The sequence below is a fragment of the Protopterus annectens genome, chromosome 9.part0 (assembly GCF_019279795.1).
Source record: "Protopterus annectens isolate FY-2018-M chromosome 9.part0, PAN1.0, whole genome shotgun sequence".
NCBI lineage: Eukaryota > Metazoa > Chordata > Ceratodontiformes > Protopteridae > Protopterus > Protopterus annectens.
The window spans coordinates 415,608,628-415,680,716 of NC_056743.1; positions in this window are offsets into that span (position 1 = coordinate 415,608,628).

The following is a 72,089-nucleotide window of genomic DNA, read 5'->3' on the forward strand; positions in this document are numbered from 1 at the left end:
TATATATATATATATATATAGCGCTCCATGAGACCTGACAGCAGTATTCTGAACTAACCTGTTGTGTGTTCACAATGGTAAAGGAGTTATAAATCGATTAGTTCTGGAAGTCTCCAGACAGATTTTAATGCCTCCACATCTGTATGGGAGGTTGTATATCAGACCATCACAGTTCCAGTAGCATCAGCCTAACTTATATTCTCTACATTTTTATGACGTGGTAGAGGATTTAAACTTGTCCAAAAAGAAATTGGTGCTTGATGCTCCACCACTAGACTTAGAACAACATGGTTTCTTTAAAAAAGTAATAAAAGACCCTGCCTGCTTAACCTGCTGGCATTTTGTGGACATAACACTAATGCTTGATGAGGGACTGACCATGCTGTGACAGACTTAATACCTGCAAAGGTATTAGGCAGAGTCTCCCATAAGGACATTATAAATATATTCCTCAATATTGATAGTTATGTAACTCAGTGGGTTTAAAAATGGAGTGAACACAAAATACAAGTTGCCTGTCTAAACCTACAAAGCTGCCTAGTGGAGATCCTCAAGGATTGGTGGAGATCACTATCATTTTCTTTTGTCCCCAGTAGTAAATTATGGTTAGTAAAATATGTGAATCACACCAAAACAATATCCTTATCCGGTGCAGCACTTACCGTCTCCACCTCAGTGCTAGTTTATTCGTGCAGATAGTAAACGTAGGCCATGAAATAAAACTCTAGAAAATCACTTGTAGATAGTAACATAAGCTTTGAGGAGTGCATTGAAACTGGAGCAGTATACCTCAAACTTGAAACTTATGACAGTTAGGCTGCTAGAAGTATTCTATGGCCTAAAAACAAGCCACCTGATACAGTTTGAGATAGTGTAAGGATACTTAAAATGCACAGGATAAACCACACAAGCTGTCAGTTTTCTGTTATGGTCTCCATTCAGTGCATCTTAAAGACTTGGGCTTGTGCTTTGCACTTAACTGATTCTGCCCAGATTACTTTTGAATAATTATGCTTGCAACACTAAGCAGAATCGGCACAAGGTCTACTAATATTTTGCTGAAAATGAACAAACAGAAGAAACAAAACTGATTCCTTGCTTGTTTATGTGAATGTTCATAATGGTATTAGGGAATGTAATTAGTAATGGTAAGCACAATAGCAACAGAAAAGTCCAAAAGGGGATATGTCAGTCTCTCCTCTCAAAGGCCAGTAGGCTGCAACTTTGACAACAGAACTTATGAACCTGTTAACAGTAATGAAGCAAAGAAAGACAATGCGAATGATAGTGGAATTTGAATAAAATGGAGTTGTGCATAGAAAAATACATGAAAGGAAGGTGTCATTAAGTAAGTTTGCAAGTCATTCAAAAAGGAATAGGAAAGTTGTTTCATGCTAATCAGTTGGGGGGGGGGGGCCATGGAAAAGAGTTGATCCCTGTACTTTCAGGAAAAAAGTACTGTAAAAAAACTGCAAAAGTGAAAGCTGCACAAGGCACAGAGCCCTGACAGGATTCATTTTGGCATGGTTTAAAAAAATTGAGAAGACTGCACAGACTAGTCCTGATGTCTGGAAAAGGGCAGTTGAGTCTTTTTTTTGTAAACATCTTAATTAAATTATCAATTAGGGCATAGGCAAATGTATATTAACAGAAAAAAAGCATGTTAATATTATTCCATTTACATACATTATACATCATACATCTTTTCTTTGTTAATATCATCAGTATAACACTACATAAATTGCGGAATTCCTGCCCTCCCTTAAACCTCACTCCTCCTCCTGAACATTATTATGCATGGATTATTTTCACAATTTCCATTTACTTCTATGTAATTTGCTCCTTCCTTTTTCTAAAGATCCCTTTTCCCATTATTTTATAATATTCACCATTACAAATACAGTTGGTTTAGACAGAGTTCCATTTTCTAGTAATTGTTTTTTTGACAGCCAGTAAAAATAAACTTAACAAGGCCTTACTTATGTCTAGGAAATTCAGATCCTGTAACTCAGCTCAAAATAATCTTTTTTTTTATTTACCATTTGCTCACCCAATATTTCCAGTTGAGTACTTTGTAAGGAATTTTAAAATCTGCCAACTCATTACACTCCTAAACATATGATCCCTGTTGCCTCTTCTCCATCACACCTCCAACATTTGCCATCTATATAAGGAAAATGTATTTGAACTCTACTTGGGGTATAAAAAAACTATGCAAACACGTCCAAGCAAAGATCCTAAACCTTCTGGATTTGGTTGCATACTTGGGAGCCATGCATATGTATTTCCATTGTTTTCTTCTAAATTGCTTTTATAGTCTCTCTTCCCAATCTTTTCTAACATCCTCTAATTGATTTCTATAGTTATTGTGCAGTGTTTTATCCCTTTTTAACAACTGCTGCTGTTTTTAGATTCAATTAAAAACTCTACCAGAGCAGGTTTTTCTATTACCTTTACTGCTGGAGTTATTTGCTCCCAATATTTTGGTGCCTTTGCCAGGTTTATCCAATACATTCCAGCCTCCTCTTACCTATTTTATGTGCCTATACAGTCATCCCTGTTGGCAATATCTCCTTTCTCCATTCTCCATATTGGGTTAGTTCTTAGAATACTTTGTTACTTTATGAACATAATATTCTGCATTATTGTTCTCCTTAAGGATCAGTATCTCAAATCCCCCCCTCTTTCTTGATCTTCCCCCCTTGCTTCATCATCATCATCCCTTTCCACTTTGAATTATAACCTTCTGCTTGTGTTATGTATATGAGCCTTAAATGTATAGCTCTAAAATATCCCTTCAAATCAGGTAAACCTAAACCACCTTGTTCTATTAGTAGGATCAATGTATCCCACTTAACCCTTGCCATCTTTTCCTACCAGATAAATTCTTTCAATTCTTAATTATTGTCCACAATGTCTTCTTGGTTGATAAAAGTAAAAGTATGCCTGACCTGTATAAAAGACTAAAGGGACTAAACATTTTCACTGTTTATATCTTACTATCCATATGCATAAATAAGAGTTCCAGTTTTTCCATTTTTGTATTTGCTTGTTTAGTCTCTTCCCACAAATCCTTAGCTGCCATAATGAAGCCTCTTCAATTCTTACTCCTAAATACCTCATCTTATGTCCCCGTAAATACGGGTATTGCTGAATCAGACCATGCATGGGTACATAATTTACAGTCATAGCCTTTGTTCTGACTTCATTAATTTTATATCCCAAAATTACTTGAAACTGCTTCACAATGTTCCACAACACGAAGATGTCCTTTTTTGGATTTATCAGGTACAGAATAATATCATTTGCAAATAAAGCCAACTTTTCTTAATCACCATACTAATTATATCCTTGTATTTCCGAGTCCCTTATTTCTTTTGCCAATATAAAAGCAAATAAGAAAGGAAATAAATGACACCCCTGCTTGGTTTCTCTGTTCAAACACCGCTTTTTAGACAGGAACCCACGCACTTTAATCCTTCCCTCCAATCCTTCATATATCCTTATAATTAACCTTAATATCAATGAATGCAAAAGCTTCCTTTGCCCTACTCAAAATCCAATCTTACTCTGTCAAATGCTTCCGTTGTATCAAGACCCACCAACAACACAGGTATTTTCTTACATTCTGCTTCCGTTTGGATCATAGTTCTATTAATGTTGTCAAATGTTTGACAGAATTGACAGGTATGGAGCAATGTGATGTTGTGGGAGGGAGACAATGTCTTTTAGCTAGAATAGTTAAAAACACTTTATAATCACAGTTCAAAATAAAAATTGGGCTATATGAAGCAGAGTCTGAAGGTTTTTTGTCACATTTAGTTAAAAAAGTCACCACAGCTTTCTTCCAAGTTTTATTGGTGCCCTCCTTTTAAAATACTGTTAAACAAAATTTTCCAATACCATCTGTTCCTGAAGATTGATTATATATCACTGTTTTTATGTCATAACATCCTATCCATAACCATACTACAAAAAACAACATAAATTTAATGTTTTTTGCTGTAGAACAAACTGATTTGGCAACATACTGTGGGGACTGGAAGAATAAGTTGTTATATAAAGAAATGCTTTGGCAGTTGAGATTTAATGCCACTGTGCCACCAAGCTTAAACGAAACAGTTTCTATTGCCAGTGAGTTAAAAGAAAGATCAATAAAAATATAAGTTGTGCAAATGTAGGCTGGCAAAACACAATGCAATGTACATAAGAGCCATGTGATTGTTTGTTGTTTTTGTAGTATGGCTTCTGCAATCACAGTTTGTACACATGTATATTATTTTTACTTATTTTATTCATGATGTATTATTTTGAAACCATGTATAACATACACTTATTAATGGGAATGCTAGCAGGACTTGGCTTCATCATTTGCTTTCAATTAAGGTTGTGTTGTTTGATATAAAAGCCTAGCTGCTCTAAATGCAATGGTTCTGATGTCATTCATTTGAAAGATGAAAGCGCTAAACTGGTTTGATTTTTTTACAACAGCAGTTAACTTTTTTAAGCTGTAAAATAATAAACGCTTTGTGGATACGAGTTCTGGTCCCTTGGAACATCTGGTTTATTTTATTTATAAACCAAAGGTAGTAATTTAGACATTCACCCTTGTAATATAAAAAAGAAAATATCCTATGCACTTTTACACACCACCCCAGCAGCCCAAGATATCAGCATATGAACATTAAACTTGCTTTTGTCCAGCCTTTTTTCTCTTGTTATAGTGTAAAACCTATATTTCTTATAACTAAAAAAGTACTTGAGGCAGATTCAATAAACCTTACATACTCTGCTAACACCGCACTGTTTTGTATTTAGTAAGCAGCTCTATACGGTAAATATCATGGCATGCTATCATGGCACCATAAGCAGCTGAATTATATGCTAATCAACCAATCCAAGACGGAGGAGCAACAGGCTATAAAGCAACTGTGTAGACTTGGTGATGGTTTTCCCTGCAAATTCCAAAACCTGCTAGAATACAGCCACTGAAAGGAATCTACAAAGAATGAATGTTAGGGGCTGCTGTTGCTTTAATTCATGTGTATGTGCAATATGCTGAAGTCTATATGATGCTGCTGCTGATAGACCATGGCCAAGAAACACGAGTGTTTTCAGACCCCGGTTAACTGATCACAGTCTGTATGAGGTAGAAATTGTAGAGCACTATAGGGTAGATACAGCCACACTACAGGAACTCTGCAACCTCTGTCATCCTCAACTCAGACCCAGGGCAGACCAAGGGGAACCAATACCACTGGAGACAAAGGTATGTGTGGCACTTAAAATTTTAACTACTGAAGCCTTTCAGAGACCAACAGGGGACATGTTGGGGGTGTCACAGGCATCAGCATCCAGGATCCCCATCAATTCCTGAATGCTATGCTTCGACATGCCAGTGATTGCATACATTTTCCTTGTACTCTGGAGAACAGGGGCACAAATATGCAGGAGTCTTACCCTGTAGCACACTACCCTGACATGCCATAGATTGTACACACACAGAAATAAAGGCACCACCCAGGGAAAAGGGAAGGGTGTACATAAATAGAGGACTTCCACTCCAATAACTGGCAAGTCATGTGCAATGCTAAAGGAATCATCTTGAATGTTTATGCTGGCAACACAGGCAGTTACCATGACTTTCATATCTGGCACATCTCCAAACTGCATCAGATGTTTACTAGGGGTCATTTAGTGGGGGGATGCAGGTTATGCACTAGAGCCATAGCCATCAGAAATGCACACACATGCTGAAAAATGCCATAATGAGGCACATGCTGAAAAATGCCATAATGAGGCACATGCTTAAACCAGAAATATCATAGAACATGTATTTGGGCTGTTTTAAGTTGAGGTTCCTGTGCCTAGCTACATCTGGGGCAACCTGCAGTACAATCCATGTACATGTACTGAAATCTTTACTGTGTCTATGCCATGCTTCACAGAATCATCCTGAGAAAACAGCTTTAGCTGGATCAACAAGAGGAAGGGGCACACATCTCACCACCAATGGCAAGGTCAGCACAGCCACACACAGGTGAGGAGTCGGAGGGGGGACCAGCAACTGCTGTGGGTAGGCAGATATTGGCATGATCAATATGCCTTTACATTAGCTAATATGCAATGGACAGCACACTCCCTCACCACCTAAGGGGCTCAAACCTTCATCCTATGCACATACATAAAGTAGCATTGATGCCAGGCAACACTTACAACCTTTGCCTACCAATGTAATGACTCTCTAATCCTAGCATCAGACAGACTCGGACCTGAACTAAAACTGTAGCAACTGCTGGACTTGCAAGGTAAGTGCTGAACCTGGGGTGTTAAAACAGAATTGCATAATAATGCAAGGATATGCCATTCATTTGTATGTTGTTACTTGGTAATGTAAGTAAGTAAAATGTGGGGGATTTGTACAGCAATGACTAACATGTGACAGCAAAAACGTACGTGAATACATATGTCCCTTATCAAATAATAGGCCTCAGGCATCAAATATTCACACATTTATACCTCTCAAAAGTCCTGATGGTATGTCCTCAGTTTGATTGTACTGGAAAACCATTAAAGAGAGAGAGGTTAGAAAGCAATGATACACATTTCAGTTTCAGCCTTCACAACCATGAGTGACCAGTGTTCCTCACCTGAAGTCAACTCCTCGTTGGTCAGATCCGACCATAAGCTAATCACCCTAGATATCTGCAGCCCCCACCCACCATTAAGGAAACCACGGTAAAAAAAATTCTCCAAAGCCAACTTCATGCTTCTTAAGACAGAAGTGGCGAACTTCATGACACCCATGCAGATGGACAATACAGTTACAACTGCTGAATCCTACATAAATGCACTCCATAAGCACTTACACGAGTGCATGGATCGTGCTATCCCAAACAGAACCAAGATGCTATCCTCCAAAAAAAAGGAAGCCAATCTGGTGGTCCCCTGCCATACACAAACTCTACAACAGAGGGAAGAAACTGTTGCAAAAGAGTAAAATCCCATGTGTAGAAGAGCTCCCTGGTCAGCCTCAGTAAGAAGCTGAGATCCCTTATAAGATCCTCCAAAGCTAGCTATGAAAACAAAATTGTCAGTGATTCTAAGGGCAGCCACAAAGCATTCTATAGCTATGTCAAGAATCTCAATGGCAATGCCCAGATCTACTCTGAGTTACAGCACAACGGCACGAAAATTACAGAACTAACTGATATTGCCAACATCCTGGCAGATAGGTTCCCCTCTCACCCCCTAAAGGGCCCATATCTATACAGGAAAAATGCAGAATCCCTGTAATCACATCTATGCAGGTAAAAGCTGCACTCTCTAAAACCAAAAACACAGCATCCGTGGGACCAGCAACATCCCAGGCTGCGTTTTACACGAACTTCAGAATGAACTGGCTCCCCACCTAAGCACCATGTTCAATCATAGTCTCACATCAGGCTTTGTGCCCACTGAATGTCGCACAGCAACAGTTATCCCACTCCACAAAGGGGAGGCCACCACTGTTCCTGGGAACTATCGCCCTATTAGTCTGACGAGCCTGGTCTGCAAGGCCATGAATGTATCATCATGGAATTCATAAACAAAGACATTGGTAACCTCCAAATTCTGAATCCCACCCAGTTTGGGTTTCTGAAAGGCAGATCATGCCTTCTGAACCTGATCGACTTCTTTAAGGCAGTCACCAAAGCCTTAGACGAGGGTAAGGTGGCTCACACAGCCTATCTTGACCTCGCCAAGGCTTTCAACACCATCCCCTATTCTGGAATTATAGCTAAACTCACTAAACTAGGTACAAATCCCTACATCACAAGATGGTTTACCAACTGGCTCACTGACAGAACCCACACTGTAAAAGTTGCAGACTCCAAATCTGATCTCAAAGCAGTGACAGGTGGAGTACCACAGGGTTCCGTCCTGGGACCACTCCTGTTTGGTATCTACTTCTCTGAAGTACAGGCTAACACAGAAGGTCTCTGGCTAATGAAGTTTGCAAATGATTGCAAACTAGGAGCCATAGTAGAGTCTCCAAATGATGTGGTCATCCTACAAAATGGCCTCATTGAGACAGATGCCTAGTGTCAGAGGCATGGCCTCAAGTTCAATGCCAAAAAGGTGCACTGTCATCCCCTTTGGTAAAAACTCTGTACCCATGAACTACCACATAAACAGCAGTCTACTTAAAAGCCGAATGTGTGATAATAGACCTTGGGACCCAGGTGGACAGTAGTCTCTCCTTTGATAATCACATCACCACAGTAGTCTCTCCTTTGATAATCACATCGCCACAGTAGTCAGGAAATTCTTCTATGTGGCATACCTCATCAGAAAAGTGTTCTCATCCAGGAAAAAAGAGGTCACTGTTCCCCTCTACTCGGCACTCATTAGACCCATCATAGAGTACAACTCCCGTTTTGGACTGTACCTCACAAGACAACTGCAGCAGCTGGAAAGGCCACAGAAGTACCTCACAAAGAGGATTACTAGCCTCAAATGGATGCCCTACACTGACCATCTCAAAAAACTTCAGCTTTACTCTGTAGCATATTGCCTACTCTGAGGAGATCTCTGCATAACATATAAAGCTATGTTAAACCCAGAGCTGTTGGACATGCTACACCTAAAGAAATCCCAATCCCTCTGAGCTACATGCTCTAGGGACCTAAACCTTGTCACCACAATAAACAGGACATGCTAGAGGGATAGATTCCTGTCCCAGAGATTTCCTATATTTTGGAACAAGCTACCCATCTAGGTCAGGCAAAGTTCCTCATTAGCACTCTTCAAGAAAAATCTTGAGGAGTGGATGGGAAATAGGAAATACAACCCGGGGATCACTTCAGTGGCTCTGCTTGACAGGGGCACAAGAAATTAACTTTCTTGGGTGGCATAAGCCAGGGAACCTTGTTGGCCAGGCTTACTTAGGCCCTTGGGCCAATAGCCTAGTACCTACCTATGAACCCTCAGAAGATTCTTAAACATATTTATGCAAAAAAGTTTTGATTCTATCAACTGTATAACTTTCAAATACCAAAAAATTAGAAAAGTACAATTAGCAAAACAACATCACAAACACAGATATACTAAGCACCAAGTCAGCTATACACACACAGTATCAGGCACAAAACTAGAGTATCCCTGAATCCAAAAGATAGAAAACAAGGATATGGCACAGTTATCACCTCTTACACAGGGTTTGTGGGGGGAGCAGGAAGTCTAGGCTGATGAAAGGCAAGTGTGTGTGTGTGTGTGTGTGTGTGTGTGTGTGTGTGTGTGTGAGAAAGAAAGAAAAACAGGCAGACATTTTGATAAAGTAACAAATGGTCAGTGAGACAGAATGAGCTTTAAGCTTTGTGGTTGAGCCATGTAATTGTGTCTGTATTGGCCGTCCAGGTAAAATTGGTGTGTTAGTGTCTGCAAGAACATAGCCAAGCTCTGTGCTTGCTCTGTGTCTTGGTATGTCAGACAGGTGTGACCCATGCATGGTAGAGGTGGCAGTTCATCGTTGTACCTGACCATGAGAACTGGCTCTGCCAGGAATTGCACTGGCACATCCACGGTCAGAAGCACTGATGCTGACTGAATATGACTGATGTCTGCTGGATGAGCTCCCCTCATGAGGACACCGAGGACCACAACCCCATGGCCTGTCATGTCTGGATGTGGACACCTCAACCACTGACTGAGCACTGGAAGTTGCCACTATGAGCATGATCAGGCACAGCCATGTCGGCTAACATCAGATACTATGGCTGACCCATGCCCATGTGGATGCCATCCCCCTCCCAGCAGACTTTCACAAAAGACACCACTGGTTCCAATGCGTCATTCATCCAATCCATTGAATTGGCAATACGGTGGAGGCAGTCATGCATGTCAGCCTGTGCCACATCTACAACCCTAAAGCATTTCTCTGGAGGACCTACTGGAATGTGTCTTCTCCTCTGCCTCCATGACGGCCTTAATCGTATGTTGAGTGACACAGGAAGAGACACCTGGATCAGGTGGATGAAGGACAGTAGATCTCCTTCGAACACCCCTAACAACCGTCCTGCATGGCACTTTGCCCAAACTTTGGCTACAGCCAAAGTCAACAAGCACTGAAGCTGCAGTAACCACACTGCCTTGATCAAGATTCTTATCCTCCACCTGTCCAATATCTGAGGGCTCACTGGAATGGGTCAGTGTAGGCCTACTGGATATGTCTAATGGAATTACAGGGGATGGCTGAATGTTAACCTCAGTGTTAAATTCAACCTCTGCACCATTTGACTGTGCCTCCACTTGACCACCATCATCTAAGTCTGCTGATACTCTGACATCAGGTGGTAAAAAAAGAACGACAGTAAGTTCACCTAGGCTGGCGTCCTTAAAAAGTACAGATACGATGTGAATAAAATCCAGGTACAAGGAATGTACTAAAATCTGAATGTCCATTTAATATAAATAAAACAAAAACAACAAAATGAGATACAAGTCCCTGGAAACACACACGATAAGCGCTTTCAATAAAATCTTCCTCAGATCTGGATAAGGATATGGGACTAGTGTTCATTTTAAATAATTAATCATCCAATCCACAAATAAAAAAAAAAGTGATTTGAACCAATCAGTGATAGAGCTGTTTCACTTAATTTGCATATACGAAGTCAAAGGCTTCCGTTCTTTATTTATTTATTTTTTTCGTTTATGAATTGGATGATTAATTATCTGAGGAAGATTTTATCAAAAGCGCTTATCGTGTGCGTTTCCAGGGACTTTTATCTCATTTTGTTGTTTTTGTTTTATTTATATTAAACGGACATTCAGATTTTAGTACATTCCTTGTACTTGGATTTTATTCACATCGTATCTGTACTTTTTAAGGACGCCAGCCTAGGTGAACTTACTGTCATTGTTTTTTTGCCTTCATTTCTTAGACAGTTCACCGCAGCAGTGGGAGAGTCTTACTATTATTGACATCAGGTGGTAGGAGTCCCACACTTCACTGTCAGGATCACTTGTAATACTAAGCAACAAACACAGGAAAAAAATAATACCTATTCTACTATAGTCCAATATATGCTAACAAACTAGTGCCAGTATTACAGACTGTACAGCAATACACACAACAATCCTGACACCCATATAACAAACTATTTTTTTGAACTGATCATCAGTACTGACAAAATGTTTGGCTTACCATGTGCAGATGATTGTATGCTCCCTATGCTGGATGGTCTGGAAGAAGTTAAGCAAAAGGTACGGATACCATCACCACAATGAACAGTAACACAGGGGCTTAAAACTTTTTGCCCTTTATATGTCCATTAACTAAACATTTTAACAAGACCTTGGATGACACATCCACCCAAAGCCCATGTGTAATCAAAAACTATTCCCCCCCCAAAAGAAATCACATGTCCTGTTCTGGCCACTTACTGCATTCAAAATTTGCATTTTGCTAGACATATCCCCACATCCCCTCTTAAGCAGAAATGTACCATCTCACCTAAGTTCTTCCACAATTACTTCATTCTCAGGGTCAATGAAGGGGCCGTTGTGGGAAGGAGATGCCCGGGTGCCATAGTCCTAGATGACATAAAATACAAAAGGATAATACATGTAAGTATTACAGAAACGTCCTGCTTCGATATAAACACACAAAAGGTAGTATTTCACTATTACCCACCGGAGAAACATAAAACAGTCACTCTATTCAAATATAAAAAAAAAAAAACGTGTGTGATTGTAACATATTATTAATTGTACACACAACATACATTTCATAGTTTCTGTTCAGTAACATCCAACCTCCTCTTCATTTCTTGACAACTATATATTGCCATTTAATATCCTCACACATTTTAAGAACAGTGATAGATAATGCCTTACAGGCTGCATGTCTCAGATTACAGGTCAGATAAGACAAGAATGAGCAACAAACAGAGAGAGAAGACAGAGCTACATTTATGCAAACAATAGTCAGAAATGGTTGCATGATCACTCAGTGCACTATATCTGAAATTAATACACGTACAAACAACTGTCTTATACGTTTTGTTAGTACTGTGGATGATGTTGCAGTAAGTTGTATGCACAATGATTTTAGTTCTCTGCTACAAAGCTGTTTGTGTGGTAGAGGGATGAGACACCCTGTGTTTTGAAGGTTCATTTGAGTGAGAATTCAAATCCAGACCTGTGTAAAAATATTTCATGTGTATCAACATAAATTCTGTAGTGTTGTTTATTTAATAGATCTTTTCTTCTTTTCACCTAATTTCCCCCTTTTTTATGCCAGTAATTGCGCAGCTTAGTGCAAACAGGGGAAATGGAGAAACATAATGAATTCCAGGTTTAGATGTGCTTATCTTATTTGCATGATGCTTAGTGTGCAAACAAGGGAGCCCGCAGGATTTTTTCCAGGGGGGTGCAAAACCCAGAGCCCCGCCCATGCAGCCCCGCCCACGTAGCCCCACCCCTACCCCCACTGCCCCTCCCCTACCCCACACAGCCCCGCCCCCACACAGTCCCTCACATACACACACACACAGCCATTCCAGCAGTGTCCCATTACTTGGTTATTTCTCACCATTTGCCACAGACACTGTTTAAATCTATCAGTATGCATACTGTCTTATGCTTTACTTCTACAATGATTACAGATATTTGGATTTAATTCACAACTTTTATTTCAAATTTTATAGCAGAAACACTGCAGCACGCATTTCACATTTACTAAACAAAGCAACAGTCTTGCAATGAAAACAGACTTAGCATTAAAACTTCTCTGCTTTTGATACTCACATTGATGGAAACAGCATTGAAACCCACATTCAAAGAGAATGCATCTGGGCAGTGGCAGGTTACGTTTACCTTTGGGCCGTTTTCAAAGCATATCAAATGCACACATTTTTAGGCCCATGCAAAAGTATGGTGATTCATGTTCCTGATGGGAGATAGGAAATTCACCCCGGGAATCACTTCTGTGGCTATGCTTGACAGTGGCACAGAAAAATAATTTTCTTGGGTGGCGAAAGCCAGAGTACCTTTGGTTAGGCTTATATAGGCCCAATAGCCTAGTACCTACCTATGAAACTATAATTGAATTATATCCCTTGTACAGCACCTGCACCACCTGTTAGAGTGTATTTTAAATTTACAGTTTTGAACATTTTCCAGTAAGCAGTGAAACAATTCAAAACATATGAACCAGTAATGACAAACTGCCTAGTTCAGAACATTTCAAACATAAAAGGCCACTCAAACTTCTATCATTATAATCCACCAATATTACTCCATATGCACAATCTCTGCAGTCTGCAGAAGTCATCTGAATTCCACATTACAAAGATCTGAAACTAATGAAGAGATTGTTGCTATAAAACATACATTTCAGTGTGTCATCTATAAATGTAGTGCCCATTGCCCTAGAAGAATAAATTGCCTATGTTACATTAAAAGAAATGGTATGCTGGTATATTGCAACAGGGAATATGTAACAAGCTGAAAACTAGGTTCATAGTTACTAGGCACCAAAGGGACATACTCAGGACAGGACTGCAGCACCCCATCCCCTTAAAATACACATTTACATGCTGTGGGAGTAGAAGCTACAGCCCTCTGTAGCAAGATGCAAGTATGCTACCTGCTGTGCTACTAACACTGCTTTAAAATTCTATACTACAATGATACCATTTGCTAAACAAAAGAGTTGCACATTTGTACAAACCTAGCATGATGAGCAGCAGTAAACTTATCTTCCCTTGAAGCTCTCAATTCCTTGAAAATAAATTCCACCTGCTAACTCTAAGTAGGTCATTTCAGACACACACACACACACACAGACTAGAAATATAAAGCAGAAATCTGGGCACTGAAAATCTGTACATTTGACAGGTATGACACACATAAATCTCCCTACCTTAGAAAGTGGATAGAGCAAATCTTTTGGGTTTCTATCATCGTGACAGGAATGTACTGCATCAAAGTATGATTAAAAGTTCACAAAATCAGTACGGTGTCATCAATCTTTGATGTCTGCCAAAGTGCTCTTCAGAGTACCTGCAATGAATGTGCACTGCCCAGTAATGACTCCTCAGTCCTCCTGCAATTGGTATGGAGTTACATTCATTGGTAACATGTCTAAATATGAATGTATATTCTTTTTTAATAAGACCCAATTGCTCCTACTACTACTGGAACTGCCTGGGTATCTTTCTTCCACACTGCTCTCATTTCTGCCTGCAAATCCTGATATAGTAGGAGTTTGACTTTGTGTCTCTCTGTACATAACACACTGTAGTCAGTGGGTGTGTAGAACTCAATCAATGCTACTTTTGTCTTCTTCTCTTGGACCACTAATATCTGGTTTTCTAGCATCTGTCTTTTGAGCTGTTGGTAATTGAGGATGATCCCATGTGATGTAGGCATTAGCATTTTCTATGATGCTTAAATTGCAGCTTATGTTTCCAGTGTTTTTAAGCCACTTCAGTACCATAATGTTTGCACAATGCCCAGTACAACAGTCTTGCCACATTATTATTCTTGTCAGTATACAGTGTCCTTCATACCTACTTCCATTTCAACTCATTATCTACCTGTGGAGTGTGGAGATATACATCCCAAATCACAATCCAGGACCACCACACCAAATTCAGCTTCCCATTTGCCAGCTCCACTACATCTGTCCACTCTTCCCAAAAGATACTCTGGTTCATTTTCTTAAATGCAAATGTAAGGAGCCTCATCAGTAAAATTCAAGATACACATGCATCCATATGGACCATATCCCTATACTCTCCCTGACATAATCATCATTACAGAAATCTGGTTAACAAAATGTAGCAGATAAATAAATACTCCTCTCTGGCTGCAATATTCAGTCTTAGATTTAATACTAACAAGAACAACACACACCACTACCTCTGGCAGTCTACCTGATACCTAAATGTTAACTTACTTGCCCACAATTATCCAAACACATTAAATTAACAAATTAATTACAGTAAAGTTCACAACTTAACCTTTTCTGAAAAGATATAGTCAGTGAAACATTAAAATTAAAAATGTAGTAGGACTCCCTTAAGAACTCTTCCTCTAAATGACACAAACACACGGTGTGTCCAATAACAAAACCTTGCCAAAAGGGAGAGAGAAACAGTGACTGAAAAATGTATAAAGCAGTCTTACTGCTACAAAACAAAGGGATAAATAAAATCATGGTTTCAGTGCTAAAGACTAAAAGCATATGGATGAACCCAGTACATCAAGGCAGCAGCAAATTAACCAATCACAGTAAGCTAAAAGATAAACAACACTAAAAGCTAAACCGAAACACAACAGTTTAAAAACAAAACAATAGCAATCATACATCTGTTCTAAATTTACAATGATATTCTACAATGTGCAAAATAGGAAAAGTCACAAATATAAACGGAGGGCTTTCTTGTTTATCATATAAATATAAAACGTGTAACAATGTTCAAAAGACATGAATTATCAAAGAAATAAAATATTAACACTGACATTTTAATAAACGATCTAAAACAATAAGTGGAAAAATAAATAGTTATATCACAGTCACTTTCTTCAACTCAGCTTTTATAAATTATAGGCCACCTCATCCTCATGGCCATCTTTAGCCAGCCACTGCCAGGAAAGCACACGAGGAAAAGGAAAGCAAGATGACAGCTCATCACATCGTGATGATGCCTGGAGGGACGGTCGGTCGGACGTTGAATTGGTGCAGGATCCCTGCAGCAGGAATCAAAATAAAGTTTGCTTTTTAAAGTAGGGAAATGGGGTTTCAGTTTCAGACACGGAGGTGCAGTCCAGGTACAGGATATTCATGCATTTCTCCATTCCAGTTTGTGAGACATAGGTTCAACAAAGACCTCTTAATGCCCATGCCTTTTTTAATGTGCTCAAGAACATTCACTCATCCAATCTGTAACGTGTTCCCTGTATCTGTTTTGGATCTGAATGACATTCTTTGCATCAACTTGCAGAACCACAAAATTAATCCTCTCAAGGTGTGAACCAAAGATATTCACAGACAAACAATGCATCTTTTCTGATTGCAAAGTGAATAGAAATGTCAGTGCTTGCCTTTTTATAACTTATGTGCTCAACATGCACTTTCATAGCAGAATACAACTTTGAATTTCAAAAGGTGGAAAATGTGCTCTGTCACTACTATACCACTGGTATAACAATTACATCCATCTCTTCAGTTTGCATGGAACTTTTCAAGGGTAGCATGTATATCCAGCATATGTACGTAACGAATCCCTCTTCATGTGTATGTCTGCGTCTTGCATAAGTTCATGCTGCTCCCATGTTTAATTGATAAAAATACTACCCAACATTTGCCATTTTAATCCTTTCAAACTAAGTGCATTTTTAGTATAAAATGTATAATGCCTGAGGTTATCCACAATCAAAAGATATACTTAATTTTAAATGTACTTGAAAGACTTTAAAACAATATTAATATATTTTTTCATAACTACATACATACATTTGTAGAGAATGTGTTTTATAAGTATATTGTTTTGAATGTTTTTATAAACTATAAGATTTATTGGTGGTTTTATTCAAGTGCTATATATGCATACCTTTACTTGTATTTTATATGTATATATATATATAAACAAAACCAGAAGATGGGTAGCAGGTAACTTCTTCAAATGTGAGGTACAGATTAAGAATAAATTCTATCCATGTTCCTTTCAGAGTTAAAGTAAACTGTTTACAGATCACAAAACACATGTGAGACAGGTGAGGAAAAATGAAAGCAAGATTAGGGAATGCTAGCCTGTTATTGTCCAGACAGAGTATAGAGAGGAAATAAGAGGAAATAATTAATGCTGTGTGACGTTGAAGGTAGAAAATAAGAGATACTAATATTATAACCCACCTGTGGATCAAAATAATGAGCAAAAGAGGGCTAAGTTACTTAATAAAATCTGCTTTACTTTGCCTTCATGCTGAGTGCCAGGTATAAGCCTATTGCTTTCTGTAATAAAGAGCCTAAGGGTGAAAAGCAACCTAAGCTCACCCTTGCTATGCTAAGCGACACTCCACTCTCCTACCTTACCTCTTCTTCCTGCCCACCTCACCTTAATCTACTATTTTGCTTTTAATGTATACTTATTACCAGTGACACCCAGTCTCTACACCTCCTGAAGCAAATTTACTATTATCATAGAATTACTCTTGTTTTTCATTCACCTATTCCCATCTTCTGTCTAGAATTTAGTATAATTCCAAAACAGCCTCTGTCCCTAATATTGCTTTGTACTAGATTGACTCCTACTTAGACCCTTTTAATACAGTACTTCTAATAAATTCATTAGCAAATCTCCTCTTCCATCCATGTCTGCAATCTTCTGTCATAAACTACAATCGCATTAATATTTATCTCTCATCTTTTCCTCTTTAAATATATTTCAGCTTTCTTGTCATCTCACTATACTGCTCATCCATGTCAATATTCCTCAAGCCTATACTGTTAAACACCCACACATCTCAAAATTACCTATAATCCTACAGATTCAACAAAATATATTATTCTACATTTCAATTTCTACCTTCCTCTAATAAACCCTCCCAACTTCCTATCTTAATTAAATCCTTACCCTGTATTCCTCATTCCATCTGTTTCTTATATTTCAGAAATGTTTCTCCTTCAATTCCTCATACTAATACCTCTTCTCTTACTTGTACACCTAGTGTTCTACCAACACCCATTACTCTCACATTTCCAGTAAAACTTCTACTTCTGGACCTCATCTCTCAATCACACCCCATATACAACACCTTATCTATATCAGCACGCATATATCCTACTGTTTAAGTATAATTATTCAAAGCAACAGCTATTTATTCAAAATTGGGTATTAAACATAAAATCAAACAAATATTCCTCTGCCTGTACCCTTACACATCCATAACCATAAACCTTAGAAGTGACAGCCACCCAAACCCAGACACAACTCAACATATTCAGACACCAGACAGCATATCCCAGCAGCTTCCATATTGCTGCCACCTTACCCACAGTCCCAGCCTGGTCTTCATATATACCATTCTAACTTACAAAATATTTCTAACAGACTGCCTTAAGTGCATGCATGGATAGCCCTAAATAATCTAGATAGCTTAGTTACCACAAAAAAGTGTCCTTTCATGTTCTAACATTATTAGATTAAACAGAGAAAAAAGTTGTCATTGTCACTATTAATATAAAATCACTCTACATATCTTCCTTTTGCAGCATACCCTGCCAACTTTCTTTATATCAGATATCCTACTAACCATATTAAAACTAAACACTGTCTAGAGCACCACTCGCTCTCACACAATCAAGTGAAGTGTGCCACGCCAGTTTTGCGTTTTGGCGCCAAGTGTTCAGTCACCTTCAAAAGTACAAAAAAAACAACCTACCTTCTCTTCTTGTAATAATACCAACACCATACGCACCACCACCAGTCCAGTCCTTCCACCACTCACCACACGAAACACGATGGTTTGGTTTGCTCCTGAGCATGAAATCATCAAATTCCACTTCCAGCAATGTCCAGTTGCAACTACACGAACGCGAATAACGCGCGATTACTTAAGGAGGAGTTTGAGGCTTGTCGAGTTGTCGTCATGTCAGACTCGCGTCAGTCATGTGACTGCCTGGCACGCCATCTCCAGTAACAGTTCAGGCTACGGGGAAAAAACAAAGTAAGTGGGGGAAAAAAAAGTCAGTACAGCGAAAAAAGAAAAAAAAAGTGTGTATAGCGCTAAGAAAATCCAGGGGGGTGCAAGTGCACCCCCTTGCACCTGCCTGCGGGCGCCCTTGTGTGCAAACCTGGACTAGTAGATCACACAGGAAGCAGACAGTCCATTTCAAAATGGATACCTTTGATAAACACGCTAAGTGGTATTGCGCACCTGTTAACACACAGAACTTAAGAATGAATAGGGAATTATGCAACTGTTAAGTAGGCATTTCTGTGGCAGGTGTAAGTGTAGGGCTGTAATACAGACGTCCTGGGTTCTAATACAGAAAGTACAACATATTTTTACTGTTGACAGTCCAGTTTAAAGTAATGAACAGGAAAATATGCAACTGTTATTTAAATATTCCTATGGCAACAGGTGTAAGTGTAGGACTGCTATACACATGGTCCTAGGTTCTAATACAGGAAATTCTAGACATTTTACTGTTGTTCAATTTCATATTATATTAGATATCATAGCGTTCACCACACCAATAACAGAGTACAATGCACCCTTCTTCATGTACCTCCCTACACATATTCCAGTGATGCGTAACTGAAGTGTACCACCTTTGCCAAAGTGAGCTGTCACACCTTATTGGCCATACCAAAGTATTTTTTGTTTCATTAATGCTGCTCTCTGATGGAGTGGATCCGCCATCAAGGTGTGATACCTGTTCAGGTGATGCACACAGCTTTTCTTTTCTGACAACATTGATGGCATGGGTTACATTCATGATGGTGTGTGTGTGTGTGTGTGTGTGTGTGTGTGTGTGTGTGTGTGTGTTATATAGCTACAATGCACACCACTCAACTAGTCTGTATTGATCATAATGTCACATACAGGTATAGCAATGTCCCTCCTAATACCTCCAGCAGACGTTATAGTGTCAGGATGGTGTGCTTGATTACCCTCATACAATGCTGACATGTCATACGTCATACAAGTGTGTTCATGCAGAACCATCTCTGAGCACTCAGAATCACATATGTTGTGTCAGAGACATGGGATTACTGGCAGTAGTATTCTGATATTGTCCATGACTGTTCCAGCTTATTTTACTGTTGTCCATGAGCCTGTAACTATGTCCCACTTGTTGAAGACCTCTGCTGACATTGCAGTCATTCAGGCAAATCACAAAGAGAACCACAGCTTGAACAGGAATAGGAATAGAATGTATAAAAATGATTTATTTTCCAAAAATCACAGAGCTCCACGAAACAAAACTGGTTTAGCGCTTTCATCTGCAACAGGCAGACTTCCTTAGAACCAGTTAGACACACACATACTTTGTAATTTAAAAACTTTTTGGCGCCAACTTTTTGATCTTCTTAAAGTGCTATATACATTTAGCGCAAACTAATGGAAAGATAACGCATCTACCCACAACAAAATGACATCCGTATGGATACCAAATCTCTACACTAGATGTACCAGGGATAAATATAAAAAATATGAATAATATTTAAATATTTAAATATAACTGATCTATACATAAATAACTGTTAAAAACAGGTAAGCATATAAAAATCAAAATGTGATAGAAAAAATACATATATAATACATGGATATATAAATATAAATGTAAATATAAATATATAATGCCTACCAGAACAATATGTGGATAAAAATTGATAATTAAAATGTGAACACTAACTTTGTTCTTCAGTATTTTGTCATAAAAGGAGTTGATTCAGGCAAATCAGTTTATTTAGCTTCAAAATACGCACCCAACCCTAATTTTATATCCCATCCCTGATAGATGCCCTCTCCACTGTTCATGCCAGTTGCTTATATCACAAAGACATCTTCTCCAATGTTATGTCACCTTGTATGACAGTCATACTGTATACACATTCCCTGTGCAGTCCATATTGTTCCATGTCGATATGTTATTAGTGTTCCTGCTACAACTGTCTTCCATTTGCATGCCCTCATCTGGAGTACATTATGATGTTTCACCGGTCCTCTTTCCCTGTGTTCATTCCTACAATTCAACTGTGTCCCTTTTTAATACACACACTTCCCTTGACTGTTTATTTTAAATGGCAGTCCATGTACCCTTACAGATCATTTACATAGCTTTTGTACAGAATGCCTAGAATGGGATTCCACAATACTCTGTACATATATACTGTCCCGTAGTGTGTTTGGACCACACACATTACTAATATGATAAACCCATCACTGTGGCATTCTGCACAATCCTGCCAACCTAGTTTGCTCTAAGGTAAACAGGTTTGCTATTTATGTTGCTTTATACAGTTTTCTGGCCGGCGAAACCACGTTTGTTTAAATGCAGTGCTAGGCATGAATGTGCAATCACCACTGCTGTTCAGCGCACAAACACAAACTCCATGTAGGCTTTGCATGAAGCCTACACCGAGTTTATTGAATCCCACTGCTTGCTTCTTTAATATCATAACACATACAGCAGTCACTAAAAAGACCCCCCCCCACACACACACACGCAATTTAAAATACCCCTGACTACACATTACACAAAACAGTTTTACTGAATAAAACATGCAGCTTATATCACAAAATGTTTTGTACAAATACTAAGAAGAACAAAAATTGTTTTACTTAGTTCCCCTTTTTATTGTCCTTATAAACATTAATGACAAAGCACAGTATATGCTTTACAGTCTATCCACAAGTTTAATGAAGTCATAAAAAGCCCAGTGTTTTCAGACACTTTTTCTTGCAAAACCACATTTCACAAATGTGATAAGATGCTTTAAGTTTATAGTCTTCAATTTATTCACTAATTTCAGAGTCGGTGGTCATCATCTTGTTCATCTCAGTTTCTCAACACAAAAGACTCTGGCTTAAGTCAAATGTACTGCTGATTCTTCTGGTCAACTCCTGTGCTTTTTTCAGTCTCTCAAGCATTTTCCTTTTGAACATTGGAAAAGGTTTCACTGGCAAAGTCTCTCTATGAACCTTACCATCAGAAGAATGGGAAGCAGGGGCCCCTTTTCTCTGCTGACTCCCTTTTTGTTAGATAAACTTTTTTACTTCCTCTTTAGCCTATTTTGCTTCAAAGAAGGACTTCAATCCTCCAGGAAAAAAAGAACACTTAAGACAGCTGGATACAGTAGCTTGAATCTCTCACCTGCCCCTCCACATTCCCTGATTGCTGGGATAAATTTGCTTTGTTTCTGCCTATTGTACAGTGATTAATCATTTTCTACAAACACCCTTCTGTCTCCAGTTTTTAATACTTTGTCCTTCTGCCATGATTTTGTCTGGATCAACTTTTTCTCCTGGTACGATTACATAGTCTTGGCTGCTTTCTCATGGCCAGGTTTGGAGCATACACTTGATGTGCACATTCAGTTAAATTCTGCTGCAGAATACCAGTCCAGATGATTTGTTCTTTCATAAAATTAATGCAATCGGTTTCATCCAGTTTCTCTGGTTCAGCAGAAAATCTCCTGTTTTATTTGCTCTCTCTGTCATCAAACCTCATATTCAGCCAGCTTTTTCTTCATGTCGCCCTCTGATTTTTGCAGTTGTATCATTCATCTGAATGGATAGTTAAAGCTTCTTTTATTCCTAGCTTTTGTTTGAATTGATATATTCCTTCAGTGTTTCATATAGCAATAACCCATGCCTGGGTGTGGGTAATGCTAAATTTACCCACGGTTGGCGTGGTTTGGTCCCGAGGGCGAAGCCCGAGGGACCAAACAGCCAACCGTGGGTAAATTTAGCATTACCCACACCCAGAAGTGGGTTATTGCTATTATACCATGACATTATTTAAGAAAAGAAACTATTACTTTTCTTAAATAATGGCATAGTATAATGCCTGTTTACTGCCCTTCCGCAGATGTCTGGCATCCGCGGCAGTTCTGATGTACTGCGCGCCTGCGCAGTACATCAGAGCTGTGGCAAGCAATGGAGAAAGCAAGATCTCCGTTGCTTTTCTTTTAGTGTTTGGCTATGTTACATGAGTTTAACATAGCGAGACAGTTTTAAAATAAGCAACGGACATCTCCGTTGCTTATTTTAAAACTGTCTCGCTATGTTAAACTCATTTAACATAGCGAAACACTAAAAAAAAAGCAACTGAGATCTTGCTTTCTCCGTTGCTTTTTTTTAAAACACTGCCTCGCTACGTTAAATGGGTTTAACATAGCGAGGCAGCTTTAAAATAAGCAACGGAGATCTCCGTTGCTTATTTTAAAGCTGTCTCGCTATGTTAAACCCATTTAACATAGCGAGACAGTGTTTTAAAAAACCGAGTTATACCAATGGAAAAAAGTCTGGGCGACCGGACCTTTTTCCATTAGTATAACTCGATTTACAACGGGCACGCTGGCCAATCAGCGTGCACGTTTTGGGGGGATCATGGTATAATTTATTTTAAATCACCTCTGAGCACATTCAATTTATTTTTCCTCTAAATTATTAGAAGCCATCCCTTGAACCAAACCTAAAGCTTGAACTGCTTTTTGCTGAACAGCTGCAGAATCCTTCCCAGACAATGTTTTCTCTTTACATTTTCTGGTTGATTTTCTTTCAGGTTTTCCAATTTTTTTTTTCTTTGCTTGCATCCAGGCAGTGAATTTACTAGCCAGTAGCGGAGTTTTACCAAAAAAATATTTTCAATGGCAATTCTTTTTCTCAGTTCTAGTTTTTGCACTGGGAGAGATAAAGCTGTGCTGTTGATCAGTGTGTAGCCATCTTGGAAGTCTTGAAGTTGAGTCATTTTGACAAGATTAGGGAGCCACTGAAAATGATTATTTGCTAAATCTTGGCTGCAGGTACCTTTATTGAATCAATGCTATACAGAAACAAAATACTTAGGACTGTAATCATACAACATGCCTCAGGACTGTGGCAGGATAGATTCCCAATAGGTAGGCTGTGGCAGAGAGGTCTAATTACTTAGACTGAGTAACTAGTGCATAGGGTTGTTATTAGCAAGGCATCAGAGACTGTTAAATTTATGGTTATCATGCAAGTTAATAATACTTGGAGCAAGCCTTTCAGTGATTACATGGGCAATATAGTGGCTAAATAGTTGGACAGGGAGGGCTGTAGTTAATGGTATTTCCACAGACGAAGTTAAGGTAACCAGTGGGTTATCAAGGAAGGTTGATGCTCATTCTTTTTAAGGACTTCTAACAGCGAGCAATGGCTATTTCCGTAACCTTCTCATCCAGTAAGACCTGATGGCTTCTTTTGTTAGCTCCAGGTATTGTCTTTATTTGTAAAGACTAGATGGTAAAGCTCACTGTTCAGAATAACCACTATCACTGAAAAGATGAGATTTCTCATATCTAGTTTTTCATGCAGGCTGATAGCTTTATTTATACCCTAGCATTGCAGTGGATTAACTAAGTAAAGGTACTCAAGAGCTTGTTGGTTGATAGTAGTGCAGGTGCTTGGCATGTATAATTGGTTATCGCATAGTTCATTTCTATTGGGCTTAAGAAGGGGTTTGGGGAAATTAGAGACCACTCTATTAAGGCATCCTTGACAGTTAATTGTGGCTCAGGTTATGTCTAAATTTGAATGATTAAACTACTGATTATGATACCACAGAGATGAAGAAGTAGTGGAGGTTGGGAAGGGTCTCTCGAGGATTCAGGCTGCCGACTACCTTTACCTCTTACAGTGCAGTAGAGGAATGTTAGTCTTTGTACATATTTACACATTTTAACCAAGTCTTCCAGATTCCATGCCTAGATGAATGTCTTTTATGGAAAATCCTGGAGCCAGTCCTTTTCATTATGTTATGAGTGACCTTGTTAACACTTGTAAGTAAAGCTTATTTTTATTGATAACACAATTATGTAACAGGATTATTCTAAAAGATGTATTAAAATCTGAAGAGACTTGAAGGCTGGTGGGAGAATGTAAAATGTGACTGCTTAAATGCATTCCAAAAAATAAAAAAAAATCAAAATAATGCTTCTTGGGTGCAAAACATGAGGAAAGGGCTCAGATCAAGGAAAGTGAAAGGGGCTTTGAGTTCTCATAAATGAAGTAAATGTAAAGTAGCAAGTAAGAGCAGTAGGGAGGTTTGGTAGAACATTAGGGTATGTAGGAAAGAGCTTTGCCAGTACATAGCATCAAATGTATGCCTTGTGTAATGATTGCAAAGCCACAGCTAGAGAACTATGCATAGTTCTGGAGGTTGTCATTTTAAAACACAGTCATGCTCAGCAGAAAAGGGCTGCGATGGTGATATCCATAGTCAGTAGTTTAGCTGCGCTTTAAACTCCCACTGGTGTTCATTAATGATATCACTTACAACAGCACCTATCATGCTGCAGATCTAGTCTGTGCAGAACTTGGCTATACCTTAGGCCTAGTGCTTTGACACCGAACACCTTTATAAAAACATTGTGGTACAATTTTGTTTACTCATTTTTGGCTTTTATGGCCTTTGTGGTTCTGTTTTTTTTTTGACTGAAATATATAAGCTATATAATAAATATATACATACTTGTGTGTGTGTGTGCACGTGTGCATGTGCATGCATGCATCAACTATGACACTGACTACCATTTTGCAGAGAAACATGTAATATCTTGCTAGAGAACCCATTTAATTCAATATTTTCTATCTGGTCTCTGGCCAACAATACTAGCCCTCTCCTGATAAGCATGCCTAATTTTTCCTTCAGAGGCAATGTTCTTAGCTGCAAATGTCCTTTCAATATGCTACTTTTTCTTTCAGTGGTAACTTTGGGAAAGTGGTGTCTTTCTGAAATTATTTGGAACATTATTTCAGCTGACCAAGCTGCATATTTTTACTTGTCGAGTTACATAAATCAGTGCTGCAGGATTTGGTTATTTTACTACTTGCTTACCTCACTGCTCAAGTATTTGACCCCTGTGTGTACTAACTAATGCTGATACTGATGTGGACTAAAGTTAGCCATTTTAGACCAAGTGATCATTTTGTATTTATCCATGAATTGTACTATTAATTTAGGTTATTCACTCGTTTGTGACATCTAGAGTCCTACATAATCTGTGTATATTTTGCTCTTCACTGCTGTCGCATTCAAGTCGTATACCATTATAGGGGAAATACTTTTCACTTGTGAAATGACTGCCTGCTCTCAGTGATATTTTACTGCCAGTCATCTGTAAGTGATGTGGCTGTTATGAATATTCAGAGGCATCATTACCAAGCATGAGTAGAAAACACATGCTATGTATTCAGTACTGCCTTATGTCAAAGTGCATTCATAATCTCAACACTTTTATACTGAACAGAGACTGAGAAAAGTGAGCAGAGACTGCTTATAATCAGTCAGTATACCTCTCAAATGTCCAGAGATTTGCCCATATTTTTGGTCTGTTCCTCATAAAATTTGTGATTTTTTGGTAATTCACCGAGGATTGAAGTCACTAAATGACATACATTTCAGTTTCAGACTTCACATCCTCCAGAAAATGCATGGCAACACAAATCCTGTTATCATACTAACTTTCTAATTTTATAAGGGCAATATTAAAAATCAGTCCCTAGTTTGAGGCCTTTACCCCCCCCCCCACCCCGCACCATTATTTTAGACTTTGTCCAGATTTCTTGTTCTAAAAGGTTTATCGGCAAGTAATGGATGACAAAAGAGTAACACTTATAAATGAGGGACCAAGATAAACACGTATTAAACAGGCAAGTCCACCAACCCTAACACTTACAGGAATATAGAAACAATGCCAGACATGTGGTCACAGGAGCTGTAATATGCCAAGTCATATACATATTTAAAGAGATACACTTAAGTTCATGCCACCCTTTTCAAGTACTTAATAGTACTCACTTCCCAAATCAAGTAGGGTTGTACATAACAGTGATGTAAGTTTTTGTCTAACCACCTAATTGTCAAGACGAGCTTTAAACGTAGACAAAATAGTACTTTGCTTGACCTGTACTAGTGACTCACCCATACACCGAGTTGGGAAGCTATCCCTCTTTTTTTTTTTTTTTTTTTTAATTTCTCCGAGTCTTTTGGGTTTCTACTACCATGAAAGGAATGCACCCCATTCCTAAGTCAAAGTAAGATTAAAGTTAATTTGTTTTAATCTTTGATGTCCGCCAAAAGTGCTCTTTGCAGCACCCGCAATGTGTCCAGTAAGGACACCTTCTGCAATTCGTATGGGGTTACATGTATTGGTAACGTATCCAAGTACGACTGTGGATTCTTTTTTATAAGACTCATTGCTCCTAATACTATTGGAACTGTCTGGGTATCTTTCTTCCACATTACTTTCGTTTCTGCCTGGAGATCTTGATATTTTATGACTTAGTCTCTGAGCTATCCCTCCAGTGAATATTTTTTATTGTACATTTAGGTCCCTAGTGTTTGTAAAGCCAGTAGTTTTGTAAAGAGATAGATGATCAAATAGAAATGGGTCTGTTGTGGTATGAAAAATGAGCTGCAGGTCATCTTGGAGAAACCAGTAGATTACCGAGAGCTTTTCTGATCTACAGTAGAGTCAATTATCAGAAACGTCAAATATCCAAATACAGCCTTCCAAAGTTTTCAGGTAGGAAAAATCAAAGTGAATATGTAAATGTTATATGTATTCACTTGTGTGTGTTTTTGAGCTTGTAGCCCACTCGTGTGAAAAATATTCTTTATTGTACATTGAAATCACTGAATGGTTGAAAAGTGTATTCCCTGCATGCAGAAATAAGATTTTAGAAGTTTTTTTATCCAGTTCAATGTATGTTTGATTATCCGAACAGTTTATCCAAACTACCCAAGGTTTCAATTAATTCGGATAATTAACTCTCTACTGCATTTGGATAGTTGAAGGTTTTAAAGATTTTTAGTTTTTGAGGTTGAAAATTGCTGAGTGATTTATACTTGGATTTGTATCACAGGAAGTCCATTGTTCCAGGAGAGTTCATACCTAGACTCTACCTTCCATCTCAAGGAGGTCTAGCCCAGTCAAGCCTGGGGTGACTTTATAAATATCCATCCAATTTTCCAGGTCCTGTTTGAAGGTGACTTTATATATGCTCAAGGAGAACATGGTGTTCTATGATGGGTCTGATAAGGAAAGAATACAATGTTAAGATGATGTCTTTGGATCTTGAAGATATTCCCTGATAAATTAAGTTGGTCTGATAGAAGTATTTCCTGACTGTGCTTTGAGTGAGAGAGTTGTCCACCAAGTGCCAGGTCTTTTATTGCTGTATCCATCTGAAAAGAAGTAACACTTGTATGAGGTGGGAGCACCTTCTTTGTCAAACACTACAATGTTGTATTACCATTTTAGTACACCATGTACGTGCATATCCTAGTCATTGATGAAGTTCAATATCCATGGATGAGTAAGTAAACAGTGCCCAGCTTGCAGTCATCAACAAACCTGTCAATCACACTTCTGTGATATCGGCTTGGATATCTGTAACATAAATGTTAAGCAGGAGAGGGCCACCCATCACTGAACCCCTGTGAAACCCCCATGTTTCAGGGAGGGAGCCAGCAACTTTCACAACTTAGGATCTGTTGGATAGTCAATTTACAATCCATCAGGCAATGTATGCTGACAATGTAGGCGTTGTCTAATTTTTCAGTAATGGGAGATATGTCAAAAGGCTTAAACAAGTGAAGATAAGTCATATGCATGGAATAAATACTGTTCATTAGCCTTTGTAATAGGTTCAGTAGACAGGACCTGACAGTCACAAAACCAAACTCAGTGTGGTCTAGATAGGTTAAGCTGTCTGTGAATGCATAAATGAGTCCTGCTTTGACATGCTCCATGACTCTGCATATAAGGCTGGTGAGGTAGCTAGGCTTAAAATTACCTGGGTCAGTAGAAGGCCACTTTTGTGAAGGAGAGTCACTGTGGTGGTTCTGGAGGCACTGGGTACAAACAAACTGTTCAACAAAAATTCTCTAGTGCAAGTGGAGGTTCTGAGTCCATACACAGACCATACTTAGTACTGATGACAATGCAGGCTGGAATGTTATCTGGATAAATTTAATGGCAAAGTCCTGGGCCTTGTATGACCAATGATTGCCTAGTGAGCCAAGAGAAGGAGGAACTGGCAGGAAGAAACGAATATTGGGGGGGGGGGCAGTCAGTGAGGGCATTTGTGAGATGGAGCCAGCAGGGGATGGTGAAGTCAGCATCTCATGTTGTCTCACCTAGTCAGAGGAGGTGGGATGGATGTTTAACTACTGAATTACTGTTACCATTGAGTGATGTCACAGCAATGCAACAGCGTGGAGGACCTCTGAGCACTATGGTGACACTGTATAGTTGGAAGTTGGTGTACGTACAGAAGCTGACACATACTCCTGTGGTTTGCATGGTGGAATGTCATCTAGCAGTTGTGTGGATATACAGTGACTGTGCATGCAAGAAAAAACCCTGGTAGCTGTCTGTATAGTGGTCTCCCATGAGCCAGCTGTCACACAAGGAGGAAGGAACAAGCCAGTTACGCAAAGAAGAGATTAGGGTTTTGCCTGCATTGGAAAGAAAGAGAAAAATAAATGGAAAGTAATTTTTTTTGGGGGGGGGAAGGGTCTCCATCATCTGACAGATGACACCCCCAGAGCATTCTTGAAACACCAGAAGAAAACTGAAAGTTGCATGGAAAAAAGGTAATACATCAGACAAGTGGACATGCATTTAGAATTTGCCTCATTCACTTATGTGAAAAAGGCAATATGTAAATCTGTCTTTAAAAGCTGAACTCTACATAAAATCCATGTAAACCTCCAATGGATGATGCGGAACTGCCTCTGGCAATAAAAGACAAATGGATAAAGAAAAGAGAGAACAGAGCTGCTTAAATCAGTTAATCTGGTAGTGGTGTCCTAACATAGGGCTACTCTTCTTAACAACTTAAGTAAAAAATTACACCCGAGATAAAACACACGTGAAAAAGTCAGGCATATCCTAGTTTATCTTGTATATAATCTGTATTATAGGAGTGCTACTAATCTTGGCAAAATGCTTCTACATTTGCTGACTATTACACTTTGAATTTTACAGTATGTAGTATTGTACTCTGTCTTTAATTTACTTTTGATCTGTCCTTCACCCAACATTTGTGGTGCACCACAATGCAAGTTGAAGCTTTCTGGCCTTATTTTTCTGACCATCTCTGAAGTTGAGGAATTTAAAGGACTACTACAGGCAAACAATGAAAAAACATATGGTTTATCTTGCCAGGATTTACTGCACCTCCTAAAGCTGTCTTCAGCAAAACAAGTACTCATTCCTAATTTTATTATTTTTTTTTTACTCTTGTCTGCCCTCATAGGAGCAGACATTGTGATTATTTGGAAAGCTAAATCTGTCTCAATGCAGACTGTGAGAACAAATAGCCCTACCATTTGTTGTCAGACTAGACTTCCATTCACTTAGAATGGACCACCTGAAATAAAATGCCAAGTATGATTGCAGCTCATGTGTCATTGACTGGTATGTGCTGAGTTTTACAAATGTTGTTCCTATTTATGTACTACACATTTTCTGAAAGAAACTTGCAAAAGTGTCAACAAATTACAGAGATAAAAAAGACTTTTCACAAGGAGCAACTAAAATTGCAACTTAACAAAAATAAATGCATTAATATCATCTGTATGTACATTCCCCCAGGTAACAATATATCTACACTTGAAGATGTCCTGCACTGGCTATCATGTCACTACCCCCAAGAAACCCTACTACTTGGAGACTTTAACATAGACTGGAGCACCTGTTCCTCAGAATCCCCAACCACCCATATTAACCTGCATGCATTTACACAAATTATATCCTCCCCTACCAGGATAGGTAAACCCAACCAAAAAGAAAGCATACTTGACTGGGTACTCAGTCACCCCCAACTGTACACCTCTGGTACCCTCCATGATGGCCTAAGCAATCACCTTCTCACATATGTAATTAAGCACAAAACCATTAATTCCCAACAACCCTTACACAGAAAGGTTAGAAACAATAAAAACTTTGACCCTGCCAAATTCCAACAAGAACTAAACTCATGTAATTGGTTTATTCTAAAACACCTCCCCTTAGAGGAAGCAGTAGCATACTTTAACGACAAATTCCTTGAGCTCCTTGATTTGCATGCACCTGTTCGTTCAAAGAGAACGAAGGCAAAAACTGCACCATGGCTTTCTAAAGAGTCTAAATTCAAAATTACCCTTAGAAACAAAGCATGGGCTTTATGGCGTTCTTCTAAAGACCCTCACGATCACATTAAATACAGGCAATCCAGGAACGAAACCAAAAAAAATCAATTTTACAAGACAAAAAAACAATACTACTGTAATTTATAGACGGTAAATCAAAATAACCCTCCGAAGTTTTGGGCAGGTTTAAATAATCTACTACATCCTGGACAAACTTCAACCCCAATCTCTGCTGCTACTATTGATAAAACCCCTGAAGATATTTGACAGTTTTAACTGATTCTTTACGGAGACAATTCAAGCCCTAGCTAGCCAACTACCTCCTAGCTCCCCTGGTCCTGAAAGTAGCACCCCTAGAAACCTACTCGCATTCTGCTTCCAACCAGTCGCCACTTCACTTATCCATACCTTGATCAAAAAATTAAAACCCACTACACTTTCTGCTGATAAACCCCCTGCCGAGTACCTACAAAATTCAGCTGATGGTATTGCTTACCCAGTCTCAATACTAATCAATCGAACCATAGTTGTTGTTGTGTCTTTCGGCTTTTCCCGGTTAGGGGTCACCACAGCAGAACTCTGGTCCGCTAATGATTGGTAGTTGATTTTTACGTGCAGAGTTACCAGCCCTGACGCACAACCTTCAATGAAGGTACACCCATTCACGCATGTCTCCACACAGAAGACGCTCTAGCTGAGAATCGAACTGGACAGCGTCTTACTTTGAGGCGACAATGCTACCGCAGTACCACCACCGCGGGTAATCAATTGAACCATAGTAGAACCTACAATTCTCACCATCTGGAAAATATCCTATGTAGTCCCACTTCACAAAGGAGGCAGCTCTACTGAATTCTCCAATTATAGGCCAAGAGCTATACTCTCTCCACTTGCAAAGATTATGGAAAAATGTATTCATAGACAACTCATGCACCACCTAGTCCAGAATCACCTTATGGCAGACACTCAGCATGGCTTCCGTCCTCATCACAGCACTACTTCAGCCCTCCTAGTCTTTACCAACACCATAAACCATAATCGCAACAATAATTACATATCCTCAGCCCTCTTCTTGGATCTTTCCAAGGCATTCAATATGGTTGATCACCAACTTTTAATCCACACCCTGCAAACATTCTATCTAGATACTAGAGCCCTTCAATGGTTTCAATCCTACCTGAATGGTCGACAGCAGGCTGTCCTCTGGTAGAACATACTCTCTAACCTTCTACCTAACACCCTTGGAGTACCACAAGGCTCTATACTAGGGCCCTTGCTGTTCTCCATCTTCATTAACGACCTTTATACTGTCATCCCAAAAGTCAGCTGTATCCAATATGCTGACGACTCTACTCTGATTTGCTCAGCCACATCTCCAGTAGTGTTATGGTCAGCTGCCCAGACCACCTTTAATACAATAGAAAACTGGCTTTCTGAACATTGTCTGATCCTAAATCCCAAAAAAACTAAAATGCTGTTATTTCCACCAACACGTAGGTCTACCGCTTTCACCTTGACCATAAATTCAAATGATAGCACAATAATCTCCCCTGATTTCTCTACAAAACTATTAGGTGTCATCATAGACAATAATCTAAAATTTGACCTACATGTTAACCAAGCTATCAAACCCATCAATAAAAAACTAGGGTCACTTTACAGAATAAAAGCCTTCCTAACCCCTCCAGCTAAAGTTGCCATAGCTCGCTCTCACCTTCTTTCAACCCTTCTGTATGCATCCCCTCTACTCTTGAATTTAAACAAGACTGTCCTTAAACTCTCAATTTGCTACAACCACATTGCCAGGTTTGCCACTGGGCTGCCTTTTAGAACACATCATTGCATCAATCTAAATAAGTTTGGGTGGCTTGAACTACCCAGCCTAATCCAGTATAACCAACTGATTATGGCCTATAAAATCCCCTATAATCCGGACAATACTCCTGAAATTAAAAATATTATCAGCCCCTATAACAATCCTAGACCGCTTCGATCCTCTAACAAACTACTAATTCAGACTAGCAAAATTAATAACACAGACGGTGACTCTCTCTTTGCAAACTATGCAAGTAGATCCTGGAACTCTCTTCCAGCTGATATTACCTTACTTTCTACCTTAGGTCAATTTAAAACTAGACTCAAACAAGATTTGTCACTTAACTGACTATGTCAATGTATCAAGCCTGGCTAACTCTCTCTAGAATGTGTAAAAATCTGTTAACCAGTTTACTGTGTAATTTAAATTTAATCCTGACTTGCGCTCAGGATTAACTCTAACCTGTGGAATTTGTTTAACTTGCTTACTTATGTAATCTCTGTAAATAAATAGTCTGTTTGTAATATGTAATGCTGGTATTATGTAATGCTGTATCTGCTTACCCTTGGAGCTTTTCTCCCCGGGCCTCCGCTGAAAATGGACATGCATCCAGTCAGACTATCCCGGTCAACAAATGTAAAATAAATAAAAAATAAAGGAACAGTTTTGCAAGTTTCAATTCCTGGCTAAGTTACTCCTCCCATCTCCCCTCCTTCAGTGGGCTACAGTCCAACATCTCCAGCTTGGGTAGATTCAACTATTTTGTCAGCTTTGCATGACAATTGACATCAAAAAAATCACAGCCTGGTGTGCCACAAACTGTTCCCTTACATGTCTCTTCACTTCTGAGTAGCATTTCCCCAGGAATAAAAAAAAACAAAAAACAAAAAAAAAAAAACATATCAGTCCAGACTTTGGGCCAATCTATCCATTTCTTATTGTGCACAGTAAAATATTCAGTTTATAATGCTTTCTGGCTGCTGACATGGTTATCTTTACATAGTTATTCTCTTATACCATAACCTGAACTTATGGTATTCGATGCCAAGCTTTACAACAGTTCTCAGTTTCTTAACAATGACATCCCAAGCCTCTGATGTGACACAGTACATGGTCAATATACTGTAAATACATAGATTAATACAACTATTTGTGCACATATGACACGTACAATAATACACATATACCATCATTAAAACAAGATAAATGCAATATAAATCATATCAATATAGCTACGATTTCTAGTTTATGACCCTGTTTGTCTATGGAAATTTCTTTTTGAATTTATGTTCAAGCAATTGTATATTTGTTGTATAATATCTTGTTTAATTGTTTCTCAGTATTCTAACCACTGTACGCTGCATCAATTGTAAAACTCTGATTTTACTCCTTTTATGTTTTCTATGCTCTTTGTACAAAATAGCTATGTTTGTATAATTTATTTTTATTATTTTTTGATAATTGTTTACTATATATCTGGAGCTTTTCTCCCCGAGCCTCCGCTGAAAACGGTTACCATGTGTCCAGTCGGACTAACCTGATAAACAAATGGAAAATGGAAAAAAAAAAAAAAAAAAAGAAGAAGAAAATCAATCAATATACCAAGAAAAATCCAAAACTTAAGAAAAAAAACACAGAAGGAAGGAAAATGTTTCCTTGATGCTGTCATGAAAATCTCACTCACTTATACAGATATTATGGGCAAATAGGCAAAACAACGTACCCAATACACTAGTCACATGTGACTCTATAGTCAGGCACACAGATGTCCTACTCACCAGGCTAAACAAGGAGAAGGTTACTATCGGCTACCTGTCGGGTGCCAGGATCCACCACATAACCCACCCACTCAGGTCACTCTACAACAAGTACAAATATGACTCTGTCATTGTCCATGTTGGTGTGAATGACCCGAGACATACCTCCCTGGACTACATGAAAAGGGACATGGAAGAGCTCTCTGATCTTGTAGCCCAGGGAGGTATGACCCTAGTCCTGAGTAGCATTCTGCCATCGCCCAGAATGATACCTCAGTACAAGGATAAAATGACTGACTTCAACAATTGGCTAAGCTTCTGGTGTCACTCTAAGGGGATCAAGTATCTGTCTGCCTGGGACGACATGGTCAACAGACCACGATGCTTTGCCAGAGATGGCCTGCACCTGTCGCCCATGGGATTCCGTATACTGGCTAAGGCTCTTGCCGCCCCTATAGTGCCTTTTTTAGACAAGGTTCAAATGACAAATTCACCACTGTAACAGGAACAGGCAAGCAAAAACTGAGGGTAATGCTACTCAATGCTAGAAGTCTAAATCTCAAAAAGCACTCACTCAAGGCACTCCTTAAAATGGAGAACATCGATATCTGTGCAGTGTGTGAGACTTGGTTCAAGGCTCCAAAGAGCCCCCCTGCACTACCAGGCTACAACTCATACCACACTTTTCTGCCACGTAACCTGGACCGGAACAACAAAGGCAGAGGTGTGTCAATATTCATTAAGGATATCCATACCTCTAGGCTAGTTGCTCAGCACAATGCATCCGAGCTTATCCAAGTGCAACTAAATCTGGGCAAAACTGCAATCCAAATTGTAGATTGCTACAGATCCCCCATCATGCCCCAGGATTCCCACTCCTCTTTTCTTGATATACTGGGAAATATTAGGGTTCAAACACCCTAATAATGGATGATTTCAACTACCCCACCATTAACTGTGAAAACTACTCCTGTACCAAACTCCTTCGCTCAACGCTTTCTGGAATTCATAAATTCCAGTGCCCCGGATCAACTTATCCACACCTCCACCAAGGGCAACAATATCCTAGACCTAGTCATTACCAACATGAGTGACCGGTATTCCACACCCAAAGTCAACTCCTAGTTGGTCAGATCCAACCATACGCTAATCACCCTAGATAGCCACATCCCTCCCCACCCCCAATTAAGGAAACCACAGTAAAAAATTTCTCCAAAGCCAACTTCATGCTTCTTAAGACAGAAGTGGAGAACTTCATGACACCCATGGAGATGGACAATACAGTTATGACTGCTGAATCCTACACAAATGCACTCTATAAACACTTACATGGATCATGCTATCCCAGACAGAACCAAGAAGCTATCCTCCAAAAAAAGGAAGCCAATCTGGTGGTCCTCTGCCATAAACAAACTGTACAACAGTAGGAAGAAACTGTTCCAAAAGAGAATAAAATCCCATGAGTGCTGCAGCTCCCTGGTCAGCCTCAATAAGAGGCTCCAAAGCTAGCTATGAAAACAAAATCACCACTGATTCTAAGGACAACCACAAAGCATTCTATAGCTATGTCAAGAATCTCAATGGCAACACCCAGATCTGCTCTGAGTTACAGCACAACGGCATGAAAATTACAGAACCAACTGAGATTGCCAACATCCTGGCAGATAGGTTCAGTGCTAACTTTTCCACCCTCTCACACCCTAAAGGGTCTATATCTATACAAGAAGAATGCAGAGTCCCTGTAATCACAACTCCACAGGTAAAAGCTGCACTCTCTAAAGCCAAAAACGCAGCATCCATGGGACTGGACAACATCCCAGGCTGCATTTTACATGAACTTCAGAATGAACTGGCTCCCCACCTAAGCACCATGTTCAATCATAGCCTCACATCAGGCTTTGTACCCACTGAATGGCGCAGAACAACAGTTATCCCACTCCACAAAGGGGGAGCCACCACTGATCCCAGGAACTATTGCCCTATTAGCCTGACGAGCCTGGTCTGCAAGGCCATGGAATGCATCATGGAACTCATAAACAAAGACATTGGTAACCTCCAAACTCTGGACCCCATCCAGTTTGGGTTTGTAAAAGGCAGATCATGCATCCTGAACCTAATCGACTTCTTTGAGGCAGTCACCAAAGCCGTAGAGGAGGCTAAGGTGGTTCACACAGCCTATCTTGACCTCGCCAAGGCTTTTGACACCATCTCCCATTCTGGAATTATAGCTAAACTCACTAAACTAGGTAGAAATCCCTACATCACAAGATGGGTTGCCAACTGGCTCACTGACAAAACCCACACTGTAAAAGTTGCAGACTCCAAATTTGACATCAAACCAGTGACAAGTGGAGTACCACAAGGTTCAGTCCTGGGACCTCTCCTGCTTGGTATCCACTTCTCTGAAGTACAGACTAACACAGAAGGCTTCTGGCTATCAAAGTTCACAGACGACTGCAAACTAGGAGCCATAGTAGAGTCCATAGATGTGGACATCCTACAGAAGGACCTCACTAAGACAGATGCCTGGTGTCAGAGCCATGTCCTCAAGCTCAATGCCAAAAAGTGTACGGTCATCCACCTTGGTAAAAACTCTGTACCCATGTACTACCACATAGGCAGCAGTCTACTTAACACCGAATGTGTGATAAGAGACCTTGGGACCCCGATGGACAGTAGTCTCTCCTTTGATAATCACATTGCCACAGTAGTCAGGAAGTCCTATGTGGCACACCTCATCACAAAAGGGTTCTCATCCAGGAAAAAAAAAGAGGTCATTGTTCCCCTCTACTCGACACTCATTAGACCCATTATAAAGTACAACCTGCCTTTTGGAATGTACCTCACAAGACATCTGCAGCAGCTTGAAAGGCCACAGAAGTACCTCACAAAGAGGATTACTGGCCTCAAACAGATGCCCTACACTGACCATCTCAAAAAACTCCAGCTTTACTCCGTAGCATATTGCCTACTTCGATGTGATTTCTGCTTAACATATAAAGCTATGTCAAACCCATAGCTGTTGGACATGCTACACCTAAAGAAATCCCAATCCCTCCATGCTACATGTTCTAGGGACCTAAACCTTGTTACCACAATAAACAGGACATGCTGGAGGGATAGATTCCTGTCCCAGAGACTTCCCATACTCTGGACCAAGCTACCCATCTATGTCAAACAAAGTCCCTCTTTAGCACTCTTCAAGAAAAATCTTTGAATGGATGGGAAATAGGAAATATACCCCGGGAATCACTTCTGTGGCTCTGCTCGACAGTGGCACAGGAAAATAACTTTCTTGGGTGGCATAAGCCAGTGAACCTTGTTGGCTAGGCTTACTTGGGGCCTTGGGCTGATAGCCTAGTACCTACCTATATACCTATTATTAGACTAAATACAATATTATATATCACTGAAATGTGCTGACATAAAGGTGACAGTTCATTATTTACTCATAAAGCAAAAGTCCGAGTGGAAAAGTTCAAATAGTGGATAAAGAGGAGGAGGGGAAGAGAAGAAAGAGTGAGCAAAAGTATTTGTTAGAAGTAATAATTAGGGTAGATATGGGAGGCAGGAGAAAAAATGAGTAAAAGCAACATTACAAGTAAGAGAAATGGAACAAAGGAAAAGAAGAAATAACATGGACAGCAAGATTTACTCTGTGTGTGTGTGTGTGTGTGTGTGTGTGTGTGTGTGTGTGTGTGTGTGTGTGTGTGTGTGTGTGGTGTAAAAGAACTATAAAGCAAATCTGCACCGATACCTGCGTGCTGCCCTGCTGAGGGGGACACTTGTGCAAGTGCAGTGGACTGGCTCCAGTAGGAAGAGATGGCAGCATACCTCTCAACATCATAGAGCAGGAAATCTGGACAAGGCCATAAATAATAGGGGACAAAGGCCCAAAAAGTGGGACAATTTATAAATATTGCACTTACAAACTTAGAAAGTTGATAAATAGGTTTTGCATTAGAGTGAATTTTCTTAAGGAGATGAAATCTGAAAATCAAATGCCTGTCAACTTTCTGACTTCAGTGTTCAATGATTTGCCAGAAAACTGCAATTTTATGAAAAACAGACAAAAAAATCTGGACTTTCTGCAAAAATCTGTACTGTTGAGAGATATGGATGGGAGCCCTGAACCAACACCCATCAGTCATTTTCATTTGTTTGCCAAAGCCATTACAGCAGTGTTTTGCAGAGAGGTGTGAAAAGCCTTAAATTTGACTGGTATGTTGTGTGGGTGTGGGTAGCTGTGTTTGTGGAAGGTGGTGTGCTTTTATAAGTGTGGCACGAATGTTATGGTTTATGAAATGGAGAGATTGAGTAAAATTGTGCTCAGTGAAGTCCCTTGCAATTTCATCACTGCTTGATTCAAACATATACATTTCCCTTGTGTTTCAGTACTATGAGTGCATTGTTTTGGCGTGTGGTATCACTGCTACAGCTGCTGCTATTCTTTCAATACAAGTATCTGCTTTGGAAGTTTTCTCCAAGAGTCTGTTGCTGAGAGGATGGGAGACATGCTACAGCTATACAACTAAGACAAATGAGCTAAAGCAATAGTAAGAAAAAGTATTAGGTCACATCAGAGGCTTGGGAGGTCATTGTTAAGAAACTGAGAACTGTTGTAAAATTTATCATTAAATACCATAAGTTCAGGTTATACTATAAGAGAATAACTCAGTGGTGGCTGGTGCCTTCAAATGAAAGGGGGGCTGCAGGAGACAGCTGAATGGGTGGGGTCAGTGGGAAGGGGTGTGGCAAACTAGAAAGGGGGGGGGGCTATGCTCAAAACCACAAAAAACTAACTAAATACACTGCCGTGGGTGCCAAACCAACATCATGAGAGTCCAATCAAGACAAAATGAAGTGTAGAAGAATAAAAATATTTCAATGCATTGGCTGCATGACAGCTTAATATCTAGATGGAAACAAAAAGGTTGTGAGGCATGAAAAAAATAAAATTACTTTTTTAAATACATTAATGGAATGCCAGTCAAAATCAAGTATAAGAAAAACAAGCAGCACTCAACTCAAACCACTTCTTGCACTGCAGTTCTAATTATAATTTATGACACAAAAAATGCCCGATAAACACCAAGTACCTCCACAGACAGAAAAAGTGTAAAACACAGTCCAAGAGAAAATGCTGAGGAGGCAGGCTACAATAGGCTCCAGAATAAAAATATAAGAAGGTGGATTTTATTGTTGTGCCTATACACCTGAATAAGCTGTGAGTGAAAGCGCTTGTGTTGCATTAAAGACAGTACTGGTTTTACTGAACTGGAGACGTTTTTATTCTGGAGCCTATTGTAGCCTGCCTCCTCAGCATTTTCTCTTGGACTGTAATTATAATTTATATTCAGCTTTATATTAGTACCAAGTAACATGCTGAAAGTAGAAATCTCCGATGCCCCCACTTGTAAAAATGTTCCTTATCCAAAAAAAGACCTGCTGCCTGACAACTATGTACTTGTTTCATGGGGAAAACATGATCAAAGTAAAAAATGAAAAGCAAACAAGAAATAAGCTCAAGATACATTGCTTAAAAGGATTACTGTACAGGTTATGGACCACACGATTGGCATTCTGTTTAGTTTACGGGTAAAGCCTGCAGAGATGACTGGAAGTCTCCAAATGTAATGAGCTTCTTAAAATAATGTAATCCTGTCCTTTATTACAAATACTGTCATATGCATTTCAATACCCACGGCTTATACATTATCTAGTTATGTATTCTCTACATGGCAACAACAGAAAGGCTTTCAATGTTGGCAATTCTTTAACAGTATGCTTATTAAAGCTTGCATCTTACAATCTCAGCCAAGCTCAACTGATGTTCATTAAAGTATTGCTACTTAAACACAGAGCAACAGGCACTGAGTAATATGCATAAATCAACAGTACAAAAAATATGACAGAAACCAGACCATTCTGCAAAAATCAAGGACAGATGAAAAGCCACTCCTGTACTTGTGTCTACCTTGGATGGGGGGATACCCTGCACATTTACACTGCATAACTACTCCTTGCCTTGCTTCGACACATCCAAAGTCACTACATGGGGGAGTGGGGTGCAACAAGTATGTCACAATTTGAAATGTCTCTGGCTGACTGATGTCCCTAACAAATTTGTCATACCTCTCAACCTCAGAGCAAGAAATCTGGACAAAGCCATACAAAGAAGTGGGACAAAGGCCCAAAAACAAGGACAATTTTTAAAAATATTGCTCTTATAAACTTAGAAAGAGAATAGGTCTTGCATTAGTATGAATTTTCTGAATGGTATGAGATCTGAAACTCAAATGCCTGTCATTTTCTAACTTCAGTCTTTAATGATTTGTCACTAATTTGCCAAAAAACACAATTTTATGAAAAATGGACCAAAAATGTGATGTAAAAATATAAAATAGCCACACAATACAGCTGGGAACCTGTCAAAGAAGGGACAATTTAATATTAGTACTGCTAACTTGAGCAGCTGACAAAATAAAAGAATCTACATGCATTTCTGAAATAAAAAGTAATCTATAACTATGATTACAGTTATTTCTTAATTGTAAACCCTCCATGTTTTCTTCCAAAATTGCTATTTTGCAGAGGGATTATTAGGGGAAGAGCAACATTTTGAGCCAAAATCAGGGACAGTTGAGAGGTTTGGCTATGCCTAATTCTATAAAGCAATTTGCATGTATGTACCTCTCAACCTGTTAATGCAGTAAATCTGGACAAGGCCAAATATATTGGGGGAACATATAAAACAGTACTAAAAATTGCTCTTGTATAAACTGAGACAGGTGATAGAACAAGTCTTACTTTAGCATGCATTGGTTATGAAGTCTGAAACTCAGTGTGTCATTTAGTGACTTAATTCCTAAATGATTTGCCACAAATTTTATGAGGAACAAACCAAAATAAGAAGCAAAAATCTATTCATTCTTTGAAAATCTGGACAGTTGGGAGGTATAGTTCAGCTGGGGCTGTAAGTCTGCCGCCCTTCCCCCTCACAAAATCATGGTCAAATGGAGCCTCCTCCTGCAGCCATTCCAATGATCCCATTACTTGGCTATTTCACTCCAATTACCATAAACACCAACGCGCATACTGATTTACTTCCATGATGATTTGGACTTCATTTGAAAGTTTTATTTTGCATTTTACAGCACAAACACCAAGCCATCTGCTAAACAAACTTAGCATTAAAACTTCCCTGCCCTTGAAACTCACATTCATTGAAACAGCATTGAAACCCACATTCAAAGAAAATACATTTTACCAGTGGCAGATAAAGATTAATTCTGGGCAGTTTTCAAATCATAGGCCCCTTGCATATGAAACATACATATGCTCTTTGATACACCTTCCAATTGTTTTGAATATTTTTCCAGTAAACAATGAAACAAAATGCATGCACCAATATTGACAAAACTGCCCAATTCAGAACATTTCCTTCATCAAAGTCTACTCAAACTTCTACAGTCCACCATTATCAGTAAATATGCACAATTCTACAGTCCACCATTATCAGTAAATATGCACAATCTCTGAAGTAAAAAAAGTAATCTAAATAATTCCACATTAAATAAATCTGTAACTAATGAAGAGGTTGCTGCTAGCAAAAACCTTTATATTTCATAGTTTCATCGAAAAATAAAGTGCCTGATGCCCCCGAGGAATAAATTGCCTATATTACATTAGAAATGATAAGCTAGTAATATTGCAATAGGAAATGGATGGCAAACAAATAACAGGCTCATAGTTAGTATCAACTTTTTCAGTACAGCAGCATTCACCTGTTGTGGGAGTAGAACCAACAACCTTCTACATCAAAAGCAAGTACACAACCTGTTGTGCTATTAACATTGCAAGCTGATTTTCTATAAGCAGCACTAAACTTCTCTTCTGCAGCTCTCAGCTCCTTGTAAAATCTATTCAATACTCAACTGCATCTCAACTTTGCAGCACAAGAAATCTGGAAAAAGCCAAATTTATTGGGGGGGGGGGCTCAAAAGGCCAAAAACCAGGGACACATTAAACATTGCTTGTATAATCTTGGCAAGTTGTAGAAAATGCTGTGTTACCACCATACATTTTACTGCCAAGGTCCCTGTGCAAGAGAGTCAGAGCAACATACCACTACGCCATATCAGCTGCTTTGTGAAAGAGAGGAAGACTGAAACCTAAATGGCTATCATTTAATGAATTCAGTTCTCACCATAGCTGTCAACCTCTTAGCACAAAACACCTGGACAAACCCAGTAATGAGGGAATACAGCCCTCAGACATATTCAGTGAATTCAGTTATTGCCATAGTTGTCAACCTTAGCACAAAAAACCTGGTCAAAGCCAATAATGGGGCAATACAGTCCCAAAAATAAACTTATAAACTTAGAAAATTGCTAGAATAAAAGGTAAAAGGTCGTGTTACTATGTATTTTCTGAAGAATATGAAGTCTGAAATTCAAATGCCTGCCAATTTTATTTAACATTTGTTAATCAGGACATTCTGACTTGGAACAAAAAAAAAACAATTTTCAGCAGAGGCCCAGGAAGAAATAATGCAGACATGTCTTTATAACATGGGAGGACACAAAAGCAAACCCACACAAACACAGGGAGAAGATGCAGACCCCACACAGAAAGCACCCCAGGCAAGAATCAAACGCAAGAACCTGCAGCCGTAAAGCAACAATACTACCACTGTACCATCAAATATCAAGCATTACAGCATTTAGAAACCACAGATATTATGAGGAACAGATCAGATCAAATAGGAGGCAAAAATCTGCAATTTTTTTTACAAATGGTGATGGGTAGGGAATTCAGGTCCTTAACACCTGCATACAAGGTACAGGGTTCAAGCCCGAGTATCTCTACCCAACACCATTTGTTCTCTAGCCACCAGTATATAATAACTGTGGCATTTTACACACACACACACACACACACACACACACACACACACACACACACACACACACACACACAAGCAAATAAAGTTCTCATTTAGGAAAAAAAAAAATACACTTACTCTCCCCTTCAGGAAGAGCTGTCATAGGTAAAGAAGTCCTTCCTCGACTAGAATATGAATCTTCTATAATTTCTGCTGTACCAGAAAATAATATCTTACCTCCATTCCAGATGTAATATCTGAGATTTTTCAGCATCTCACATCTAACACAGCACCACTGTGACACATCAGCCTAAGCAAGATGACTACCAGTGCAACAGAGATCAACATTACTATTTGCACTCCTAGTAAATATACTCACCAGTCTCATTACTTTGTACTTCGTGACTGTAAGACTTTCTACAAGAAGTACCCTCTATAGCCTCAAACTGAATTCCCAAAACATCTACCATTCTCAGCCTTCAAACTCCTCAAAGTAGGCTTTACTTTATGGATCACTCTTTCTCTATGCTTCCACCCAAAGTATGGGAATCCTTGCCAGCAAAATTAAAGTCAGTTTACTCCTTCCATAAGTTCAAGCTCAAAGCAAAAAAGTCACCTATTCAAACTGACAAATTGCAAATTCTTGAAGAGTGTTAGCATTAGTATCAAACATAAATTAACCATATCCTTCAAGTCATTCAGAGGTGTAGTTAGGGAGGTGTGAAGGGGACAGCTGCCCTGGGTGCAAGGTGTTAAGGGATGCAATCAGGAGATATTGACCAGTTTGTAATGCAGTGCTAGTATTCATTTTCATGCCAACATTTCTGAATTCCAGAATGGAAAATTAATATTGATACTGTTCTTGTGGTCATCATACTACACGTTTCTTCAGATGTGGATGATCTCATTGTCTAAGAGTTGATTTCCTTTGTAAACTATAATTGAATCTGGAAGAACACATAAAGAGTTAACATACTTACTTAATTCTGCACCCGTCCTTCACTCTAATTTCTTCTTCGTTTTTCTTCTTTCTTCTGCTCTTCCACAGACGCTGTCCAAACGATAATAAATCCACCCACAGACGCTGTCCAAATGATAATAAATCCACCCACAAACAGATTCCAAATAGAAACGAAATGAAAAAAAAAAATAAAATGATCACAATTGCCAAAAAAGAAAGCTGAAGCTCGATTCCTAAGCTAAACTGAAATGACTGATTCTCGCTCTTTTCCCAGCACATAAAGCCTGGGAAGAGAGCGACAACCAATCAGCAGCATTTAGGCTTTAGCCCAGCAGGCTGCGGACGTCGCAGTCCAATCCCCTTCCAAGTCTATGCGGTTTGGAACCGCTGCCGCATAGACTTCTGGGCATCACAATGATGCCTTAACTGCTCCGCCGGGCTGCAATGAAAACAAAACAAAAAAAAAAAAAGCTGCTTACAACCGCGGGTAAGGTGTGCAATGCGCATGCGCATACTTTCGAGTTGCAAACTCGAAATTTAAAGTACAAAAAAAAGATTTTTTTTTTTTTTTACGTTAAATTAAAACATAAACAAAACCAAAACCAACTGAGGGGGCTGCAATCCGGCAGCCCGATGCCACGAGCCGCCCCTGGAATAACTATGTAAAGATAACCAGGTCAGCAACCAAAATGCATTACAAGTTGAATATTTTACTGTGCACATTTTCAAAAATGGATAGACTGGCCTAAACTCTGGACTGATATTTGCTTTTTTTTTTTTTTTTTATTATTATTCCTGGGAAATGCTATTCAGAAGTGAAGAGACATACAAGGGAACAGATTTAGTGGCTCACCAGGCTGTATTTTTTTTATGTCTATTGTCATGCAAAGCTGTCAAAATAGTTAAATCTAGTAAAGCTGGAAATGTGAGACTAACACACTGAAGGAGGGGAGATGGGAGGAGTAACTTGGCCAGGAACTGAAACTTGCAAAACTGCTCCTTATGAAAAGTCTTTTTTATCTCAGTAATTTGTTGACGCTTTTGCAAGTTTCTTTCAGAGAATGTGTAGTACATCAGTAGGAACAACATTTGTAAACCTCAGCGCATACCAGTCAATGACACACGTGCTGCAGACTCTCAAACTTGGCAGTTTTTTTCAGGAGTTCCATTGTAAGTGAATGGAAGTCTAGTCTGACAACAAATAGTAGGGCTATTTGTTCTCACTCTGTACATTATGGGACAGATTTAGCTTTTCAAAGGAATCACGATGTCTGCCCCCCATGAGGGCAGACAAGAGTAAAAACAAAATATAATTAGGAATGAGTACTTATTTTGCTGCAGGCAGCTTTGGGAGGTGTAGTAAATCATGGCAACATAAAAAATATATATGTTTTCTTCATCATTTGCCCTTAGTGGTCCTTTAATTTTGTTTACTGGGGTAGTACACTGATCCCTATAAATAGTTCTTTGGCCTTATTTTTCTGGCCATCTCTTAAATTGAGGAATTTAATTTTGTTAATTGGGGTAGTACACTGATCACTACAGACCTTTTGCAAGCTCAATCCAGATAACTTTTTTTTCAAAAAAATGAAAACATTTGCACTGCAGTTATTTACAGTTTTTAAAACAAATGCTTTGCAGTTGGCTAGATGGATAAATATTCTGACTATACAAGAATCCAACAGGAAGTAAGTGCAGGTGTAGAGGAGATGTAGATGATGAGTATTTAGCTGACGTGTCTAGTAGTAAGGCACCCAAAGACTGGTTTGTGATGGAGGCATTTTTGAGATGAGCTGTAAAAATAGAGAAGAGGATAATTCCTTTAGGAAGGTGAGAGGGATTCCCAGAGTTCTGTAGCAAGAATGGAGAAGGCATGGTCAGTACAATAAAGTTATGTTTGTAGTGTCTGGAAAGATCAAGTCCCTTTGAAAAGTTCATGTAGGTTTGTAGGGGTGAGTTTAGTTTGGAAGAAAGGAGTCTGAAGGAGAGCTTGTGAGTAGGTCAACAAGGATGACCGGAAGTCATCTGACTTTTGAGAAGGTAGTGCAGTGGTGTTCTTGTGAGAAGGAAGACTTAGAAATGAATCAGCAATTTTTTTCAGTCTTTTTTTCTCCTTTCTGTCCTTAAGTCGTAAATGGGCCCATTCATTCCTTGGTGGTATGCACTCACCCTAAAGATCTGTCAGAGCAAAAGCATGGGAAGAGGAGTGTCATCTGCTCAGACAGTGGGGGGGTTGTGTTTTTGCTAACATTCTGGTAATAGACAGCCTTTTTTTTATGTTATGGCCCCAATCCCACCCCCAGCAGGGGCTGCTGATGCTCCCCCAGTCCACAGATGCTTGCTCCCCTGAATGTGAGGTAATGGAGCTACCGTTACTGGTTTGGGCAATCATAGCACATGCCCACCCTGGACTGACTCCTGCTTTTGGTGACTTGAAACCTCTCCTCACTACCCAAGAGTGACTGGCAACTGGGAAACCAACTTCCTCTTCACCTGTACAAGCACCACTCATCAGTTGCCTCAACTGCTAATCGAACCTTGGTTACCTGGATCGTAGTCTGGGCTTTATCCCTCTATACCATTTGGCTGGTGTGAATCAGAAAAAATTTAATTTTTGTAGACTGCAGAGTGACTGATTTCTTTCAGAGATGGTAGCAATAATGAGAGGGCCATATTCAAGTTGTACTAGGTGGACCCCTTAAAAGTTGGGGGAAATCCTGTTGGTTTGGGGTGTAGTCTCGATGGAAGAGGCTTCCTTTTGTTTGGAACCCCTAGGAAACTGACTCCAAAACAGCAGCAAGCAAGCTCCTTAGTATTTTAGGACTGACACACTGTTTGCTACAGGGTGGGGAGGTCAAAAACTCCTTCACCACCCCATGTGAGAGACTTTGCACCATAGCAGCCCCTTTTACTTAAATGTATCAATTCCATGGCTATGTAGCAGTGGCGATAACAGAAATCCCTTCAATTGTGGAATATACAAACTGTATGTACTATGATCCTGCACTGAAACTATAGAAGAGATACAGGTGGATATAGAAACAGGAATGCTTTGTTAAATATCTTTTTGTCTTCAGTTTTCTATTTGTAGTTTGAAGTTTGCCGCTTCTTTTCATTTGGAACTTGCTTGTAAACATTACATACCCCATTATTGATGTCTTGAGCTTGTTTTGTAAGCTGTGTTACACATCTCTGAGCTGACAACAGCTCTTTTAATGGTAGTCAGTTATTCTATTGTTAATCTTCAGGGACTGAAGTAGCTGAATTTAATATTTCCTTTCTGCTTTCCTCACCCTTTGAGTGGCTGAAATTTGAGGGCTGCTTATATCATGTAGCGCTTGTTTCTGAAGAGTATGTGATGGAGCATACTTCTAAGGCATGGCAAATTTACACAGGAGAATCTCTGGTAGCCATCTTAGCAATGCATATAGTAGGTGGCCAGATTACAGGAAAGCAGTAAAATAATTCACATTGTTTGATGGTATAACTCATTGTAGCAACTAGGATTACTTTTTTAAGTCAGAGAAGCCTCAGAAGTCCATGAATAAGCTGCCATCAGTACAAGCACTGCACCAGAAGTCAAAAGCACCTTGTCTTATTGCATTTTTGTATAGTCTTTCTTTAATCCAACCCTCTCACACTGGTAATATATGTGACAGCTTGCCACATTAAAAGTATTCCCTCTTGATTTTTCCCTTAGTAGTATGATTTTGCTGTACCAGTTTTGAGATTCCATACATTTGCTTTGCTCTGACTGACTGGTTAAATGTTTTATGAAAATACCTTATTGCTGTTAGAGTTGTGCTTTTGATAGTTTTAAATTAAAGTTTTAAACTAAATTTTAACTTTTAACCATTTCTTAAACACCATATAATCTTATACAATAATTTTTTGTGAATTGCTGTGTATAACTCGTTTACATATATTTTTAAAATAATTAATTCACTTTGGTTGAGTGTTGTCAAGGAAATTACATCACGTTGCTTGGTTCAAGGTTTTAAATTTGTGTGCTTTTGGCGCTTTTCTGTTATGTCTGATGAAGCTTCTGCGCTAGCAGAGGTGAAAACGTTTATTCAAATAGAGAGCGTTCACTTTGACTTTATCTGGTGTTCTGCAACTCGTCAACGCTTTTTTGTTTTAACAGTTTGTTTGTTTTTTTGTATCACCACTACGAGTATGTCTACTGGCGTCGGGACGAGTCCTAGGACACCGAATTTATTCGGGTCTGAAAATGTTTCCTCCCCGGATGACCCTATGAGCACTGAGGCGCTTTTACTTTTATTAACACAACGACTTGATGGCTTAAACTCGCGCCTGGATAAAATTGAATCCAATGAAGAGCTAAGGCTATGGAACTTCAACCCAAGCCAACCGGCTTTCAATCACAACTCTTCTGTGAGCAGATATTCTAATGGTATTCAACCAGATCAACCTCAGCGTTTAAACACTATGGCTGGCAGCCTTAACGTTGAACATCCGCTCCCTGCTGCAAGATGCAGTGTGGCAACAGGTTTGGACGATCGAAACAATGGTGGCTATTTCTCGGATATTGCGCCTGGTTCTTTGGGGCAGAATTTGGCTTGTAATGGTTTTAGCAACAACTCTAACAACAACCCTGGGCTTATTGGTGTGCCTACATTTTTGGAATGGGCTGGGAATCTTGAGGCTCTTGATTTCGGCTCTTTTGTTCCATCGGGTTCGCCGGCTCCAGGACTTGACACTACAGGTAACTTTACAGATAATATCACCGAGAAGCTTAAAACTCTGGACTATAAAATGTTAAAAATAAAGAAATTACAATTAGAGGTCTCCTATTTTAAACAATGTTTACAGGAAAAAATCGTACCCAAGGGTTTGAGGAGCTCCTTTGTTCCAACTGGACTATTCCAAGACCCTGTGTTTATTGATGACCTCACAACTCTTTTTAATAAACAAGGGTTGGAATTGTTGGAATTAATGGTGAAACATTATTCCAACTACATTGGGACCTTGTTGGCTGAAACTAGTGAGCTAGATGAAAAGATTAAGGCTGACATTAATTTTGTACGATACAAATATGATTACAATCGTATTTTTCAGAGTATTGACGCTCTGTTGATCAAACTTAAACTTAAAACAAAAAAACTTTCTAGGGATAGGCAAGCTTATACAAGCTGCCTTGCCTACCCTAACCTTCATAAGAACATTAATAAAAACAACATGTCGGCCACCAACCATAATCAAGGTGACAATGGTAGAGACGTGACAGCTACTGAAGCTGTCTCAGACCAGGGCGACCATTCATATGATGACAGAGGTGAATGCTCTTCATCCCAGGAACCAAGGAGGAGTAGCAGAATTAAAGCTAATCATGATAATCGTCCCAACTATAGAGGTCAACAGAAGCCTTTTTTAGGGCGCAAGAACAATCGGCAACAATACAACAAGAACAGGAACAAATAGAGTCAATCAAAGGGCATTTTGGCGACAGTTCACTTGTCTCCCCAAAACCAGTCATTTTGACCAACATTAAGGGAGATTTCAAGGTTTATAACTTTTCTAATACCAACATTGAAAGCGACTTGATTGAACTTTTGGCTTATGGCCTTTCTTTTGTTCCTGATCAGAAACTACACCTTTCTAAGTTGTTGATTGACTTTAAATGTTTTGTCCGTAGATTAAATCTTAAGGTTTTGTTTAATGGCGAAACAGCAAGTGAAGGTCCTACATTTAAGCTGTTGAGCACTTTCAACCCCCCTTTGCACCCTATTTTGCACATTTTTGAGAATATTTGTGAATTAGATCCAAGACAATTTTTTGAATGTGTTAAGTGGTTTGACAACCAGAGTAACATCTCGTTCGACCAAAGGATGGCCTTAAAAAACGTATGTAGCCTTCCTATTAGGGTTATTAAACCAGACAAGGGTGGGGGCTTGGTCATTTTCGATAAGGACGATTACATCAATAGGATGTTAACTGTCCTGAACTCTCCCGCCTATGAAATCTCATCTTTGAACGAGATGACAGGTCAATACAACAGGATTAATGGGTACTTTAGGGACTTGTTTATTGAAGGTAGGATTGACATTGATACTTCAATTTTATTAACATTTCCTTCCCTAGGGTCCCAGCTATGTTTGGGATCCCTAAAATTCATAAAAACCTGTTTGATCCACCAATGCGTGCCTTAGTTGACGGGAGATGCTCCATTACCCACCCTTGTGCAAGAGTATTAGACAGCATCATCTCTAAATACCTTAGTTTAATACCCCAAATTTGTAAGGACTCTTGGTCTTTTTTGAATTCCATAAGTGAAATCCAATTTGACCCGTCCTTAAATTTTCTAACTATCGACGTCGTCGACCTTACCTCTATACCACATCAGGAGGCGGTCGAATGGGTTGAGTTAATGCTTTCAAGCCTTCACGCCCCTAAGGATGATATAGCGGTCGCTACACTCTTATTGGATATTATTTTGTCCTCTAACTTCTTTATTTTTGACAATTGTTACTACCTTCAGAAAAGAGGGATTGCCATGGGCTCCCCCTGTGGGGGTAGCGTGGCAAATTTGGTAGTTGCTTACTGGGAGAATACTTTTCTCTTAAATAATCCCAGGTTTAAAAATACCATCAAGTTTTACACACGTTTCTTAGACGATGTGTTCTTACTTATCCAAGGGGGTGAAGAGGTTGTAGTCGACTTGATCAATTACATGAACGACTCTACTACATTCTTAAAATTTACCTATCATTTTTCGATTAGCGAAATTGATTACCTGGATGTTAAATTGGTCAAAGACCTTTATAACAACCGGTTTCAGTCTAGTATTTTTAGGAAGCCAACTTATTGTAATGCTTTCTTGCATTTTTCCAGTAACCACCCATGGAAACAAAGGAGGTCGATCGTTAAAGGGCAATTGGTTAGAGCTGCACGGATGTGCAGTACAGCTGCGGCCTTTGAACAGGAGTGCTCTAATTTGAAAGAAATGTTTCTCAATAGGGGATATCCGGTTGATTTAGTAGATAGCCTAATTGAAGAAGTCTCCTTTAAAAGTGACAATGGGTTTTACCAACCTCTTCTTCAAAATAGTGAACAGGATATTGCTGTTATCACTGTGGCTTCACCTGGATCCTCTTCTTTAGAACTTTGCCCTAATGGACATAAGCCTGCTGCCTTCTTGTCTACCCATCATTTGCCTAGTTGGGATTTTAAGACCAGCTTGATTATCACACATAATAAATTTGTAGGAGACATTTGTTCTATTGTCAAGAACTGGCACTTTATCCAAAATAGTGCTACCTTATTAAATATATTGGGAACACACCCCTCTTTTGTGTTTAAGAGGGGTAGTAATTTAAAGGAACTCTTACAGACGGTCGAATCTTCACATTCTTTATCTAGATATACTGGCACAGCCATTTGTGGGGCTTGTAATTGGTGTAAACCTTTGAAGGTCGGGGGCTCTTTTACCATCAGAGATAAGAAATACATTATAAAACATAAGATTAGTTGCAACACGAAATCAGTTGTTTACATTGCCTTTTGTGACTGTTGCCCAGCATTTTATGTTGGTAAGACGGACCGTAGATTACGGGACCGTATTTACCAACATAATTACGCTATAAAAAACAAAAAGGGTGATAATGCCCTTTCGAAACACATTTTAAGTCATGCTGGGCACAGTTTTTACTTCATGGGCATAGATCATGTTAAAGTGGGTATTAGAGGGGGCCCTCTGTCCCTCCTACTTGAAACAAGAGAACTAGAGTGGCAAATCCTATTGGATGCCTTCTCTGTCCCTGGGTTGAATGAGGCTTGCAACATTTCTGCAATTTTAAAATACAGAAGTTACCTTAGCTAGTGAATGAGGTGAATTAGCTACTCAATACTTAATACTTTAAGAGTAGCCTTTTGCAATTAAACTAATATTTAATTCACCTTTAATATGGAATCATTGGTTTTATAATTTGGGTTTCAATAAGACCTCTCATTTTACCATATGATATTACATTTTATGAAAATACCTTATTGCTGTTAGAGTTGTGCTTTTGATAGTTTTAAATTAAAGTTTTAAACTAAATTTTAACTTTTAACCATTTCTTAAACACCATATAATCTCATACAATAATTTTTTGTGAATTGCTGTGTATAACTCGTTTACATATATTTTTAAAATAATTAATTCACTTTGGTTGAGTGTTGTCAAGGAAATGACATCACGTTGCTTGGTTCAAGGTTTTAAATTTGTGTGCTTTTGGCACTTTTCTGTTATGTCTGATGAAGCTTCTGCGCTAGCAGAGGTGAAAACGTTTATTCAAATAAAGAGCGTTCACTTTGACTTTATCTGGTGTTCTGCAACTCGTCATCTCTTTTTTGTTTTAACAGACTGGTTAAATGGGTTTTTGCTCATGTCTTGGGCTTCACACTGCTTTATACTGAACTCTTGCTATCTTCTCTTCTGGTTTTCCAACGTAACAGCTACCCTGAAGTGTATACATTTTAAAGTGCAGTTTGCTTTTTCTGTGAATGAGTGAGTTTTCAGAGTCTGTAAGTAATGGGAGATTATGTATTTTTTTAATTTATTTCTTTTTTCAAGCAGTAGTGGGAGTTGTCATTGTGAGGGAGTCACTCTAAATGTTTTCTTTGCAGACAGATTTGTTTCATAGTATCATACCGGATGCCATTCTTTTGGGGTGCCTGGTTGATGTCTTATTTGCTGTGCTCTCTGCTCAGATGTATAGGCTACCAGCGATGTTCACGGCCAGTGATTCTTGAAGCATTAGAGCTTTATCTTGCTCACTTTTCACTAAAGCTTTCACGATACATACCTCTAATGTCTTCTAATGCCTCCTGTACTGCACCACCTGCTACACCCTGCAATGATATAGCAAGACATGGGAATAGCTGACCACAGTGCTCACTGTAACAGTGGATGGATGCATGTTGTAATGCATGTGGTCATCAGTGATGTATCAGACATGACAGCCAGGTTGGTATCTAGTAGGGCCACAGAGGGAGAGAGCTACAAGGATGGGACAATGGTGGCTGCAGAGATGTACAAAGATGGGCAGCAACAGGTGTCATTTTCTGAAATGTTTCCACACCAGTAGTACGTATACTTAAGAAGAGAGTAAGCGAGTACAGTTGCATCTGTGGCACTTAACAAAAGGGATGAGCTTGAGATTTGTAGGATGGAGACAGACATGCTAGAGAAACAAGTACTCTACAAGGAACAGACTCCATTTTAGCTCGAAGGAAACACTGTTGCACAGAACTGGGTTGGAAATGTGCATTTCAATGTTTCTACTTTAAATGAGAAAAAATATGGAAGGATGTCACTAAAGAAAAAATGGATAGGTACTTTATCAGTAGGTAAAGACAGAAAACATGCACCTAACAGGACAGGAACAAACAAGTGTAATGCAACGGGGGAGCTGCAGACAGTTTTGCAGAATGGGGGTAGAAATTGCTGGTTTCCAAAAAAAACACACAGGCCACTAACAAAAAATGGGTTATGGAGATGGTGGGAGTAGATTGTCCATGAATGGACAGGCTCAACATGTGTATGTACCTTTAAATATCTGGTGTCTTTAGCCTTGGGTGAATTCCCATGTGTATGTCTTGTGACCAGTTTACACAGTTGTGCAGCTGACAGATCTAACAGCACATCTCCTGCAATATTTTGTGTACCAATGTTACATGATGTTAGAGGGGATTTACTAAGTCAGAATTCTGCTGCTCCTTGTTTTGTTTGTGGAATTACAAGGTTTATTAAAGATGAAATTATTTGTTATCAGAAGTGATCAAGAAAGGTAAAGATGGTTGAAGTCAAGTCACTGCTAAATAAAGTGACAGCTGTTTGTATTGTAAGAGAAATTAAGGAGCCTCATCTGAAAGCACTCAGAGGGATTATAATATGTATAAATTGCCTGTGAGGCAAAAAAAGCAGGAAACTGTTATAAATGGAAGTTATTAGAAGGATGAAAAGGCAATAAATGTTCCACTGAGGAAGTTCTGCTTGAGATCTGTCTAAGAATGATAGGAAGGATGTCCATTGATTAGTCAAACATGTAGATGGGAGTTATTTTGCTAGTAATGTCTTTTGGCTTTTCCCCAGATAGGGGTCGCCACAGCGGAACGCTGGACCGCTAATGATTGGCAGTGGGTTTTTATGGTGCTGAGTTGCCAGTCCGACTCCCAACCTTCAAACAAGGTACACCCATTCATGCATGCACCTACCTGCATGTCTTTAAATGTCACTCGACCGCAAGGAGGACATGCAGACTCCACACAGAAGGCACTCCAGCCGAGAATTGAACGGGAGAACCTCCTGCTGTGAGGCGACAGCACTAACCGCTGCACCACCACGGTCAAGAAAATAATTTTATTTTGCTAAAGTGTTCAAAATTACTTTGTTCTACTTTATACTTTCTGTTGATCTGCAAATCAACTTCTCTCATTTTGAACACTTTAACAAAATAAAATTCCTTTGCTAAAGTGTTCAAAATGAGAGAAGTTGATTTGCAGATCAACAGAGTGTATAAAGTAGAACAAAGTCATGAAAAAGTGCTCTTTTGGAGGACAATTAAATGTTGAACAGATTTATGGTATTAACAATGTACAAGAAAGTCACATGTTTTGAAATAACAGTAGCAACTACAATTCTGGACTGAAACTCAAAGAATATTAATGAAAGTGTATATACAGCTTCACAGAGTAATTGTGTCTGTTCAATGAATCTGAAATGAGAATACATTTGAAGTTGTTTAAGTAAATTGATTACCTTTGCAGATTAACATTGCAAATCTTTAGATCAGAAAATGCTTACTTTTAAAAGTAGAAATGAATAAATGCAAGATCCTCTTCCATATAGATGAAGATTTAGCTATATAAGGGCAATTAGTCAACAGAAGCTTTGTGTGGTAAAAATTATTCATATTTATCATGTACAGAGTAATGTTTTGCTTCTTGAATATGAACATTTATTTTTACCTGAACAAACAAATTAACGATCCAACGGATAAACGCACCAAGTACCTGTAGTAAAAAGTATAGTTCAATTTGAAAAAGTTGAGTACTTGTGCGTGGAGTGGAATAATTTCGATATAATGTTGTGTAGTAAATCCAAGTTACAGTTCTAATGCTGTTGTTCAATTTCTCGGTCAAAAAACTTCTCCGAAATAAATCCAAATTGTTTATTAACATAAACAGTCAGAACAGAGAACAAAGATCTTTGTTTAAACAATTTGGTTATTAAACACATTAATAACAAGAGTTGAACAACAAACTGACAACAATCATATCTTATTACACTCCACGCCTCCTCAGTATGAATCTCAACAATTTTATTACCTGTTTTATCTCTGCCACCAGGTTCACCAGCTTACTTGTTCAGTTTAGATCTTGCAGTGTTACCAGTACTTTATACTTCAAGGAAAATTCCAGAAAACCAGAGGATGAGAACTGAGTGGAAGGGGTATGATGACAGACATGGAGAGTAAACAGACTGACCCTAATAACTAGGTGGCAAACATAGTTACTGTTGTGAACACTGATAAAATCTGCTTGTCCACACGTAATGTAAATACTAATACTTTCCACACTCAAACGAATGGTTTTGTCAGGTGCAAAGTATTTTTCTATATTTAGTACTGATCAAGGATTCTGGGAAAGTAAGCATGTTGAAGAGCATTCCAAGCTGTGTAAATTTAAATTCACCTGTAAGAAGAAAATTTCTCTGACATACTTTTGCTACATCTCATAATGCCTTAAGTTATTCAGAGAGCGGTTGTGCATTTATTGGATGGGTTTGAAAGCATTAATATTACTGATAAGCAAGTAAAAGCATTTAGATCTAGAGTTTATCTGAAACAATCCTGTGCTGGGTTGTGATTTAATGATTAATGTTAAAAGAGGTGCAGCTCTGCACAAGGAATTTCACCTTTTGTATGACGTGTAAAAATGGTCCAGTCAGAGCAAGGATTTCATTCTACTTAATTGTACATTGTTTTGGTGATTTTTTGTCATAGAAGCGGATTTAAAACCTGTTTTTATTCTGTGGTAACCAATTTTGATTATCGCATTCTATTAGATTTCTTTATTCATTTGCAGCTGAAAATGGATTCCTTGAACGAGTGTGCCATTAATAATTTGCTAAAGGAAAAGTCTCTTGTATAGTGTTCTAAATGCTATGTATAGTTAAAGGCAACACCTGATGCCACTAATGAGATGTATGCCTCGTGTCAGACGTTGGAGGATTTTGTTACAATTTAGTAGTAAATCTGGATTTACTGATCATGAATGCACTTGTGCGATTTGCACAATTTGGAGAAATGTTGTTACATGTATTAAACGACTGGACTGATGAGATATAAATAATGTTAGGGAAAGACTATATAGAACACATTTAGGAACAGATGTGTCAATTGTCTGTAAAGATCACTCAACCCTTATGAAACAAGATAATACCACTGGCAACTTTGGAATCCTGGATACAATTATTCAGCAATCTGAGGATTCAGAGCATATAGAAGAAGAAAAAAAGCATTAGGTTCACAATAGCAGGGAAGAAAAAGAAACTGATTGTCTATAAAGCAAAGAGACTACATACTAAAATGACAGTGCTTTGTTAGAACATGCAGATTACAGAGAAATCTTGCTTTTTTAACCAAAAACCTTCAGTCTACAGAGAAAGGCATCATTTTTCCAAAACAGAATGTAGAGAAAGAGACAGGGCAGGTGAAAAGGAATAAATCAAAACTGAAAGTGGAGGGATTGAAGAACATTATTGCAAGACAAAAAACAGGTGAAAGACAGAGGTTTTCAATGTGGCTTAAGCTGTGGATGTACAAAGCCAGCTGGATGAGAACTGTATGCTTGCCAATGTAATAGGTCATCTAAACAGTGGGATTAATATGAACAATGGTGATGAAGATCAGGTCTTCATAGCAATTGAGATAGCAGATATTACTGAATTAGAAGTCGAAGATTCTTCAGATCTGGCCAGAAAAGATATTCTTGCAACTGAAGACTGATTTTAGAGGAACTGATACTTAACATCTGCAGAGAAGTTAATGAAGATCAAACAGTGTGATGGCTGCCAGGACGAAAAATAGATGTGAGAAAGGCCTTGGAAGACCTTAATGTTAGACAGTATGGCTCTGTTTTTATTCATGTTGCTACAAATTATCTTACCCACAAGGACTGAGTGTTAATAGGAACTTACAGCCATCTTAGCATTTTCTCCTTTGAAGCAAAAATAAAACCTGAAACCCGGTTAACCCTGGAATATTCAGGAACTACTCCAAGGCTAACTTCCTACTATTAAGTGATAACCTGGCAAACTTTCAAGTCCCCATAAACCTAAGAACACTGCGGCCTACACAAAACCGTTCACAGAAACCCTATACAAGCACATTAATACCTCCATAGAGGCAGCTGTACCAACCAGGAAGAAGTACAGAATTAACTCAAGAAACAAGCCACCCTGGTGGGATCACAGTACCAATAGACTGTACAACAAAAGGAAGAAAACCATGTCAAAAATTAGGAGGTGCAGTTACCCAGCAGGATAAAAGCTCTTTCAAACTAAATAAATAACTCAGAGGAGAAAGTGTCTGCGAAAGCCAAATTTGTGGTAAATTTAGCCTCCCAGGCAAAGGACAACCACAAGGCATTCTTTAGCTTTGTCCACAGCCTCAAAGGCAATACACAATTGTCTGCAGAACTCATTCTAAAAATGGAGCCACCTATACTGAGCCAGAAGATACAGCAAACATACTGGCCAGCAAATTCAACTCCAACTTTCCCCCTCTGTCCCCATCACCCTTCCCTCACAAAATACCCTGTTATAACTAGGCAACAGGTCCTTAATGCTCTCTCTAGGACCAGGAACACTGCAGTGGCCCACAGAATATCCCGTGATGCCTTCTAAATAGTATGCAACATGACCTATCAGCCCCTCTGGCATTGCTATACAACTGTAGCCTTCAAACAGGCTTCATGCCTCATGAATGGACAACAGCAACAGTCATCTCTCTGCAGAATGGTGGGCAACTACAGACCCATAAGTCTCACCAGTCTTGTATGTAAAGCCATGGAAAGAATTATCATGGAAATGATCAATAGAGATATATAGTAAACCTCCAGACACTGGACCCAACTGAGTTTGATTTCATCAAGGGCAGGTTTTGCCTGCTCAGCCTGGTGGACTTCTTTAAAAAGGTCATCAAAGCAATACATGAGGGCAAAATGATTCACACTGCCTACCTTGGCCTGACCAAGGCATTTGACAATTCCCCACTTGGGCATTGTTGACAAACTCAAGAGGTTTGGTACAAACCCTTGTGTCATCCAATACACAGCCAACCAGCTCACGGACAAGACCCAGAAAGTTAGAACTGGGGAGTCCACCTCTATAAAGAGGGTAGAGGAAGTGGAGTCCCTCAGGGATCAGTCCTGGGAAGTTAATATTGTGGGAAGAAATATCCAGGGATTTGTTTGGCTAGGCTTGTATAGGCCCTAGGGCCAATAGCCTAGTACCAACCTATGAACCGCTCCTTTTTGGCATTTACTTCTCTGAAGTCAAGACCAATGTCAATGGCCTCTGGCTGACTAAATTTGCAGATGATTGCAAACTAGGAGCAGTCATTGAATTTCCTACTGACGCAAGTGTTCTCTAGGAAGGGCTGACAGACAGACAACTGGTATCAGAGCCATGGACTAAAACTAAATGCCAAGAAATGTATATAAAGAGGTAACAAACACGGCACATTGAGTATAAAACAAAATGTTTAATGAAAATAAAAGTAAGTGCTTTCGCGTCTACAAGGATGCTTCTTCAGACTTTCAACAGCTAAAAAATTCACACCGTTATATAACTCACTCAATTCAATTAAATATGCAACTCCATCAATTGCCTCATTAAATCACCAACATAATACTGCAAAAGGCAAAGGCAAAAATAAACCATTGTACTTCATGCCTTAATATCTCATAACTTGATGCGGGATGCATATATAATATATGCAGAATAAGACAACACACTGCATATAAAAATAAATATATATATATATATATATATATATACATATACATATATATATATATATATATATATATACACACACATACATATACACACACACATTATACATACTCTAAAATACAATTGTATACAAAATACATATAAATAACAGACAAACAGGAGAAGAAAATCCTAATGCAACTCTACTCATCTTAAACTGAAAGCTTAATCACTGAAAATGAATAATCAATAACAAATCAATAAAATTCACTGGTGCTTGAGGGGTCTAAGTACAACTGTATCATTTAAACCATATGCTTTGTCAGCCTGCATCTTAATAATCCACTTGGTCTCTCTTTTTCCTATCAGATTCTTAAGATTTCCTAATCTTGCACTGTGCTGAATTAATTCCATAGCCAAGAATAAAAAAAGTGTGGGTAGACTCATGACTAAGTATATGCTTTGCCAAAGCATTGCCTTCATCTTCTTTATTGCATAAAGATGCTCTCCCTCACCCTCTCTCAATGTGTGATTAGTTTTGCCTATATAGAAGGCAGGACATTTCGTACAAGAAGTCAAATACACTAGATCCCTAGTTCTACAACTGACATAATGCTTGGAGCCATAGATGACACTAGTGGTGGGGTGCACATATTTATTGCTATTGATCATATAGGAACAATGGTTACAATTCCTACAGCTAAAAGCACCCTGTCACTGTGAAGTAACCCTCTTTACTTGGCCATCTCCATAACTGTAGCACAGCAATCTTTTCAACGACTTATTCTTATAAGAAAGACTAGGTCAAGAGCCCACAACCTCTTGCACCTATATGAATTGCTCATGTCAAGTGTTAAGACCAGAACTGTACAAGTATTTTTTAGTTGAAACACCCTATATCCCAGAGTATTGGAGGACTCCTGAAAATACATGAAGGCTACCATGACTCTTCCCAGAGAACCATTGTGTTGAGTAGAGCCACTGTTTATATATATATATATATATATATATATATATATATATATATATATATATATATATATATATATATATACACACACACACATTTTATATATATATATAGAGAGAGAGAGAGAAACAGTTGAGGTGCATTGTTGACAGAATTACCACCATTAAAGACACAGCATTTTTTTACATACTTTATCTGAACATGTTTTTTCTGACAGTTTTAATTACTATGTTTTTTTACTTACTTTAGATGTTGCATCATTATTCATGATGGTACCTAATAAGGATGGTTTAGATTTTGTCAGGCAGATTCTGAGATAGAGTGGCATCTCCACAGATAAGCTTCATCTGTACTGTGTATTACTTGAGATAATTTTAACAATGTTTTTTCATTCAATGGGGAATATTTTTTTACAAAAGAATTGTGTGGTCATGGGTACCCCATGCGCCATCTCCTATATGAATTTAGTCATGGCATATTGGGAGAAGCAGTTTGTTTTAACTAATGATAGATAATGTAGATTTATACCTTATTATAAAAGATTTGTCAATGATGTGTTGCTTATTCTCTGAGGCATTGCAAATAAGGTACAATTTTTTCTGCAATATATTAATCCAACAACACAGTTTTTGAAGTTCACAGGTAAATGGTCTCTTGAAGGTATAGAGTTATTGGATGTTTTTGTATATAAGAGTGGAGGACAGATCAATACTGAAATGTATAGGAAGAGATGTAGAAGGAATAACTTACTACAGAGTATGCACCCGATGCATGTCTGTAGGAACATAGTTCAAGGCCAGGGTCTCAGGGTGTCGAGATTAACTACCTCTAACAGGATGTGAAGTGGCATTAAACAATCTTAAGGAAGAGTTGTTGGATAGAGGCTACAAACCCCATGAATGCAGTTGTCTAAGAGATATAGGCTCTATTGACAGAATACATAGAGGAAGACCCCATTTTAGAGATCGGAGAGAGGAAGTGAATGATCCCCAGGTAGTGAAATCTAGTGAGCCTCATAAATGTAGAATAACAATTTGCTATTCTTCTAACAATAGAATAGTTCATGATATAAACTTTTAAGAATGAGCAGACACTACAGATGAAAAGGTGCAAGAGGTTGAGGGCACTCAAACTAGTTGTTTTTCTTACAAGAATAATAAGTCCTTGAAAAGATTGCTGTGATACAATGATGGAGATAGCCAAGTAGAGAGGGTTACGTCACAATGACAGGGGACTTTTATCTGTAGGAATTGTAACCATTGTTCCTACATGATCAATAGCAAGAAATTAGCACCCCACCACTAGTGTCATCTATGACTTCAAGCATTATGCCAACTGTAGAACTAGGGATCTAGTGTATTTGGCTTCTTGCACAAAATTAACTGCCTTCTACATAGGTAAGACTAACTGCACATAGAGAGAGCATGTGAGAGAACATCTTTATGCAATAAATAAAGAAGATGAAGGCAATACTTTGGCAAAGTATATACTTAGTCATGGTTCTACCCACACTTTTTTATTCTTGGCTATAGAATTAATTCAGCGCAGTGCAAGATTAGGAAATCTTAAGAATGTGATAGAAAAACAAAAGAGAGACTAAGTGGATTATTAGGATGCAGTCTGACAAAACAAATGGTTTAAATGATAAAGTTATACTTAAGCCCTTTCTATTAGATAGACCCCTCAAGTACTAGTAAACCTTCAAGTACTAGTGAATTTTATCGATTATTCATTTTCAGTGATCAAGCTCTCAATTTAAGATAGAGTTGCATTAGGTTTTTCTTCTCCTCTTTATATTGGTTATTTATATGCACTTTTAGTGTGTGTGTGTATATATATATATATATATATATATATATATATATATATATATATATATATATTATACATTTTTTTATGTTTTTTATATGCAGTGTGTCTTTTATTATTCTGAATTTATTTTATACGGATCCCACATCGAGTTATGTGATAAGGCATGAAGTACTATGGTTTACTTTTGCAGTTTGCAGTATTGTGTTGGTGATTTAATGAGACAATTGATGGAGTTACATATTTAATTGAACTGAGCGAGTTATACAAGGGTGTGAATTTTTTAGCTGTTGAAAGTCTGAAGAAGCATCCTTGTAGACGTGAAAGCGCTTACTTTTATTTTCATTCAAATTTTGTTTTATACTCCATGTGCCGCGTTTGTCACCTCTTTTTTTTGTTTTTATAAGTATCCTATGGTGTGTCACTAACAGGTGCTTAATTCATCATCTTTTTGTGTGCTTTTCTGATAAATGCACATAAATGCATAACAGTATCCTTCAGGAAGTCATCCACCCCTGGTAATTATCATATTGACAACACACCCCCAAGAGCTGACCCAGCAGTCAGGGACTTGGGGAAATACAAGACGGTAATCTAGCCTTTTACCATCACTTTTCTATAGTAGAGAGGAAATCTTTCTATGTTGTGCAACTTATAAATAAAGGTATTCCATCTAAATACAGGGAAGTAGTTGTTCACTGTACTTGGCATTGACTAATTATGGAGTACAGTGCCCTCTTTGGTATGTACCTAAACAGGAATATCCAACAATTGGATTGTCCACAGAGGTCCTTACTAAAAGAATTCAGGGTGTAATTAACATGTCCTCTTCAGACCACCTCAAAGCCCTATCCCTGTATTCTGTCTCCTACAAGCTGTTGCAGGGAGATCTATGCCTGCCATACAAGGCATTGTCAGACCCCACTCTGATTGACCTCCTGCATATCCTGAAAACAAACAGCACCAGAATTACCCATTTTAAAGACTTAAACCTAATTTGTGATATTAATAAGACATGCCGGAGAGACAGGTATGTATCCCATAGACTACCCCTTCTCTCAAACAGGCTCGCCATCCATGTGAAGTAAAGTTCCTCCTAAACCAATTCAAGTTAAACTTGGACAACTGGATGGGAAACAAGAAATTCATCCTTGGTTTGGCACCTATGTCTCTAATGGACACAGGCAGCCTGTAAATGGCTCATCTCCCAGGACCCTGCTAGTAAATGTTTCACCTCCCAAACCCCTGCTTACACTTATCGAGGGTACCATAACTTGTCAGAGATTTGGGATGCATGGCTAGGCTTAAAAAGGCCTTTGTGGTTGCTAGCTGTAAACACCTATGAATCTATAAAAAAATCGCAGTGTGTTGAGCATCCAAGCCTAATTTTGAGCACAGTTTTATTTTGAGAGCAGCCAAGCCTAATTTTGGGCACAGTTTTATTCTAACAGGATGACATGCACTTGTTATGATCAGGGAAGAAAATATTTGCAACAGATATTTTGCAGTATTTGACAAACATAAGGCAGGATTTTAGCCAAGTCGAATATTTAACAGTTCACAGAAACATTTGATGCAACTCTGGTTGTTATTCCTAGAAGCATTGATAATAAATTTTTTATTAGAAAATTTGTTAAATTCCAACAAGATTGATGTTTTGTTTGTGAAACACAGTTAAAGAACAGTGACCAGAAACCAGTTCTGTCACGTTATAAATGTTTTTACTGTAAAAGACATAAAAAAAAAAAAAAAAAAAAAAAAACAGGTGGAGGTGTTATGATGGGGATTAAAGACAGTTATGAGACCTGTGATTACGACACGTTCAATGAGAACACCAACACTATAGATTGTGTAACTGTGATAAAGACAACCTTGGAACATTTAACAATTGTTGGAGTGTTCAGACCACCAAAGTCAAGTGCTGATGACCTAGAGGAATTCATACATTTCTTGCATGAAACACAGGAGGGAAGAATATTAGGTGGGGACTTAATTTACCAGAAACAGAATGGAATAATATTGATCCAACAACATTAGTAAGGAAATTATTTACGCATAGGTTCAGGAACAATTGCTTCAGATTATATAAAAGCCTATCGGGGATGGAACATACTACACATTGTTTGTGTCCCTAAAGAAGTTACTGTTAATTTAGGTCAGGTTTTACCATCATTGATGTGCAGTGATCACTGGGTTACAAAGTTTCATTTGTTGCTAGATTAATTTTTCCAAACTGACAGACAAATAAATGCACAGAAGATTAATAACAGACTATATGGAAGCAAAACAACTACTATGTAAAACTGGAGTGACGCATTCAGTGGAAAAACTGTAAATGGAATGTAGAAAATCTTGAAAGAGAAATTGTTTGAATACAAAAAAAACAAAAAAAAATGTTTAAGACACACCACTTCAGGAGGGTATATTTCCATATGAACAAAATGCTTGATTAAGGTGACAGACAAAAATATAAGAAATGGAAGAGATTTGTAGATCAGAGTGCGGTGTCTTTAAGAAGCACATCAAAGACCGAGTGTACACGTATAGAGACGTGTGCCATTCTGAGAGTGCAGCCAGGGAGTAAGCATGCATGATTACAGCAGTTAGTTTGTATACAAGTCAGTAAACTTATATTGTGATGTGTTTGTATAAAATAAAGCTGCTTGAACAAAACCCACAAAGACTCTTCTATTGTGTCCAAAGTAGGAGAGCGACATTGTGTCAGAACTGCGATCTCAGAGGATAAGATTCAGAGCCGTGAGGTGCAGAGATGACAGTGAAGGTAAACAGAGAAATGAGAAAAAAATAAATAAAAAGAGCCAGAAAATAAGCAAGGTAATGAGAATACACACAAACTACTTATTCATAAAAAGGACAAAATGGAGCATTACAAGGGTACAAAACACATTATTAAACAAGCGGGAGGCATAAAAGACTTATTAACTCAGGGAAATGTTTAAAGTAAAGGTGTTTGATGAAACAGAAAAATAAAACGAGTATGTTTAAGGCAAAATGGGCATGTTTAGAGTAAAACGAGCACAAGAAAAGTACAACAGGCATGAAGAGATTAAACGAGCAAACTGAATATAATAAGGGCAAAAAGGGGCACCTTAAGCATAAATAAAGCTAGGCAACTGCATGTTTTTTGGCAAAGTACTGTGTTTTTGGCATAACTACAGCTTTGTATTGTATCAAGGGCATAGCTAAATTTATTCAAAGTATCTCAATGTGTAAAAGTGCTTACAGTGTGTGCGTATTACTGTGTATGTATTTTGTTTTTGGGCATACACATTTATTCAACATAATGCACAAGATTTATACCCAGAGGGTGCCGTCAATGTTGTCCACAAGCAAAATATATATTTATTTTATATTTATTTTATGTTTTTTCATACTTGTATATGTTATCAGTTTCATACATACATCTAATAGGTTTTTAATATAAACATATGTATATGAAAGTTTGACTCGATGTCATAGAGTAGCACATAAGCCTTTATACAAACTCTAACAGCAGGATGTTGTTTACTGACCATTTACGAGTAAGTCTCGTTATATGAAATCTGTAACAGATCCAGTTACTTGTTTATTTTTATATAAGAAAGTCTATTATGAACATATACTTTGTCTTTGATGCCACTTTAATTGTATATTGTCTACTAATGTTCGGTGTTCATCAGAGTTTTTTAAATGGTATTTTATATACTGTAACGACTTGATAGTAATATATTGTTTTAATTGATTAATTAGTCTGATGAGAAGAACTTTCCCGCGTAATTAAGTATTTAAATGCATAGCAGTTTTCTGTTAAAATCATCTGAAGAAGCGTAGGTCACACTACGTGAAAGCGCTCATCACTTTTTTACCTTCAATAAATCGTATTTGGATTTTATATTGCTGTTTGAGTTTTTTACGGAACTAGAAGAAGTTACACACCGTGGTTAGTACTCTCACTACCTTCCTTCTTCTAAGCATAAATAAAGCTAGACGACTGCATGTTTTTTGGCAAAGTGCTGCGTTTTGGCATAACTACAGCTTTGTATTGTATCAAGGGCATAGCTAAATTTATTCAAAGTATCTCAATGTGTAAAAGTGCTTACAGTGTGTGCGTATTACTGTGTATGTATTTGAAAGAGTTACTTGTATGCAAAGTACAACTATAGCCATTTTGAAAAGTTTCTTGTGCTGGGTGTGTCTCTTCACAAAGTGCCGTCATTACAGTATGTTCCTTGCACTGTAGAGAATTACCTAAAAGGTACCACCATTTTGGGGAAGTTTGTGTCTTGTGTACAGTTTATTCTCAGAGCGCCATTACTTTGAAATGGTATTGACTCTGAGCTTCAGTTGATTTGCATTGTGCAGTTATTTGAAGTGTTTCTAACAAAGATGATAAATTACTTTAGCAATACAATCATTTCAAAAGTATTCCAGTGCCCTAGAAACTTATTTTGCAAAGTCGAGTTACACAGAGGCTTGCATCGTGCAGTTATTTGATATGCTTCTTATACTGATGAGGTGATTTCATGCACTACAGTAATTTCAAGAGTATTACAGTGCCCGAGAGAAACTTATTTTGCAAAGTTCAGTTATACAGAGGGTTGTTGTGCTATTGAGCAAATTACTGGCATAAATTTCTAGCATATGTGTATGTGTTCATGCTTATTTGCAAAATCCTTCACTGGTATGTGTTAATATGACAGATGGATTTTGAAACCCCTTACCTCTTGTATTTCATCAGAATACTGCAGAGAATTGGGGAATATCTGAGCACGAGTAGGATTTTTTTATACAAGCAGCTTATTCAGATAAAGATGCATGCAACAAGCCATTCATTTTGCTAAGCTTAGCAGGGTCAGGGGTCATAAAAAAAGAGAGTGTTCATTTGTGTATGTACCAACAGTATATGAAGAAAGTGAAAACGGTCAAGTTGTACAGGCTGTCAAGGGGAAGACCCAGAGTGATTGAAGCGCAAGTTTAGAGAAATGTGTAACCCCCAGACAAATATTACATTAGAGAGGCATTTGTTTAACACGAGAGATCAGAAACCAGAGGAAACTTTTGCAGCTTATATAACTAATCTGAGACTAGGCTAAAAGGTGTCGGTTTGGCGACTTAAAAGATGTGTTAAAGAACAGGCTTGTGTGTGGTATTAACAGTGCTGCTGCGAGAAAGATCTTACTTCGTGATGATGATTTAACATTGAGTAAAGCCATAGAGATTTGCCATATCCATAAAGTGACAGAAAAACACATGTATGCTTGCAAGTGGCAAGAGCATGGTTTCAGCAGGTTCCATAGCAAATGTAGATAGCATGCAAAACGTGGCAAACAAAAGCAGGCCTAAGCAGATGGCAGCCACAATCCCTGCTGGTTCATCAAGGAAACCATGTAGCTTTCCAGCAAGTTCTAAGACCAGTTCAGTTAAAGGAGCATGCTCAATTTCAATACAGTACAATCATGAATCAGCAAAACCCAAGTCCAGCTTCATTGTTAACTGTCGCAATTGTAGTGCGAATCATGAGTCTAAAAGAGCATCGCACTCAGTCAGCAATGTCACAAGTGTAAAAAAATGGAACAATTTCCAAAAGTTTACAAATCAGGTAAACTTTGTGCAGTTGTAAAGAAATGTCATACAAAAAGGCAGGTTGTTTAAGTAGAGATGCAGCAGTCAGATTTATATGTGGCTGATGTATCAGTAATTTGGTGAAAGAGTTGATGCAGTGAATTTACTGGCAAAAATTCAAGAGTTTTGTACGGTCTGGATCAATGGTAAATCAGGAGAGCTTAAAGTAGACACTGGTTCAAAGTGTAATGTTATATCAGCAGACACATTTGCTAGAATCAGTCCATTTGAAAAACGTTGCAAGAGAGATAAAACCACTGCTGTGTAAACTGATAAATGAATTAAATACGTTAAGCACACCAGCAGTCCACTGCAAGGATGGATAAATAAATTCATTTAATAAATAAAATAGTATAGGAAAACAAAGATAAGTGCTTTCACATGTAGCTTCTTCAGATCTAACAAATAACACAAAAACACGTGGTTTTTAAATAACAGCTCATTATATAATCACATAAGATGCATCATCAAGTTGCTACTGTGTAATTAATAGCATACAATTACCAATGCTAATGTGCAATTTATATATATCGCCTAAATGTATTATCAAATGTATAACGAAAATGTAAACTAACACAAGGCATAATGACACAACTGTGTATAAATTTCAGCTAAAATGATTATCTTAAAAGAAAAAAAAAATCAATTGTTAAAAACCAAGAAAGTATACCATAGTATACACTAAATACAAACAAACCTAAAGCCACCTGTTGAGCATATAAGAGGGTATAAATAACATAACTAATATACCACTACCACAAATTATCAAGTTAAGTATACAGGGGAATCTGCATGCCTCCACTAACAGTCAGTACACTTAAGTAATATTCTAGATTATATTTATACATTTCATTCTCTGCACTCTATTATCAGTTTTATAGGGTCTATACATTGGAGGCATGCAGATTCCTCCGTGTAAGTCACTTGATAATTATGCTCTGATAATTATCTTATTATGATAATTATGAAATTTGAGGTTACAGTCAGGGTGTCCCACAGGGTTCTGTCCTAGTCCCATACATGATTAGATTGTATTTTCAGATATATCTTTTTCATCTGAGCTGTTTTACAGTCTGTGTGCAGATGACTTGAAAACGGGTAAACTTATTACGTGCTACAGATACGGCCTGTCTGCAAAAGAACTTGACTAAATTGACCATTTGCACACAGGAGAATAATATGCTAATACATACATAAAAAAACTAAGCATATGAGATTTGGGAGACATAAAATTAATGGTGAAATGTAATAAAGAACACGGATTGAAACTGTAGATTCATTTAAGGTCCTGGTTGTACTGAGAGCCATTTTTGAGTTTTTCTAATTATAAATCAACCAATTGGTTAATGATTGCTATACAACTGTAGGTGGTTTAAAAAGGTATATAGTCTAGAAAATCAGAAATCAAGTCATTATTGGTTACATTAGACCCACACTTGAGTATGGAATAACAATATAGAAACCTTATAAGAAAATAAGCTTGAATAAACTGGAAAGAGTACAGTGAAAATGTATCATGGGAAAATTTAAGTTATTGCGAAAGACTAAAATATTTGAAGTTGTACAGTGTATTATATAGATAAGTAACAGAAGTCCTCATTCAGGTATATAGGACATTTAGGGACAAGTATCTCTGGGAATGTTTGGGGTTATCAAAAAGTAGTAGAGAATCAGACAGCCTATGTAGATGATTCTATAGGAATGAGACGTGTACTAGTTGCTTCATCCAAATTACATTAAAGCAAGCAATACTTTAGATATTTTTAAGAACAACCTAGACACTTATGGGAACAATGGGATTTAAATAATTGTATGTACGTACATGAGTTTGATTCAGTTACTGAATAGTCCGAGACATTACAACCCCCAAGATAAGCAAGTCTGTATGTAAATTTTGTTACAGCGATATCAGATATGTGGGTCACATTATATACTTCAGAGGGCCTTCTGCCAGAGGTTGAAAAAACTGGAGCAATGTTCAGCTGCTGCCTCCAAAGGATAATTTTCCTATGAGTTGTCTTAGCAATGATACAGTAGCTTTCAACATGAATATCAACTGTACTAGAGAAATGAATGGTAGTAAGGATATTACCGGAACAAGGCAAGGAAGGGCAAGAAAATTAGTACTGGAATTGCTCAGAAAGCACTGATACTGTACATCCCCACCTCCCAAAGATCTTTATTGTAGAAATCCACATATCACGAGAATACAGAAAATGCCCTATGTCATCTAAAACCAAACTGTCCATGCCTGCAACACTTTTAATCTACACGTGAATAAAGTTCAGCCAAGATATCCATGTAAATGGTTCCTCCAGAGCCTGAAATGACAGAAGATATTTCTAACGACTGTGACACCACCAACACTCTTCACATGAGAAGCAGTATGCTCCTAAAAGCTAGAACCTCATGACAGCAAAGGGCAGTATAACAGCCTTGGTGGCTTGAATCACTACAGACAATTTTTTTGCCCCAAATAAATTAGCTGGACTTGCATGTCCATAGCTAGCACCGTTATTGAATGGCTAAGTGTCTGAAAACTTTTCATTTCTTTATCAGTATCTAGTTAATTTCAATAGTGTGCATCTGTTTTACCTATCATGTGTCTGTTTTAAGATAAATATTAACAGTGTTGTATATACATACACTTGATAAACAAAAATTCCTTTGGGTAGATGGTAAATAAACCTACCATAAGAGAGCATTCTTGACCCGATTCTTAGACAGAGGGATGCCCCTTGCCCTACTCCTCTGGTGGCAGTGAAGTCCTTCTTTAAACTCCTGAAAAGCCCTAAAGCAAGCCTCTCCTAATTAACGGACAAGCATGGCAACTTCAACCTCTTCTCTGATGAAACAGCAAAACTCACTGACTGCACCACCCAGCTTTGGTACAACAGCAAGTTTCACTGAGCAATTTTACACCCATTTAAAATGCAAAGTGCAAGTTGTCCCTACGAGAACAAAGCATCATGGGAATTTCAAAAAACAATACACCCTGGTGGTCCACTGCCACACAAACTGCATAACAAAGGAACAATACTCCTTAAATTATAAAGTAGATCCAAAACATCACTTCAAGGAAAATATCTAAAGGATTGCAAAAAATCTAAAATGCTAACAGCCCACAAACTCAGAATGGCCTCTGAAGCCAAAGATAAAAACAAATCCTTTAGTTATGGAAGAAAATTAAGAAACTACACTCTACATTGCTCTGAAAGTATTCATAAAGATGCCTTCTATTCTGAGCTGATATTTTCAATATCCTTGCAAACAAACTTAATGCCATCTTCACCACAAGATTTGCATTCAAAGCACTGAAATATCTCAATCCCTTACTCCCCAAATTATTTAAAGATAATTTACTGAAAGAATTAACCAAGACCGAAAATAAATCCTCTATGGGACCTAACCATAAAACCATAAACTTGATTGTTTAATGAATACAGTTAAACCTTCCCTTACAGACCTGCTCCTTAAACCATTAACCTAAGTTCAGGTACGCTCCCCCAGACTGAGTGTCACACTGCAGTGGTGCTGCCCCTCCATGACAACGGCCTTACAACTGACGAGGGTAATCACAGACCTCTCAGCCTTATTAAGCCTCATCTGCAAAGCTGTGAAGCATGTAACTGATCTCAAACAATATCAAGATAATTATTTTTGGTTTCTGACAGTTTGGCTTTTTGAAGGGTACATCCTGTCCATGGAACCTAGTAGACTTATCCAAAGTGGCCATACAGCACACATAGTGTACCTCGACTTAACCAAGACCTTCATCACCCATGCTGGCATCATACAGAAGGGAAATGCTTTACAAAATTGACCCAAATGTGGTAAGACAGACAGTAAACTGGCAGAAACACAGAACCCATACAATGAGAGTTGCAGGTGCTTCATCAGAAGAGTATAAGTGACCAGTGGTGGTCTTCAGGGCTTGGTGCTGGGACCTCGCCTTTTTGATGTTTAATTCTCAGATCTCCAAACCAATAGCCAAGACCTTTAATTCCAGAATGTACTCTCTCTAGTAAAATAAAAAGGGCTTGCGTTAAATACTAAAAAGTGTAACAACATGTTTCGTAGACACATTCTCTTCTATTCATATTGTATGACAGCGCACCACTAAAGAATGAAGACGGGGACCCAGGAACTTGGGTAAATAAGTCCCTGTCTTTTGTCCATCATGTGATAATGGTTGTCAGGAAATCTTAGTTTGCACAACTAATTACCAAAGAGACATCATAAGGTCTAAAGAGGTTGTCACTCTCTTATACTCTACATTAATCAGGCTAGTTATCAGGTATAGCTCACACTTTGGGATGTACCTCACTAAATATATCAAACAGAAAGACCAAGCAGATTCCTAACCAGAAT